Source organism: Lytechinus pictus, chromosome 11 (genome assembly GCF_037042905.1).
Source record: "Lytechinus pictus isolate F3 Inbred chromosome 11, Lp3.0, whole genome shotgun sequence".
Lineage (NCBI taxonomy): Eukaryota > Metazoa > Echinodermata > Echinoidea > Temnopleuroida > Toxopneustidae > Lytechinus > Lytechinus pictus.
The window spans coordinates 9,552,816-9,624,904 of NC_087255.1; the positions used below are offsets into that span (position 1 = coordinate 9,552,816).

At 36.6% G+C, this 72,089-nt stretch overlaps 4 protein-coding genes across 4 annotated transcripts in view; 3 read left to right on the plus strand and 1 right to left on the minus strand.

Annotated features, from left to right (window-relative positions):
* Positions 1 to 1,519, plus strand: part of LOC129271734 (angiopoietin-1 receptor-like) — a 17,208-nt gene extending 15,689 nt beyond the window's left edge. Inside the window, exons 13-14 of the mRNA XM_064106446.1 lie at positions 279 to 457; positions 620 to 1,519. Of these exons, the coding sequence (XP_063962516.1) occupies positions 279 to 457; positions 620 to 887 (447 nt within the window). The 3' untranslated portion in view covers positions 888 to 1,519. The remainder of the gene's footprint in view (positions 1 to 278; positions 458 to 619) is intronic.
* A 7,396-nt stretch (positions 1,520 to 8,915) lies between these two features.
* LOC135155970 (uncharacterized) lies at positions 8,916 to 38,803 on the plus strand. Its single transcript, XM_064106613.1, has 7 exons — positions 8,916 to 9,759; positions 32,467 to 32,778; positions 33,499 to 33,774; positions 35,105 to 35,239; positions 37,369 to 37,527; positions 38,077 to 38,211; positions 38,601 to 38,803. Exons 1-7 carry the CDS (start codon positions 8,916 to 8,918, stop codon positions 38,801 to 38,803), a joined length of 2,064 nt encoding a protein of 687 aa, XP_063962683.1.
* A 16,572-nt stretch (positions 38,804 to 55,375) lies between these two features.
* On the minus strand, positions 55,376 to 60,933 carry LOC135155971 (uncharacterized). The gene is made up of 2 exons (XM_064106615.1): positions 59,928 to 60,933; positions 55,376 to 58,911 (listed from the first exon to the last, which is right to left on the minus strand). Exons 1-2 carry the CDS (start codon positions 60,931 to 60,933, stop codon positions 55,376 to 55,378), a joined length of 4,542 nt encoding a protein of 1,513 aa, XP_063962685.1.
* A 9,638-nt stretch (positions 60,934 to 70,571) lies between these two features.
* LOC135155972 (angiopoietin-1 receptor-like) overlaps positions 70,572 to 72,089 on the plus strand; it is a 9,532-nt gene continuing 8,014 nt past the window's right edge. Inside the window, exons 1-3 of the mRNA XM_064106616.1 lie at positions 70,572 to 70,626; positions 70,954 to 71,082; positions 71,535 to 71,825. Of these exons, the coding sequence (XP_063962686.1) occupies positions 70,572 to 70,626; positions 70,954 to 71,082; positions 71,535 to 71,825 (475 nt within the window). The remainder of the gene's footprint in view (positions 70,627 to 70,953; positions 71,083 to 71,534; positions 71,826 to 72,089) is intronic.

The following is a 72,089-nucleotide window of genomic DNA, read 5'->3' on the forward strand; positions in this document are numbered from 1 at the left end:
TTGATTTGATAGACAAAACGGTGGTTATACATTCAAAAGATAATCATGACAAATCAATTTCATATTATTGTGTGAATAATAATGTTCCAGCAAATCAATATATTATTCAAAAAGATACCTAATTTTGCAAATAATTGTTTCATTCATATATAACGTAATAACGTAATAACGAAAAATCGATCTTTGTTAAGAATTTGCTTTCCTTGATACTTCTGACTCGGATATGATTCACTGCTCATCATATTATGTAAGACTTTTTTTTCTCACCATTTCCCAAGGTCCAAACTGTCAATGGAGCTGGTTCCAGTAGCTGGTCGTGCCCAGTCCGAGCTAAGACCATCCGTACTGGACATAACTTTAACATGACCAAAGTAGGCGCTATAATCGCAGGTGTTGCAGTACCTCTCATCATCATCATCATCGTCCTCATAATTTTAAATGTCGTCACCTGTAGGAGGTAAGCTTATTACAATTGCATTACATTGATAAATGTTTTTTTTATTTAGATATGTTCGCATGAAGATGTTGGTACCCCATCTAAGACACTAAAGACAGCCTTTATCGATATGTTTCGTTTAAAAATATGAAATGAAAAAAAATATTGTTTATCTATTTTCAGGGTCAAACTTAGACATCCAGTCACCGCATCGCCAAGAAACACTGCACATGAGGCCTCCCCAAAGTGTGAGAACCCTGTATTTGATGCGTCCATGTGCACCTGCAGAAACGTGAATAAGGACACCTACCAAGATCTCGATATCGACACCAGGGACTACCAGAACCTTAGTGACCCACATACTTATCAAGGGCTTAAGAAAGCCAACATCAATACCTCGCATCAAAGTGTCAGCCAACCAGAGCCGGAAACCACTTATGAATACATTTAGAATCGACTCCAATTACAGTTCCACTACCGAATTACAGAATGAAGCAAGTGCCAGAAGTGATGTGCGTGTATATCTGTGTGTGTTGGTGGGAGGATGCGTCTGTGTGTGAGGGTGTGTGTGTAAGAAAGTAATAACAGAATATCAGTGTCAATAATTAATAAATGGGTGAGTAGGAGTATGAAGAATGAGGGTGTGTGTGAGTATGGAATGAAAAAAAGGAATATAAGGGTGTGAGTGTGGTGTACAGAACTAATATGAGGGTGTGGGTGAGCATGGGTGTGAAGAATGAATATGAGGGTGTGTGTATATGAGTATGACAGTGAGGAATAAATATGAGGGTAAGCAGAATGAATATGGGGGTGTGGGTGAGCATGGATGTGTATAATAAATATATCAGATTGTGGGTGAGAATGGTGAACAGAACTAATATGAGGGTGTGGGTAGGGAAGGTGAGAAGAATAAATATGTGAGGTGCTGTGGCCGAGTGGTCTAAGGCGCCTGGCTATACATGGAAAGTCCGGGGTTTGATCCCCGGCCGCGGCACATATGCCCGTGAGCAAAGCATTTAATCTACAATGCTCTTTTATCTTGCTTTCAAATAAATGGAAATGCTATATGCATTATTGCTAACTAGGTGTGCACTTGTTAAAAAATATATGTATATAAGGGTGGGGGTGAGTATGGTGTGAAGAAAGAGGGTGAGTGAATATAGTATGAAGAATCATTATGAGGGTGTAAATGATTGTGTGGGTGAGTGACTAATGAATATAAGGATGTGGGTGGGTATCGGTGGGAAGTATAATATGGGGGAGTGGGTGTGTATAGGTATGAAGAATGAATACTGTGTGAGAATAAATTTGAGGGTGTGGTCGACAATGATGGTGTGAAAAAAATATCACTGTGTAGATATGATAGAGTGTGTGAGATTGTGCGAAGCATAAATACGAAAGTGTGTGTGACAATAGAGAGACATCAAGCAAGCATAATGCTGAAAATTTCATCCAAATCGGATGTAAAATAAGAAAGTTATAGCGTTTTAAAGTTTCGGTTATTTTTATGCAAATGAGGGAATCGATGGTGTCCCAATGTTTCAATTTTTGACAGATTTGACAATAAGGACCAACTTGAGTGAACCATGAAATGTTAAACATTAGTAATTCCACATGTTCAGGGAGAAATAAAACTTCGTTTCACAGGACAATGGGAACAAAATTAGAATATTTTATATAATAACATACAAAATAAATAGTGAGTGATGTCATCAGTTCCCTCATTTGCATACCGACCGGTATGTGCATATAACTTTTTTGTGAAATTAAGCGAAACGTTAAAATGTCATAACTTTCTTATTTTACATCCGATTTTTATGAAATTTTTAATGTTATGCTTGTTGGATTTTTCTTTTCTTATTCAAATAGACTTTTTGTTCGAGTAGACTTGTTTTTTAATGTATCTCTTTAATGAAATGGGGAAAAGAACATTTCGTGATTCGTGATTGCTGTATTTACAGCGTGAGGTAATTGTTATTAAGTTTGTAATATTTATTTAACTGTTCTAAGAATGTGTATGGAATAATCCATGCGTAATTTGCATTTATGTATCCAATTATTATGTAATAATACTCATGTTTGAAGGAAAAATACATAATATTCAAAACCAAAATGTAGCAGTATAAGACCTATAAGGGATTAGAGGAAGGCAATTTGTCGCCTATTCAGGAATATTTGTTGAAAGTGAATATTGGAAAAAATATGTGACCCATCATCACCCTCAAAACCAAATTTACATCAGTATCCCCTGTTTAAAAAGAAACGTTTCCATGACCCTACGAGCTGTGGTTTCTATGACCCTGCGAGCCTGGTTTTCTCCTTATTTTTGAAGCTCTAACTGAATTTACTTTCTCTTCAATATTTCAAGTAGTTCGTGTTTTTTTTCTGTATGGAATTTAGTTGTTACATATTACTTTGAAGCTTAAGATGTGCCACTTCTAGGTCAATGGACATTTTTTTAATAATAATAATAATAATAATAATGTAGGTATATTTAGGTGTATTTCTTGCTGTAGGAAATTACGCCATTCATCTTGGGCTTCTTGTTCTTGGTTTCGGAATTGCATATGAGATTGTCAAACTCCCGTATCGGGATCTCAATATTAATAAGTTGATTTTTCTGTTTGTGGGGTTAATATTCACTTGGTGTACAAGAAGTTGTCGATATTGCCATAGATATTTCCATGGTATGTGTGACTGCGGTATGTGCTAGGACATTTAGGGGCGTTGAATCGTGTGGGTGTGGTGTGTTTAGTGGGGGCGTTGTTAGAAGGGGTGGGGTAGCGGTAATTTTGGGAATGGAGGGAAGTCGATACGCTGTATTGGCTCAGATACAGCTCTTAGTTATGCCGACTCAAAAGCTGAAAGGACAATTACTCATTCTTGATATAACAGCGAATCATTTATCTTAAAAAAAACCCTGTATAGCTGATTTCTTACACGTAATTTTATGATTTATACCCATTCTTAATAATTATAACAATTAATCATTATTGATAAAATCATTACCATATACATGTATATATGCATTGGATTTTTTGCATTTGCTCATGACAGTATCAATTAAAACATCTATCAAATAAAAAAAAATGGCTCTCGTTCAATTTGTCTAATTATCTGGTGTCTATTTGGGAATATAAAACATATGTTAATGAGTATGGGTGCGAATAATTAATATGAGGTTGTGAGTGACGCTTTTTTGTGGATTATGTACATCGTTAGTTAAAATCACAAAATTCAGTCAAGTTGGGAGACCAACATGCTGGGTGTATGAATGTAGGTCCTATAGTTCGACCTGCTGTCTAATATAGATATATGGATTGCTTTGAGAGGCATGGTTGTTTTTAGAGGCTCAAGGGGACCGCAACGCGACTATGCCCGAGTTCATGGTCTGGCCGATGCGGTACCCGCGAGCCGAAAGAAACAACCGTACGTGTATCGAATATTTAAAGCAGTCCATATTTAGTCCATATATATGTTATAAACCGAATTAAACGTTAGATCAAAAAATTGTAAGATCGATTTTTTTTTTTATAATTTATACACGGTTAAAAAGCCCAAACGGTTCACAGACTGATTTCCATTGGGGCCGTGTGGAACATAATATACAATTGACATAGTAAACATTTAAAACCAGTGTTTAACGAACAATATATATGAAAATAATATGTTAACCTAAACAGAAGCATCAACTAAATATTACAAAGGAATCATTGAAAGGTGAAGAGGAGCGGAGGAGAAGAAGAAAGGAAGAAGAAGAAGGGAAAAGTGAGGAGAAGAATAGGACAACAGAGAAGATAACAGAAGTAGAAAAGAAGAAAAAAGAATAACAATGATAATAAGAAGAAGACGAAGAAATTATATACCGTTCTAAAAAACATCAATAACATACAACATAAAATATCTATCGGTAATTCGAACAAGGTAATAGTAAATGTGAACATTAAAAAATAAAATGTCAAAATAAATACATGTTTCTATAATGGACAATCGAGCACAAGAAAATGAATACATGATTTATCAATGTTAAAAGCTAAACACATAATAATGACTGGAAAATTTATGATAACTAAACATGCACTGAACATAATTATAAACCATTAAAAACTTGGTTAATACTGCCATATATAAATAAAAAAAATATGAAATAATTGGAAAATAATACATGTACTTGGAACAGAAAATATAGAAATTATCTGTTGATGTTTGAAAAAAAATTAAACAGAATAATAGTCATTGTGATCCACATCACAAAGATAATCTCTTAAGACCTTTCTTGAAATTGTGTTTCGTTTGTGCCGCTTGAATATTTGCGGGCAATGAGTTCCACATACTGGCACCTCTGTACATAAACATGCGCTTTGCAGATTCAGTCTTTATTTGCATTATTTCCAAATTGAGATTCCCACTTCTTGTGTTATGTGATCTTTCTTTAAGGGAAAATATATTGATTAGGTATGAAGGGGCTAAGTTATTGAGTATGTTAAACATCATTAGTGCAACACTTCCTTTTCTTTTCAAATGTATCACAATTTAGTTCATTTAGATTATCGTTTCCGGATGAATCACAGGCGGTATTATTGATAACGCGAGCTGCTCGATTTTGAATCTTTTGGAGGCTATCTTTTAGACATTTGCCGCGATTTCCCCATACTACATCACAATATGACAGATGAGATGAAATCAGGGCGTTGTAGACTAGAATCATTGTATCCTTGTCAACCATACTTCGTATCGATTTTAGCATAAACAAACCGCTACTACATTTCTTCTGTACATTTTGAATGTGTTTTCCCCATGACAAATTTTCATCTAAAATTACTCCTAAATGTTTGCACTGGGTAACTCTTGCTAGGGGGGTTCCATCAATGCTAATATTTAGCGATTCATCTTTGAATAGTTTCAATCGATTTCTAGTTCCTAGAACAATATATTCAATTTTTGTATATTCAAACTAAGCTTATTGTGATCAAGCCATCGTTTCACATTTTGCAAATCTTTATTGATTTTGTTTTCTAGATCAGAGTAGTTGTTACTTGCATAATATAAAATAGTGTCATCTGCATACGTACTTATTTTGCAATTTCTAAGAACTAAAGGCAAATCATTAATATGTAAAATGAAAAGAAGCGGCCCTAAAATGGACCCTTGAGGGATTCCAGATTTAATGGGTAATACATCAGATGATATACCATGTACTGTCGTTTTCTGGCATCTTCCATGTAAGTAACTTGTAAACCATTCAATTGAGTGATCCCCAATTCCATATTGTTTTAATTTTTGGATAAGCAATTCGAAATCAACTGTGTCGAATGCTTTTTTTAAGTCTAGCATGACAGAGCATACAATTTTGCCTTCATCAAAGCGTTTTAGCCATTCATCTGTTGTATTGAGTAATGCCGTTGCTGTAGAATGTAATGGCCGAAAGTCAGATTGGTAGTCATTAATCAAATTGTTCCTAGATTTAGTCAAGATCTTAAACAAGTTTGGCCTAAAACTAAGCCCCAGGCTAACTTTAGGCCTAGGCCCTAACTTGGCCCTGCCCCTGACGTTAGGTTACTCTTGAAGTCGAATATCAAAGCATTCCGGTACAAACGGTAGGCCTATATATATTTTGGGAACCAAATTAGGGTCTGAATAGGCATAGATCTAACCTAACGTAAACAGTCTTAAATTTCCATTAGAGTCTAGATCCAACGTTAGATCTCTAGACTACGTCAGATTTAAGATTAAATGGAACATTAGGCCTAGAATCTAGGTCTAGTTAGATCTATTAAGTTAGATCTAACGTTAGAGTCATGGCCTACTAACTCTAAGCTAACGTTAAATATAACGACAACATTACCTAACGTTGTCGTTTGTCATACCTAAAGAGTTACATTATAGATCCAGCTTATAGAAAGTGAAATGACCGTCTTATCTTTTCACCCGACTCACCTTTTGCGAGCATGCATTTGAACGAACAACTGCAACAAGACCTGATGATTAATACATCCGTTATGTCCTTAATAATTAGTTTTCTTTTCAATAATGCCATATATTTTAGCAGGAATTAACAAGCAAAAGTCAAAGATCGGCATCGTTCCATCGATATGTCATATCTGTTGTGCGCACTTGCGTAATAGGCGCGTAAATGCGCGAATTGTCTAAAACTTTCGATCAAATCGCGCGGATATTTATGGTATCCGCAATCACCGCAGAAAGCAACATTTTCCATGCAATCAAATGGGGATCTCAGGCAAATTTTGCTACGCCCGTCGTTAAGGGGTAGGTTGCCCTTGTGTACCACCTTAGTTTGTTGTTTTGCAGGCATGGTCATTTACATGACCTCAATTTTGACCAATCAGAGGAACAGATTATTTGACATTCTTAAAGAGAGGTTTATACAGAAAGGATAATAACTTGAGTAATGGACATGCTCTATAGGCCCACTTCATACACCTTTTGAGGCTTAAATTTCCACTAAATATTTCATAATTTAAATCATATTTCAAACATACTATCATTCAACTATTCTTAATTTATGTATCGGATTTTGAATACTTGCAACATTGTGCAGGAAGCAGAATTAACGATGGAAAAAAAATAAGCTAGATTTTCCTGAACTAAGTAAAAACATAGGGACAAAGAAAACGCCCTCTACTATACAGTGCGTTTCAAAAAAATAGTTTACACATTGGTACAGGTCCACTTAAGCAAATAACGATATAACTGCCGAAAAAAATTTCCGCTTGAGTGAGCACTACTTACTTTTTAAAATTGAAAAATTTGCGCAGAACTCTGAAATTGTTATGCGATAAAAGTAAACCTTAATCATGAAGAATATGAGAAATTTAGCTAGTAAAATTTATTTGATGATATATTTCACCTTTTTAACTTGTTTCCTTGCCAAAAACATTTCGAAGAGTGCATTGCACCCCACCCCACTCCCCCACACACCGAGGCCATCGTGTCGATATTTGCTTTACACTGAGCTGTGATTTACATGAAATGGCTTAGGCTTCATTTTCATTTTGTTAATCATTTTCAAGCTTGGGAAAAGTGTGGAAAAACAAGTATAAAATGACAAATGAAATGTAAACCCACTTTGAATGATACAAACTTAATTAAAAAAAAGCTGGAGATATCTGATATAAACTTTTGTTCAGATTCAGTTATGTCCTCAGATCCAGCTGGCACAAAAAGGGTAAGGGTTGTGCTTACTAAGTGTTGAAATTTCAATTTGGGTGGCAAAATTATTACAGAATGCTTAAATGTATCCGTTTAATTTCAATTGACTAAAAGTGCAAAGGAAATGGATGAGAAATGTTTCGCATGGTAAGTTTGATTTCGCCCTTTCCCCTTTACAAAGCGTGAAAACGAGCATTTCTGCGTAAATAGATTTCTGCGAGCTTTAAAAAAATGGACAGTGCTCACTCAAGTGTAACATTCTGTCAAACTTTTACATGCATTAGATAGATGAGACCCAAACCCAGGATTATATGTGAAAAATTTACCCACATGTTGTATATTTTTTTATTCCCAGGGCTTTTTCAAAGTGTACACTTTTTTAGGATACGCACTGTATAGCTAAAAAAAAAGGCCTCTGAAGGGTCGAGTGACGTTATACTTAATTTTCATATTGTCATTGTGTTATTAAAACAAGAAAAATCTCAATCGTACATTCAACAGTCTGGGTAAGCATGGGTGTGGAAAATGAATATGAGGGTGCGGGTTAATATGAGTGTGAAGATTGAATATACGGGAGTTGATGATCATTGTTGTGAAAAAAAAATGTGAGGGTGTGGGCTACTCTCGGTGTGAAGAACGAATATGAGCGTGTGGGTGAGTATGATGTGAATAATAAATATGAGGGTGCGGTTGAATATGGGCGGGTGAAGAATGAATATACAATTATGGGAGTTGATGAATATGGGAATGAAAAATGCATGTGAGGGTGTGGGTGAGTATGGGTGTGAACAAAATAATGCAAAGTTGTGGTTGATTATGGGTGTGAAAAATGAATATGATGTTGTAGGTGAGTATGGTGAGAAGAATGAATATGAGGGTCTTGGTGAGTATGAGAGAGAAGAATGAATATGAGGGTGTGGGTTAGTATGGGTGTGATGAATGAAAATGAGGGTGCAGGTGAGTATGAGAGAGAAGAATGAATACTAGGTTGTGGATGAGTATGGGTGTGAAAAATGAATATGAGGGTCTGGGTACGCATGTGACAAGAATTAACATGAGGGTGTGGGTGAGTATGGGTTAGAATAATGAATATGAGGGTGTGAATAGGTATATATAAAGAGTAAATATGAGAGTTTAGATAAGTATGGGTTTGAAAAATGAATATGAGAGTATGGGTGGACATGGATTTGAAGAATTAATTAGATGGATGAACATGACCTCCTGGTAAACGCACGGACATTTTGAGAGCTCCCGATATTTCAACAAAAATTGGAGAAAATATCCCTTAAACTATTGCATATTCGTGAATATGGATAGAGGAATGCGAGATTACAACCTTAGGGCGCAGCAGAAAGGAAAATCTCAATCTACTGCCGCAACTAAGAGCAAAAACAGTGAGGTAAATACTACCGATAGTGAGCAGTCCACCACTACCACTACAGGCGCCATGACAGGTGACACGTCATTGCACGAGGAACGCAGCGCTCAGGGAGCAGCCATGGGCATGGTACCTCCGGAACTCGCGTCGTTTATGCTGGAGTCAAGGGCTTCATTCACACAATTAAACGGTAAGCTGGATAAATTTATGGAAGAAATGTCTACTATGAAAGCAGATCTTGCTAATACTAACCATAAAGTATCAGATCTTGAAACGGGTCTTACTCTAACTTCTGATAAAGTTTCAAGTATTGAAAACACCTATCTTCCCCAGTTGCGTTCCCAAATCCTCAATAAAATAGAAGAACTTGATGAAAAACTAATATTGAGTGAAATTCATGATAGGAAATCTAACTTACTCATTTACGGAGTTCAACAAAGAAATGAGAAGGAAAACACCTACGATGTAGTGCATGAAGTGTTTGTTCATTTTATGGGAATATCAAAGGAAGAAGCGTCCCGGGTCCCTCTTGTTAACGCACACAGGCTACCCTCTTCCACCCGTGGAGTTGCAGAATCTCAACGTCAACCCCCAGCAATCATTGTCAGATTCGTCAGGATGATTGACCGTGATCGTTTGTTGTATGGATTTGAGCGACGACCACGTCAACACTCACCGACATCTACCCAGCAGCCTAACCCACAGCCTCAATCTTCCCCCTACAGTAAAGTTACCATTCGCACCGATTTGCCCCCGAAAATGAAAAAGGAGAGGGGTAGGTTGGCTTCAATCGCGTATTCACTACGAAAAAATGATCATGTGGCTACGAGAATCAAAATTGTTGGATCGAAAGTGATTCTTCAAACACGCAAATTCTCGAGGAGTGCTGGAGCAACCCCTGAGAGCTGGTCCGTTTGGTCCGATCCCGGTAGCGAAAAGTAGTGATGTTTACAAATGTCAAAAAAAATGTTTCAGAAGCAATTGTTAAGAAAACAGCTAACTCTTGAAAAAAAAATCAATGAAATAATACTCAAATGAAATATGTACTTGAAGAACGATGAAGAGTGTATCCACGCTGAATAACATCGATACATGAGATAAAACATCGGCCAGGTGATGGAATTATGCATTTAAAAAAATAATTGTACCCTTTGGAGCATTTATTATTTTTTTTTAAGTAGCTACATGACAAAAATGGTGTGTTAAATGAATAACTATAAGACGGCAAAATTTTGCAGATTATAAAAGTATGAAATTAGTATTTATTGAAAGAAAGTGATGGAAGATAAGGTAAAGCTGCTTGTCACTTTTCCTTTAAGGTTTGTGAATTCCCCCGATTTGGTTGTAACTAAAGTTGAAACATATAATCATTAGCTTTAACGGCAAGTCATTAGAAAGGAGAAATAAAGGGTTTTGAAGTCCTGGTTTTTATTTTCATTTTTATTTTATTTAACGATCAATTAGTTTGAAAAAATCTTTAACACGATTGACTTGTGTATTTATAATGAGAACAAATGATAATAAGCATCTAACAACAAGCCATAAAAAAGGAATGTTGGAAAATTATGAAATTGTAGAATACAATGTAACAAAATGATATATATATTTTTTTTCTTCAAATTGAAAGTGCCTTTCACTTTTTTATTTTTTTTTTGTATTGTTTTACGGAAGAAGCCGGGAAAGGGTAAGAAATTGAATGAAAGGGTGAACAAAAAAAATGAATTAAAAAGTGAAAAATTGGCATCAAAATTAGTTTTGAATCAAGTAATTGAATTTGGCAGCATGTCTTTATTAAAAAGAAGTGATAGAAAGATTAGAAAGAATTGAATAAGTTGAAATAGAATTAAAAAAAAAATTCAACTGAAAGTCCTTTACTTTTGTATCACGAACATTTCAATGAACATTACTTATAGAATGTGGCTCCAATGTACATAAAACTAAAACGTTGCTACAAATAATCGTTGGAAAGGAAATGTTTAAAAGGAAGTGATTGAAAGATTTAAATGAAGAAAGGGCAGAATGAAATGAAACAGAATGAGAATACATTTAGATTCTCCAAATGGAAAGCCCTTCACGTTTATTCTCTTTCTTTAAAACATAATCAATACCTGTAGAAGTGTAGTAAAATGGTTGCATTTGGTTTTTTTTTTTTTTTGGAGCAAATAATCATTAGTATTCAATTGAAAGATCATGTTAGAAAGAAATGATAGAAAGATGACGGAATGAGAAGAGGGTGTTTTTTTTGGTTTGCTTTTTCGATTGAAAGGCCTTCACTTTTCTTGTAGGTCTTTTTTTTTTTCTTTTTCTTTTTGTAAAAGAGGGAAAGAAAATTGTAAAAGATGTTTACAGTGAATGATTAGAATACTCAAAGCTGAAACAAAGATTTATAAAAGTATGACAGCAAGTCATCAGTACAGTAGAAAAGTATAGAAATTGAGGAATGGATGGAATGAAATGAAAAACGATGACAAGAAATGTTTGCTTACAAATGTTTTGACATCAAGTCATTTTAGAAAGAAGTGTTGGAAAGATAGAGAAAGGATTTAATTGATTGAAGAAAAAAAATCACTTCACATATAAATCTCTTAACATATATAAAGTTACAAAATAATTATTTTGGTCTTAATTGAACATCCCATACTTGTATTTGTATAAATAATGGGACATGATTTCGTTTTACTGTTCCAAACGCATAAATAACCTCTTTTCTATCGCGTTAACTCTCTTAATGCAACTTATAATTCCAAATTAGGAATACTCACTTGTTTATATTAAAAATGTATTTGCATAACATTTTGCGTGTCTATTTTTTTCCATGAAAGGTTGTTTGGGTCAACTGTAGATAAATGATTTTTTATGTTTGAGTGCCTTTCCTCGAATGGAAAAGATAGACATTGTAAATGATTCTACAAGATCTAATGTAAAAGTTTAATGTCTCGGACATGAGTCCATTATTATTTGTTATTCCATCAACAAGGATATGCTCGACGTATATAGAAAATGCATTTAAACAAAAATGCTAAATGACGGTATCAATTTCGAGAGAGTTGAGATACATAGCTTTCGTTCAATTCCTTTTTCATATTATATAATGTAATTCTGTTTAGATCTAGATATAAAACTAGAAAAATATATAAGGCATACTCATTTGTATATATATATATATATAATGTATTCGCATGACACATTGCACGTCTATCTTTTTTTTATGTCCTTGAAAGGTTTTCGAGGCAAAGTGTTGAAGATTTTTTTTCGTTTACCTATGTATGTTTCAGTGCCTTTCCTCTGATTAAAAAAAAGGTCAAGTGGCTTGAATAACGGTTTTCAAAGGCTTTCAATAACTTGGAGTAGCTTGTTGAATGCTCTTGTTTGACCCTTATTTAAACGGCTCAGTTTATCATTGACCTGCTCTAATATGCAATGTTCTTTGTCACAAATATTTATAAATTATTATGATAAAGAAAATGACAAATTGCTGATTAGAGGACAATGGAAAAAAACTATATAATTTTAGATATTTTATTATTGAGACTTGTTTAACTAATTTCATTGATCAACGAAAAAAGGTTAATCAGCAGAAGTCTTTTTTGTAATTCACAGCATTAGAGGGGGAAAGAAGTTAATTCAATGTTAATTTGAGTTTGAATAAATTATTTTATCAATAAAGTTTGCACATGTCATAAACCTCTGTAAACCATTTTTATTCAGTGTTGCTATTTTAAACAAGATGAATAATTTGTACATACACCAAATGCGAAATAAGGTAGACCATGCCCCAGTTTGATTTAGATTAAGATTATTGTTGCAAAATTCGAACATTGACTTTTTTCACCTCCATTCATTTTACTGGGAAGTCTGCCCTGAATTGTTTGTATCAATGATTTGCCACTTTAAGTATTGTTATAGGGAGGCTTCCCATCTTCGTTAATATCTATGGGAGCTCACCCATGTTCGTTATGCATCTGTTAAGAACGCAAAGGTTAACATTCAGTGGACATTGTATATATGTAAATGTTAACCTGTTGAATCTTTGTTTGATTGTAGATTTTTTTCATGTTTGCTATATGTGCATAACCAGTTTTTCTATATCGAATTCTTCTCTCCAGGTCTTTGCCTCGCCCACACTCACATGCAAGCGGTATCCATGGTCTCCACAGGAAGCGCTGTTTTGCATTTCGTGTTATTCTCACAGAATTCCCGGTCATTGAAAATCAACCTTTTGCAATGTTGAGTGATGATGAGTTATACAATTTGTTTAGGCCGAACACTGAAACCCAACAGAATAATTGCAACCTGCCGTATTTTGAAAACCTTGTATCCAAGGAAATGAATTTAGCTGTAGACTTAAATGATAATAATGACAAGAATTATCACAGTTCAAATTACTTCACCATAAATCAATTTAAATCTCCGGATAAGTCAGCGAATACATTTTCAATTATGCACATGAACATAAGGAGCCTGAGGTGCAACTTTGATAATTTACGTCTTTTAACTGATACATCTCCACAAACGAATTTGTCTGTAATCGCGTTAACTGAGACATGGTTATCTCAGGAATCTAATACTTTATACTCACTTCCTGGTTATACCTTCGTAGAAAATAATAGAGGTAATAGAAGAGGAGGAGGGGTAGGTCTCTATATCAATGAAAAGTTAGAATATTTCATACATAGTGATCTTAATTGTATGAATGATTTTGCTGAATCTATCGTTATTGAAATTCAAATCCAAAAATCTAAAAACATTATTATCGCAGTATTTTATAGACCTCCCAACTCCAACACACATAATTTTTTAGAATACTTACAGGATTTTCTACAAAATCCAGTTTTTATCAATAAAGATTGTTATATAGCAGGAGATTTCAATATAGACATATCTAATTCTAACCATAATGCCTCACAAGAATTTCTGGACATAATGATATCCTCATCTTTTTTACCATTGATTACAAAACCAACCCGGGTTACTAACCAATCTGCAACCCTTATTGATAATATTTTCTGTAATGTCACTCCTTTACCCGAGTCGGGCATTATTTTATCTGATATCTCAGACCATTTTCCGATATTTTCAAGAGTCCCGTTTAGGTTAACAAAAAATTATTCCCCGCAGCAAAAGTTCCGAAAAGTAACGCCAAATAATATAGCGAGGTTGAAAGAAGGTCTAGAAGACGCCGACTGGTCTGAGGTTTTTAGTTTGCAAGATACCAATACTGCATATAATATATTCATTAAAAATTTAACCACACACTTAGATAGACACTTACCATTAGTCAATAAATGTTATAATTATAAAAAGAGTCCAAGACTTCCTTGGATATCGAAATCAATATTACGGTCAATAAATCGTAAAAACAATTTATACTATGCCGACAAAATAAATCGTTCAGAGAAGTCGCATCGCAAATACACTATGTATAAAAATAACCTCACAAAAATTTTGCGCAGCGAAAAACGAAAATACTTCACAAACCAATTAATTCGTTTCAAGCATGATATAAGAAAAACATGGAAAACTATAAACAATGCCCTAAATAAGTATAGCGTAAAATCGAACATAAAAACAATAAAACACAATGATATCGAAATTCATGATTCTTTTCGGATAGCTGACATATTCAATCAATATTTTTCACAGATCGGAAAAAATCTTGCCGACAATATACCATTAACACAAAAGAAATTTACCGATTTTACTCACCGACCAAATCCTAATTCTCTTTTTCTATTACCAGTACATAGGAATGAAATAATAGATACAGTGAATAACTTAAAAAACAAAAAGAGTTGTGGTCATGATGGTATTGATAATATTTTATTAAAGAATGTCATAGAATATATTGTTGATCCATTAGTACACATATTTAATCTTTCCTTAATTAATGGCGTCGTGCCTGACAATATGAAAACATCTAAGGTAATACCAGTGTATAAAAAAGGAGATAAGAATAATGTATGTAACTATAGACCGATATCTTTATTGCCTACTCTATCAAAGGTTCTAGAAAGAGTGATGTATACAAGACTATTAGACTTTTTGAATAAATATAATATAATTTCTGACTTTCAATTTGGATTCCGCCAAAAGCATAGTACATCTCATGCTACACTTTCATTTGTTGAAAAAATCACAAAAGCTATTGATAACTTTGAACATACAGTAGGTGTTTTTCTGGACCTCTCCAAGGCCTTTGACACTATAAATCATGAAATACTACTATACAAACTTGAAAATTACGGAATCCGTGGAAAGGCCTTGGAGTGGTTCAGGAATTACCTAATAAACCGTAAACAGTTTGTTAACATAAATGAACGAAATTCTTCTCTACTAAAGGTCAACTGGGGTGTTCCTCAAGGTAGCATACTGGGCCCACTTTTATTTACGATCTATATAAATGACATCCACAATTCTTCGACAATATTATCTTATATTCTTTTTGCAGATGATTCAAATGTACTTTATTCTCATCCCAATCCCGATATTTTAGTCAATATATTGAATATTGAACTGGAGAAGCTAGTACAATGGATAAGATCTAATAAATTGTCAATCAATGTACAAAAAACGAAATGTATGCTTTTCAGCAATTCTTTAGATAAATTACCATACGATATTAAATTGGACGACGCTGACATTGAAGTGGTCGCTTCAACAAAATTTTTAGGCCTGATAGTAGACAACAATTTATCTTGGAAAACACACATTGATTCTATATGCCGTACAATTTCACGTAATATTGGTGTTATAAATAAGGTCAAGTTTTTTCTTCCAACTTCCTCCCTAAAAATGCTTTATTCAACATTAATTTTACCTTATCTAAACTATGGGATAATTGCCTGGGGAAATACACATACATCATATCTAGAAAGAATATTACTTTTACAGAAAAAAGCATTGCGCGTTATTTTTAATATGTCCTGGAGATCCCATACAGACCAATTGTTTATTGACAATAAAATCTTAAAAGTAAAAACATTATATCAATATAACTTGGGTCAATTTATGTATCAATTAAATAATAATATGCTACCATCAATCTTCGATTCTTCATTTAACAAAAACAAAACTATCCATAAATACCCTACACGTCAATCCGACGAATTTCATTTTCCTTTACCCCGGACAATTCTTGCCAAATCTATCTTTACTTTCGAAGGCCCTCGACTTTGGGGCACTCTTAATAATACTATCAAAGATTCCCCAAGTCTAAATTCTTTTAAATTTAAGTTCAAAAAGTTTCTCCAAGATACTCGTTAGTTTGTTTAACTCTTCATCACTCATACATTATATTTTTCATTTATACTTAGCACTACTAAGTGTGAAATATGATAATTTTCGTTTTCCTGTTGATCCGTAATATTCGCTGTGAGTGCCGGGGCAAGAATCTGGAGACCATTGATTTCGTTTTTCTCTCATTTTCTATTTCTTTCTTTTCTTTTTTCTTTTAAACTATTCATTTAAATAGATTTAAGCTCAACTTCTACATGTTGTATTTGTGTTTTGTTTACATTGTTCATACAAATATGTAATAGGAGGCTGCATTCTACAAGCTTCGCTTTTTTAGCAGCCTCCTCCGTTTCCGACCTGTTATCTTAATTATTACATATAATAAGTTTCTTTGTCTTATTGATTATATCAAGATGTATGTAACAAAACGTATTGTAAATGATTGTTGGAAATGGAAAAATAAATGAAATGAAATATGAGGGTGTGGTCAGCATGGGTTTGAAGAATGAATATGAAGGTGTGGGTGAGTATGTGGGAAGAATGAATATGAGGGTGTGGGTGAGTATAGTGTGAAGATTGAATATGAGGGTGTGGGTGAGTATGGTGAAAAGAATGAATTTCAGGGAGCACGTGTGTATGTTGTGAAAATTTAATGTGAGGATGTGGATTAACATGGCGTGAAGAACGAATATAGGCAATGAGTGAGTTAAGGTGTGAAATGACTAGGATGATGGCGAGTGTATGTCATTCACGAATGGGGAATTATATCTTATCATACATGAGACTTCGCATACATTCGTAATTCCGACGCTTCGTTATTCCGAAGGTTCGTTAGTCCGAAAACGAAGTGAGGTTCGTAATTCCGAAGATTCGTTAGTCCGAAAACGAAATAAGGTTCGTTTGAAGTACTTATTATATCAATTTATTCCTTGAAGTTCTCAAAATATTCCTCTGCAGGTCTGATCGTCAAAACTTATCAACTGGCGCTGCATGCTCGCATTTTCATTAGCATGTATAATAAGCCTACTTCTACATGAATTCTAACAAACAACTTAAATCCCGTCCTTATGGCAGTTTATCAAAAATTTTAGCGCCCACTTCCTTCGCGCTCGACGTAATTAGTTCACCACACGTCTTGTTCATAATCACAAATATTGCTCAGAATGTTCATTTTTTTGGGACAAAATTCCTGACATTTCTATTAAATTTAGCTCGCTTCTCGCGTTCGCATTATTCAATCAGGGATTATGAGATACAATCCTCTTGTTTATAAGAATAAAGCTAAGAACTATGTGTTCAGACTACCGCTTCAAAGAAAAAAAAAATCAGCTTTGTGCAGCCGATCAGGGAAAATGTGAATGACCCCCCCCCCCCCCCCCCATTGGCGAAAGCTCGATCCACATCTGTATATATGCATACACAGTTGATGAATTAGAACGACATATTAGTATTTTTTTTTTGCAAAATGGGAAATTCCCTTTTTTCCCAAAATGAAATTTATCGTTTTTCGAAGTTAAATACCATTTTTTAAATGTTTGAAGTATACATTTTAGATTAGAAAATCCCAATTTTTGTTGGTTATTTTGATATTATCAGTTATTGTTTAGTAAGGTACTCAACGGGCTTTGAATGTCCATTTTGAGGCTAGAATATCTTCTCAGCTCGCGCTTCGCACTCGCATTATTCGATATATCCTATTCATGAGTCACTAAATGCAGTCCCTTTTTGCTCAGTATATTTCAGCTCGCACCTCGCGCTCGTATCAATTGTTCAGTTAGATGCACATCTTTTTAATGATTGCAAAAGCTGCTCAGAATGTTTTATTTTCATTTATTAAGGAAGTGTCCGCAAGTTTGAGCTTGCGATTCACGCTTGCAGTACCTCCCAAGAATGCCCTTTTAACAGTAAAACATCAGCTTTGAACATTTCCAAAACTGCTTTCTCGTTACAGTCTCTCGCAAAAATAAAACCTAAATATAAATCTTTCCATATCAGAAATCGCTTCAAAAAGGCTTTACTCTACTTTGCTCCGTCGCCTTATTTTTACCTCCCCATCCTCATAAAAATTGAACAGCAACGGTGACCCCCCCCCCCCCCTCCACCACGCTTAATTACCCATCCGGTTTTCCCGGCTTTGCCACCGATTATTTTATTTTACGGATTAACAAACTTTCGGAATAAAGAACCTTATTTTGCTTTCGGATTAACGAACCCTTTTTCGTTTTCGGATTAAGGAATATCGAAGTATAGGCAATTTACGTGTTTCGGAATTACGAACCTTTTGAACAACGAACCCTTCGCAATAACGAATCTTCGGAATTACGAAGTGTAACCATGAGAATACTCTTTGCCCTCCACAAACATAACGGTATTTCCCCACATTGTTTAGGGTGCAACCTTTATAAGGAGTGGTTCTGTATCGACTAGGCTAATTCAACATACATAATCTATTGTTTGGTTTATATTAAAGTAAAGCTTTGTGTAAACACTGTACAATGCTATGCACACATCTATATATGTGTGCATATGACAATAACTTCTTTAAATGTACTCTGTGTGCATTGTGAATGGAATGAGACTTGAGTCACAGTTGGCAGCCAATTCTAGTTGGACAAAGCGGGAAAAGAGGTTAATCTTTACAGTGATATTTCATTTGCTAATCATGTATGTGATTGTCTTTCATATTTGTTTTTATTACAGTAGATGTTTGCGTTTAACTCAGTTTGTGGAAATAGATGTGAATTGAATATAATATTATTAAACTTGTTTACCATTATTTTCATTTTAGCAAATAAAAAAATCCGATTACACATTTTCCGTAAACTCTAACGTTTGAAAAAAAGAATCCCCGTTTCCCGTTTTCTGAGACGCGCTCTACCTTTAATACATGAAATCAGATAGAAGGTAACACTAGACAGATTAAACTTCAAGTGCTCAGTTGACAGCCTTAAAATTTGAATCTCTTCATTCCATGAGTGAGATTTCGCATATACACAATGTGTGTACTTTGAGCTTTGAAGAAGAGGAAGTTGGCGCATTTTAGTGCGGAGTTTCATCTATCCTTTTAATAGTTCAACAGTTTAGATAAAATGGCAGCCCTTCATACTATAAAGGTGTTCATATCTTGCATGTCATTTTTATTTTGTTTCCCGATATCGATAAAAGGTACGTTGCTTGAGTTTTTGTATACCTGTAATGTTAATTTTATTCATGTACATAATCATTTATTTAAATAAAAAGTTGTTTATTTGGAAAGGTTTATATTAAAGTTCTTTGGTATGTTTGATGCGTTTATCCCGCTCCTTGAAGCAAGAATACGCTTTTGAAACTTACATGCCATGTTTTATTTCTCATTTCACTGAGAATCTTTTGAAAAGATTATAAGAGCAGAGTGTAATGAAACAAAATGATTACAGCTCCATGTGCGAAATGAAATATTTGTTGTAATCTGCATTTGTGGTAAATTGACCTGATTTTTTTCTGAATCCCCACCCCCTCCCCTTACCTTTTTGGTTTTATTCTGATTTCTTCCCTCCTTTGACTTGTCCTATCTTATAATATCTTTTTACTTTCTCCCCCCCCCCTCTCCTCCCTTGTTTTTGGCCGGCAATAAGGAAGTAGCATAGCACCCATGGATCTGCCTTCATGTAGCTTAAGTAACTACCTCATATTTATCATGTTTCAAAGGTGGACTTCTAGCTTTCCCTCTGTTGCATATCGTGTCATTATAATGTTCCCTTTTGGATCAAAGGTCAATTTTTAAGAACATGGAGTAGACGAATTCGGTGCCCCCCCCCCCCATTGCAGGGCCATAAAAGAAATGTCTTATCTTATGTTTCAGCGATGAGAGTTTCCCCCGTTTCAAAACTTGCTCGATTTTGTATAACTTGTGTACATGAACTGTATGTAATCGCTCTCTATGCACACTTTGATAATCGTATATTGACAAAGCGCAGCTTTTAATAATTCAGGCATAGTTTGTTCAGACAGTTGTTATGTTTCTAGGGGCATGTATTATATGGCTATCAAATCTGAATGAAAGCACAAATTAAGACAGGAAGGGGAACAGAACCATGATGTTAGCCAACAGGACGGTTCGTTTGTTAGTGGGGTAATGTTAAAGGCAAAAATCTTTATTATAATTCATATTGTTCAAAACACACGAAAATCATATTTTGATCACCCATTTTACAACTAACGTATTGCAAGCAGATTCTTTACTTTCATGGAAGTATATGTCTTGACTCCTGACAATATTCCTTTTGAAATTTACCCAGAAAATATAATCGGTAACATTCTGTTTCCGTTCTGTTTATGGTAACTCCCATAGGAACTCAATTGGACAACATTTTGTTGGTAAATGCCAAGCTGGTATATAACCAATTACCTAGGAAACACTTTACGTCCAGGTTAATTAGTCATAGTGGCTGACCTTATAGACGACAGATATCATTCTCGGGCCTTTTTTTATCAAAGTAGAGACAATGGCAGAGTAGGGATTCGAACTCACAACCTTGCGATAATGAGTCCAATGTTCTAACCAATGGACCACACGACCCGTCAAATGACGTCATAAATATGGCTCACAGAAGCTGGAATTTTGCCATGGTGATTGTCAATAACACATATCTACTAGTACAAAAAGTACAATATCCAGCAATTAAATGATTTCCTCTACGACAATTAGGATTTTCAAATAGCATACAAATAGATCGTCAGCCATCAAAGACTTGTTTTAACTGAAGATACCACCCTGTTCTCATGGCCATATAACATTTTATACTCATTCAGAAAAAACCAAGAGTAGAGCCTCTGGCAGTCTCTCCTGCATTACGCCTTTTTTCCAACACCGTGGTGAATGCGCCTCACAGCTGACCTCCCACTGCTCTTGCAACTTTCACTTAAGTTTTTGATTTCAGCTGGAATCAAGTTTTACATGTAAGTCTAGTACCAATGTGATTGTACTAGTTTTCTGACAACACAGAAAAAGTTTGGGGCAAAAATTGTGCTTTGTTTTTATATGATTTTGTGGTTTCAATTCTTCAAGTTTTTAGCTGTAATGGTTTTTAGCTTAGCACTGACTTTGGCCATAAATTTACTACAGTCTATTGTGGTCCACCCAAGGGGGCATTGAACACAATGAAAGGACTCAGCATTGTCACCCTCCTTTTGCTGGTTCTTTTCTGTTTGTCCAACACCTTGAATGAGGATCTTTCTTCTTCATCTATTCATACCTGGCCTCTGAATAGAGGCCATTACTACCACCATTGTCGTCACTATAAAAGGACGAGGATTTTGCGCTACAGCAATTCAACCAGTACATATCGCATTGAGTTGACAAAAGCTGATGATGTACATCCAAATTCTGGACCTGGGGAAAATGCTGAGGATAATGGAGCTTCTGCTGCATCTTCTAGTGCAACCTGCAGAGTGGTGTATGTAGTAGAGATGAACTAGCTGTTGGACCTACGCTTGTATGCATCGAATTGACTGCGGAAACTTGGAAATCACTCAAGTCACTCGGGATTACGAATAGACGCCCAAGCCACAGAGGTTGCAAAGGAGGTATACGAAGGCGTGTGAATCGATCGACAAGGTTTCCAATGGTTCCCAAGCTCATTTGATCAAATCCCTGGGCTCTGAACATTGCATATTGTTCTCTGGAATGCAAGATCTCTTAAGAAGACGATGCTGTAGTAACGTTTATCCGCCTGAGGTATAGATATAGAGACGAGGGTTTACCTTGATCCTTTGGTCAATCTTTCTTATGATCCGCGTCTGGTAACTATATCCTAGTATTATCCATACATGTAGCTGCTGATGATGTCCGATACGCGATGCGGCGACGGCTACTACTAGATGTCCACGTTGACTCGACGTGTATTCTCATAAGACAAACTGTGAACTCTGAACCTGACTGACTGGAACCAACAACTGTCTTAACTGACTAAACGTTATAAACTGATCGAACTAACTGAACTCACCGTCGGAGCTCGGTGCAGGGCTGTTTATATACTTATGGCGTGGTCGCGCACGCATGGTCCGTCGCGGCACTATTGAGGTCACGATCAATCGTACCATGCGTGCGCCCACGTTCCAGCCACGATCTCCATAATGCACAAGGTGACAGACTTCGTAGTTTCACAACATGGGATATATTGGCACTCAGTGAAACATGGTTCACGGGGAATGAACGTGATGGCCGGGTCTTGTCTGATATCTCCAACGACCTTCCATCTCATCAGCTCACCGAGAATAAAGAGATCAGGTGGCGGAGTTGGTGTATGCCTTCATCGACGCTTCAACGTTCTTGGAAAATACTTTTGATTGTCTTTTGATTATCTTCGCCTGGTGGTTATCTACAGACCATAGAGAACTATTGATCAACGATCAATATCTTCAATCTTTCTTGATGAGTTTGCTACCTTTCTTGAAGGACTGGCATATGAACGTAACCATCTTTTGCTGTGTGGTGACTTTAATTTTCATATCAATGATGAAACAGATCGAGAGGCAGTTTTGTTTCTTGACTTGATTTCGTTAGCTAACTTGATCCAGCATGCTAACTTCCCCACCCATCAAAAAGGCCATACTTTGGCTCTTGTTCTTACAAAGCATCGGAAGATGTGATATCTAACTTGTATTCATCGCATTTTCTTTCTTCTGATCACTCTTCCGTCGGATGCTTGCTTAATATCAAGAAGCCTGATCCAATGAAAATTGATATCAGTTTCCGCAAACTGAAGGACATTTACATTGAAGCTTTCCGTGAGGACATTCTAAAGTCTGAACTTTATGGATCACCGCTTTTGACCTTGACCGGCAGGTTCTTCAATATACCACTGTGCTTCAAACTCTACTACATAAGCATGCCCTTTATTACTAGATGTGCAACTGCTCGGCCTCACGTTGGTTTACGGATGATCTGCGGAAGAGTAAGCAGAGAGAAAGACAACTTTAGAGAAGATATAGTCTCTCCAAGACTGAAATTGACCGCCAGTTCACGCCGTATGATTGTTATCTCTACAGCAACCAGCTAGCCAAGGCGAAAAGAGAGTTTTACTCTGAACAACTCTTCCAAAGAGTTGATGGTTTGTCCTCTACCTCGCGACAAGTCCTCCCATCGAATGATGATGATCCTCATCTATATCTTTGCCGATCGTTTCTCTGACTTCTTCAGCACCAAGATTTATATCCTTATCATGTCCCTTTAGAGTCTAACCAATCTAGAACACGTCAGTTTTCGTAGTAGTCAGCTATGTTTTAATGGTTTCTCTCCAGTGTCAGAGGCCCAAGTTCGTAGAGTTATTAACGAGTCTCGTTCAACTTCGACTCGGCTCGACCCCATCCCTACCTGGCTACTAAAGAAATGCATTAATGAGTTAGCCCAGATTATAACAATTATTGTGAATGCTTCGTTTACTGATGGTTATTTTCCTGATTCTCTCAAACATGCTCATGTAACTCCACTCCTGAAGTCCACAAAGCTGAGTCCTGATTATCTAAAGAATTACAGACTGGTATCTAATCTTCAGTTCCTGGGAAAGACTGTAGAGAGGGTTGTATTAAAACAAACCCAGGAGTATTTGTGCATAATCTTCATTACGAGATGCAGTCAGGACACCGGCCACATCATAGTGGTGAAACCGCCTGTTTGAAGTTTTAAATGATATTCTTCTTTCCCTAGATAAAAGTGATGAATCGATTTTGTTGATGTTTGACTATTCTGCAGCCTTTGACAACGTGAATTATGATGCCATTCTAAGTCGTTTGCATGAAAGATCTGGACTTAAAGACACAGCCTTGGAATAGTTTCGTTCCTACCTTACTAACAGAAACCAGTCTGTTTTTGTTAGTGGCTCTGAATCCCATGTCAGCTCTTCTATCTTCGCAGTACCCCCAAGGTTCTGTCATTGGACCTTTGGCATTTACACTCTTCTCGTCTCCATTAGACGATGCCACTAGACACCATGGCATGTCATATGTAGATGACACTCAAATTTACATTGTGTTAAAGAAGGATGATCATGATGTTGCTTTACAAATACTCAGTTCATATTTCACAGACATTATTAATTGGTCCATACAGAATGTATTGAAGTTAAATGAAACTAAAACGTCATGTTTACACTTTGTGAGCAGGCATCGAACTTGTAGTCCCATTGGTTATATATGTTCAGATGGTACTGATGTAGAATGTTCTCCACGTTCCAGAAATTTAGGGGTCACATTTGATAATAATCTGTCTCTGAGGACTCATGTGAACAATGTATGTAGACCTGCCTCATTCGCGTTGAAAAAAAATTGGTAGCATCCGTCCATTTCTCTCAAAACAAGATCACCTAAACACTCGTTCAAGGCACTAGTCATGCCTCATGACTTTTGCAACAGTCTTTTATATGGTCTTCCTGATGCACAAATTAACAAACTGCAGTGAGTACAAAATACAGCCGCTAGACTGATTGCTAATCATCGTTCGCGTGAGTCAGTCACTCCACTGCTGGAGGAGTTTCACATGCTAAATTGATTTAGATTTTAAGATTCTCTTGTTGACATTCCAGTGTTTGAAGAAATCAGCTCCAGTCTATCTTCAAGAGTTGATATCAGAATATTCACCCTCCCGCAACTTGCGCTCAAGAAAAAAATCACTCTTAATAGTTCCTGCAACCAATATCCAGTCTTATGGTTCACGATCTTTTTATTCCGCATCACCTCATCTCTATAACAATCTACCACAGAGTATAAAACAAGCAAATTCAACAAAAAAAATCAAACCCATGTTAAAAACCTACTTTTTTGTTAAAGGACAAGTCCACCCCAACAAAAACTTGATTTGAATAAAAAGATAAAAAATTAACAAGCATAACACTGAAAATTTCATCAAAATCGGATGTAAAATAAAAAAGTTATGACATTTTTAAGTTTCGCTTCATTTCACAAAACAGTTATATGCACATCTCGGTCGGTATGCAAATGAGGGAACTAATGACATCACTCACCATTTCTTTTGTATTTTATTTTATGAAATATGAATTATTTTGATTTTCTCGTCATTGTCATGTGAAATGAAGTTTCATTCCTCCCTGAACTCGTGGTATTCCATTCTTTTAACATTTTGTGCTTCAGGCAAGAAGGTCCTACTCATCAAATTCGTAAAAATTGAAATATTGTATAATTCAAACAATAAAAAACAAAAGAAATAGTGAGTGGGTGACATCATCGACTCTCTCATTTGGATGTAACTGGCTCGTTCATATAACTATTTTGTTAAAAATAAGCGAAACTTTGAAATGTCATAACTTTCTTATTTTACATCCGATTTTGATGAAATTTTCAGCATTGTGCTTGTCTGATTTTTCTCTATTGATACAAATCAACATTTTACTGAGGTGGACTTGACCTTTAAATAGACTTTCCCTTTGCATGTGAAGCCCCTCAACTGTCTACCATGTCTACTGTGAACTATACAATTACTTTAGTTTTTTGCTGAAATTTCCTTCTCTCTTTCTATTTTTTTCTTAAGCGTTTAAAGACATGTTTTGTGATAAGCGCTTTACAAATAATGTTAATTATTATTAGTATTACGCGATTCAATATGGTAGCAGTGTTGACTTTGAAAACTACTATAAAGTAATCAATTACCACAAAAAACAAGATTCATATAATGATGTCATGCTATGTTCATTGAACCTAAATGGCATTTGATCTTGATCTTGTGACCTAAGACTTGTCAGTCATACTTGATTACCCTCATGTCCACATTTCAAAAACTGTATCCATAAACTTTCAAAGTTGTCACGGCAATTTAACAATCACCTCCAACATGGCCAAAGTTCATTGACCTTAAATAACCTCGGACTTTGATCATATGACCTGAAGTTTGCACAGAATGTTCAGCGATACTTGATTATTATTATGTTTAAGATTTATGAACTAAATTCATCCATTTTCAGAGGTATACTGCTAAATTCACATATACTCCCAACTTGGCCAAAGTTCATTGACCCTTAATGACCTTTGACCTTAGTCATGTGACCTGAATCTCAAGAAGGATACTCAAATAGCTAAGTTTTATAAACTAGGTTTATATACTTTCTAACATTTCAAAAACTTAACCCCAGATTAAGATTTTGATATTGATTCCCCCAACATGGTCTACGTTCATTAACCCTAAATGACCTTTGATCTTCAATTCAATTCGGTTTATTAGATATAATACAATGCCGTAGTCCGAAGACTAATTGTGCAAAGTTTACACTGAATATTATTTACATTTGAAGATTGTGTGTACACAAAGATTATTCACATATAAATGAGAAACATTCGGTTGATTTAGTCATGCATAAGTGAGATTTCAGTAGATAATAGTACTAGCATGTGATTCAGATAATTGTGTATTGGGGGAAAAACCTGTTTAAACTTAAAATCATACAACAAAAATGTCAGAAATATAAATCAGATTTGATTTCCATTATGAAGTTATGAAATAGAGATTTAGAATCAAGTTATTGCAACATAATTAATCATAGTTATAGAACATTTAAATAAAAAAAAAACATTGTTTGAGATATGAAGTCCATTAAGAATGGAACAGAGATTACTTTGAGATATGGGATTGAGGCTGATTGAAAATTAATGAGAACAAATACATGCATATAAATTAAAAATCATTCACATACAGTACCAGTCACAATTCTTTGACCACCCGCTCACCTCTCTCACCAGAGAACAATAGATTCAGTGGACCGAATCTATTGCTCTTCGGCGAATCAGGCAAACAGGTAGTCAAAGAACGGTGACTGGTAGGGGAAGGCGGGGTAAGTTGTGACACTTTTTTGCATTTTGCATGTTAGAATTGATATGACTAGTAATATTGTAGAAATAAGTACCTTGCCTTTAAATTTGATTCTTGGGAAATATTTTTCACCTATAATTAACTTTCTACCCCCACACTGAAAATCGTTGTGACCTTTGAAAAAACTGATGTCAAATGGCTCAACTTGCCCCATCTGTGGGGTAAGTTGCGCCACCGTCTGGGGTAAGTTGAGCCACAAAAACTATGTACAAAATGTATGCGGGAGAACCAGGATGTCAATTTGTCATTTAAAGTCTTTTCACTTGCTAATTCTCTATAAATACTAACATCTTCTAAAAGTAAAAGAACTGTCATGTGAATTTGCTCCTTTCTGCCTGCATATCAATGGCCTTTTATGTTTTTTATTTTTTAAATTATATATTACCATAAGAGTTACCATGGCTCAACTTGCCCCATGTTGGTTGGCTTGAATTAGCCCCGTCCGAACTTTTTGCGATATTTTCACATCCACACATTTCTTATGCATCCATCATGTAAAAGACTATGACAAAAGTGAGAATCCATACCTGGACTAACAATATTGTTCTTATTTCTATAATATATTTAAAGAAGTGTGTGGGTAAAAAGCACTTATCTATTTCACACCCTTTTTTACTTTTTTGGCTGAAATTTGTATTTTTCCCTCTAAAAAAGTACTTTTTGTTTCAAAGTTGAAAATAATGTGGTGGGGTTGAGGGCTTTGCAATGGGTCATCAATAAATGACATCACCACAATGTCTGACTAATTCATTATTAGCCTGGAGGTGGTGGCTCAACATGCCCCTATGCTCAACTTACCCCGCCTTCCCCTACTGTAGCTAAACATTTACAACTGAGCATTGACCAGTTTGACAATGAGGGTACACTTGATTTCCTATATCGTTCAGTTCTAGTATAAGGAAGGTCCAAGTGATGAGAATTCCTCAGTATACCTCGCGAGACATGCTGCCGTTCGGCAGGTAGCAAATGACGATGTCGCGATGAGAGAATGATTGACTTGGCAAAGTTGGTCAGCAGGTCTTTTCTTCTCTCGGCAAGGGAAGGAATGTTAAATCTGCTCAGGAGTTCCTCATAGTGATGTTGGTCAGGGTACGATATCATCCTGAGCAGTGGCGTAACTACGGGGGGGGCATGGGGGGCACGTGCCCCCCCCAATCGGCTGGCCCAAAAAAAAAAACGGGGAAAAGGAGAAAAGGAGGGAGAAAGGAAGAGAAACGAAGTGGGGAAAGAAGAAATTATTGTTCATTATATTGTTTTATTATATTATATTATTTATATTACATAAGAAGCAGTTTTTCATCACTTTATGAAACATTATTTGCTCAGGGCCTATGTCTTCATTGTTCCTGGTGCTCGCATAGACTGTTTAACGAGATATATAATCCTGTTGTACTAAAACCTCCCGTTTTCAAATCAATATACTGTACACCAAATATATTTGCTCGCAATTTGAGTTATTATTGTTTAATGTAGTGACATTTGCTTCTTTTTCATGAATACTTAAGGTGATTGCCCTATTTTAAGGTCTTAATATAAAACATTTCCTGTCCGTGCTAATGTTCGCATAAGTTGATTGGTGAGACGTCTGCTCTTCATGAATTCCTAAAATCAGTCCTTAAAATGTCAATTTTTCTGATCTCAATATCAAAAATTTTCAGCTCGGGCTTCGCGCTCGCCTCATTTGGTTAGTGAAATACGTACGGTCTTAGTGAATTCCTGCAAACAAGCCGTAGAATGCCCCTTTTCAGGTCTGAATTTCCTAAATTTTCAGCTCGCGCTTCGCGCTCGCAGTATTTTATTAGTGAGATACGTATGACTATGACAACAAAAAGTGCTTCATGTGTTTAGATGTAATTCTAAAAAAATCAGCAAAGGATGGCACTAGTACTAGATGACTATGCTGAGATATGTATACTCTTAATGGATTCCTAAAATATAGTCCTTAAAATGTCCCTGTTTGGACGTCAATATATACAAAAATTTCAGCTCGCGCTTCGCGCTCGCATTCTTTGTTTAGCGAGACAGGTACATATCATGATTACAAAAAATTTGCTTATAATGTCCCTTTTTAGGTCTGAATATAAAAAAAATTCAGCTCGCGCTTCGCGCTCGCATTATTTAATCAGTGAGATTATTAGGTCAGTATACCTGGCAACTGAGCGCGCTTTTCGCGCTCCCTAAGTGACTCGATATTTTTGCTGGTGCCCCCCCCCCCAATGCCGTGACCCACGGTACGCCACTGATCCTGAGAGCCCTACGTTGTACCCGCTCTATGCCGTCTGATTGCTGAGTTGTCAAACTACTGCTCCAAACTGGTGCACAAAATTCCATCAATGGCCTGATATACATTGTGTATATGAACACGAGATCAATTGCTGGAACTCCATTCCTTTTCAGCTTGTTCAAGATATACAGACGTTTCGAAGCACGTTTGATGAGCTGTTCCACTTGCTGATCCCACTTCAGGTTTGATTGTATAACAACACCAAGTAGGCGGAGAGACGTAACAGCCTCCAAAACTTGATTTCCGATAGTGATCACTGGTGGAGGTGAAACATTACGCTGGAAACTTACATGCATCACCTTGCATTTTTCAGCTTTCGGTTTCATCGAATTCAGCTCACTCCAGGCAGATAGAGCATCCACATGAGATTGCAGATGACTTGACTCGGATTTATGGATAACCTCAGCAATCGTTAGGTCATCAACATATTTCCATCTCTTTGTGGTTGTCTCCGCGGCATCATTGATCATTATGAGGAACATCACCGGGCCGAGTTTGGTTCCTAGTCATGTGACTATAGCAAATTGTAGTACTTGATTATCTTATACCTGATACCTTATGTCTAAGTTTTATGAAGTAGGTTTATATACTTTTTAAGTTACGCTGTCATTTCAAAAACTTAACCTTCGGTTAATATTCAATGTTGACGTCGCCGCCACCGTTAGAAAAGCGGCGCCTATCGTCTCGCTTTGCTATGCAGGCAAGACAGAAGTCACCTTCTGTTACTTGAAATATATGGAAATAATAAAAATTATGTGTGAATTGTGATGTATTACTTTAGTTATATTAAGGTATATAGTGAAAATTCTGTTTTAGACAAAAAAAGGTTGATCATATGAAATAAGGTGAGGGAAGACCTGGACAAGAAAAAAAAAATCTTTTATGACACTACAAAATTTTCGCTCGCGCTTCGCGATTGCATTACCTGTTCGATTATACAAAAACTTGCTCAATAGTCTGATATGGGACTCTATATATCAGTTATTGAAGTCAGTATGAATACACTTATTTCAGCTCGGACATGAAACTTTCATTATTTTGTTTGATTTTGATTGATTTTATAAAAAAAGTGTTATGTAAAATTTTCCTTTTTTATCATCTAAATCAAAATTTTAGCTCGCGCTACGCAGTCCCGAATTTTTTCACTGTACAACACGGAGTTTGAAAGAGACTTTTGGGCCCGTCGTAAAACACTGTCCTTCAATCCAAGTTGTGTGACGTGAGATTTTTTTTTACGTTTAGCATCCGCAACGGAATCATTCAATCTGCATCTGCGTTTCGTGTGCAAAAGTCTGGTTGCTACTATGGTAACAGCGATATATCCGATTTAGGATGAGTTTCCAGAGTCATATTTGGTTCCTCCCAGAGCTCGAGGGGTCGCCCGAAGGGAAGGGGGGGGGGGGTACTTCCATTGACGAGTGCATACCAGGCGCGACCACACGTACAAAGGGATTTCCTTTTCAAGAGGTTGCACGTTACGTATATGTAACGTTATAAGGGTGTCAAAAACGATATTTAAAATACCGAAAAAGGGACATATTTCGGTAGGAAAGCTTCATGGCTTCGGTCAAATTTCCAATACTGGTTAAGGGTAGGGTTTCACACGCCAAATAATTGTTAAGGGATGCATTTTCATAATCTGGAAAAGACTTGCTTCCCTTGTTTAGGGTGCTTTTCGAAACCCCATGGTCGCGCCTGGTATCCACTCGTCAGTCCAAGTGCCCCCCCCCCCGGGAATTTGTTATCGAATCGCTCATTTTGGGAGAGAGTAAACAATAATACCCATCACATTGTGTGCTAGATGGCTTACTGTTTGTGTAGGAGGAGCGAGCAAAAGAAAACAAAATGCAAAGTCGGGTGGTTTTCAGACGGATAGGTCTATTGCATGCTGTGTTCATATCAGCGCATGCGAATTAATTTCGCTGGAGAGGTGATCTGACCCATGGAATCAATTGCTTGTTATCCACCAATAATCCATATTAGATGCAATATCGATACGATGGACTGTAATGATTTATATATTATCCCTAATGTAGTAAAAAAAAATCCATTCTCAATATGTACTCGATCTTTTTGAAAACCCTTTTTCTTATCCATGTCATAATCCACCATTTACGCCTAGCGTTTCTCATATCTCCAGCCTGCTGCCAGAGTACAACCCCGCGGGCTCAGGCGGGCATAGGCTATGATGACCAGTCGTACATGAATGAAAGCGGGATTTAATCTCACAACTTGGAATGGCATTTATGGTGTCGCATAAAAGAGTTTTGCACACGAAAAGCAGATGTATAGGGCCTGTAACACAAGGCTAAGCAATGATTGTAGAACAGTTTCTTCACGTTTGATTCTGAACAGTTTCTTTACGTTTGATTCTATTGACTATAATATACAATCAATTTTAAAAATCGATTGTATGATTAATCGTTAAAACATTGTGTTACGGGACCCTAATGTCTGCGTCCTGGAGATTGCGAGAGTTCGCTATTATTTGGTTTGTCAAGTATTATCTTTGTGTGTACCATAAGGTTATCAAAAAATTACTTTTCAACTCTCATTGTCAAAAGATGTCATCTAGTGCTGCGCGCTCACATTTTGATTGGTGAGTTATATTTACCTCTATAACATCCCTTTTGCGTGACAGTTTATCACAAATTTAAGCTCGCGCTCTGCGCTCGCATTAATTGTTAAAAATACACTTACCTATGCATCCTGTTCGTAATTACAAAAGTGTTTGAAATGTCCAATTTTCTGGCCTTAATATCATCCGATCTTCATGAAATGTTTAGTGTCGTGCTTGCTAGATCTGTCCTTTTTTTTTAATTCAAATCAATTTGTTGTCGGGCTGGGCTTGTCCTTAAAGCTAGGGTTACACCAACACCGAATTCTCCCAAATAAATTCGAACAGATTCTGCCCGAATACGGCCTGATTCGGATGGTTTCTGTGGATTCGAATGTTCCCGAATCCCTCCCAAATTGTCTCGCGTTCGCGGAGGGAGAACACAATGCGCTCGAAACCACCTGAATACGTGTATTCGGTTGAATTCGCAGCTGATTCGGTTCCGGTGGTAACCTTAGCTGAAAGCTGCATTATTGTTGTTGGTCATGTGCAGGTGAAGTGGCCCATATCACAGTGCTGACCGCAGGATATACCACGATAGAGACATCCTCTGCTGTAATGTACCAATGCTACCGGAGTGTACCGGATAGAGATGCCTCGTTGGCATTTGGACGATCTGCTCCTATAACAACAGACAAATCACCACCAAGTGATCAGCCACATCATAGATATAGTCATATCAGAGTGGTCAACTTCCCTAACAGCAATAATTGGCCTTCAGATGGTTTTGGTCCCTTCTACTGTGAAGCTGTAAAAGATGGTCGAGAAATTACAAGGGTTACTACATTTTTCCAGAGAAGTGATGGTAACATTATACATTTTGTTTTCAGTTGAATTCTGCAAAAAAATGAATATTACTATATCTCAACTAGCATTCAGATTGATATCTCAAGAATGTCTCAACTCTTGGTTTATATAAAACAAGGACACTATGTAAAGGGCTCTCCGTAGATTTCTAAAGTGGATGAGATGTAGTATTGGCAATCTCCTTGTTCACTATTATTGTTACTATTACTACTACTTCTACTACTGTCACTACTACTACTACTACTACTACTACTACTACTACTACTATTACTACTACTGCTACTAATAATAATACTATTATTAATAGTATTATTTGTCATATTCTGTAACATTCATGATTTGTTGGTGAAACAATAACTCGATGAATTTTCTTGATTTATAACAACAAGTAACTTGTTATTTTATATAACATTTTCGGTTCTAATTGTCTTCCTTTTTTACATCTGTCTCTCTCTCTCCGTAATTCTTCTATACAATATATTTATAGGGTTTAAAAAAATATATATTGTAAAGAAACTTTTAATACCCTCAGCCTCCCACAATTTTAGTTGAGAGTTAGTCCATGATCTACGTTAAACCACGGAACTAAATTCCGTGAATTAAACCAGACAAAAGAATACAGGCTAATAAATTTGTATCACAATTGCACTTATTATTTTTGGATCAGATATATCGCATTCAGATTTTTTTAATTTGGTCATCATATTCATGTTAACAGCTAAATTCATAGCAAGTGATGGAGTGTTTACGCAGACAGTCAATGTGAATGACACAGGAGTGGTGATCTCAATGACTAATCGATACCAACCTGATGATAATGGCAATGTGATTACATGGAGGAAAGATGGTGGTGATGTTCTTACACAATTAGAGGGACAGACCAATATCAACTTCCCAAACCCAATCGAAATATCAAACCAAGGGATCTATGAGATCTTCTATGGTGGCGAGAGGGATCAAAACAGAGGAGGAATATACCGACTTATTGTCACTGGTAATCGTTGCCTTAATTCTTATCACTTATAATTATTTGAAATTACCTTAATACACCAATCATACTTACTGATTTTCAATGTGGCAAAGTTTTCTAGGACTATTTGTTTTATGATATCCATAGTTTTGGTACCGTTGTCTCAGATTTTGTCTCAAACTTTGTGATAATAGGACTTGTACAAGTTGAAAGTAGAAGTCAGCGAACAGAACGGTCAAAAAATTTGCGCTTCGCTGTAGTCATAAAATTTGTTGGATGGGGAAGTAATTCCTCCCCCCGGGGGGGGGGGGCACTTACATTGACGAGTGGATACCATGCGCGACCAAAAAAACACGTAAAAAGGATGTCTTTTTCACGATAGGGCACGTTACGTACGTAACGTGATAAGGGTGTCAAGAACACAAAAATAATGAAAAAAGGGTATCTATTTCGCTAGGAAAGTTAAGTGCTTAGGGTCAAATTTGTGGGGATGATAAAAACAAAATTAATTTTTTTTATAAAGGATGTCCTTTTTGCCCCACCACTACGTGTTTAGAGTCCGATTTGCGGGAGGTGTGGAAGGCGGGGTCGTACTAAACCAATTTTTTTGTGTAAAGGTAAAACCGACGACCGAAGGATCCGTGACATAACAATAAAATATGGCTGTACGTGTTAAGGGGGTCAATTCAGGGAATACTAGCCAAGAGTATCGTTTTGTTTCAAAATACTTTTTAAGGGTAGGGTTTTACACACCAATACTTATTAAGAGGTGCATTTTCAGTATATGGAAAATACGTGTTTAGGGTGCTTTTCGAGACCCCATGGTCGCGCATGGTATCCACTCGTAAATGGAAGTGGCCCCCCGCCCCCCCCCCCCCCCGTTAACGGCGGTTAATCGATCAAATGTTTTTTCTTTAAATGATTGTAGTGAATCCGTACAATATTACCTTCCTGGAAATTGAAATAACAACCAAGCCCCCAGCCAGCATAATTTTGTCACAGCACAGAGCATTTAATTTGGTTGAGTTCAGGCGAGGATCCAGAGGGGGGCAGAGGGGGCACGTCAATATTTTGATGTCCCCCCCCCCTTTGAGAAGAAAAATAAAAAATTGTATTGTAAAAATACCATTGAAACCGAAATGTGTCCCCCTCCCTTGAAATTGAAGACCTTTGAAAACTGTTTTTGGGCTTGTCAAATTTTTTATCCGACAAATTTGCCCCCACTTTTGGAAAGTCCTGGATCCGCCCCTGGTGAGTTTGTATTGTTTGCATTGTTTGAATTTTCCATGGTCCCTGCTAGTTCTTCAATTATTTTGTTCTTTCTTTTTTCCGTCTCTTTTGTGTCTGATATTAGAATGTCCTGCTGGTATTTGGGGTCCACCTGAATGCTATGGTATCTGTGATAACTGCTATAATGGTGGAGTCTGTGACGATACGTCTGGTCTTTGCATCTGTCCAAACAACTTCATGGGAAAAAATTGTTTAGAAAGTCAGTACGAACATTTATTAACAAAATATATTAATGTTAGTAATTGAGAAATTCCTTATTTTTCTATTATTGCCATAATAATGATTCGTATCATCATCATCATCAATTAATTTATGTTGTTACTATTTAAATTATTCATTAGACATAATTTTACCCTGCGATATCAATATTTTAACAGTGTTCGTCTAAATGTTATGACTTATTATCAGTGGTGGACCGTGACCCGGAGGAGACAATTGATTGGAGGGGCACTGTATTGTTTGGGCTCGGTGTAAAAATGGCAGAGGTAAAAATGGCAAAGGTAAAAATGACAAAGGTAAAAATGGCAAAGGTAAAAATGGCAGAGGTTATAATGGCAAAGGTAAAAATGGCAGAGGTAAAAATGGCATAGGTAAAAATGGCAGAGGTAAAAATGGCAGAGGTAAAAATGGCAAAGGTAAAAATGGCAGAGGTATCAATGGCAGAGGCAAAAATGGCTGAGTTAAAAGTGATAACACTTGAGTTGGTATTTCTTGGACTTACATGCACGACCTTTTCATGTCAAATCGCTCTTATAATATTCAAATGTGAAGAACACTTTGCATCCCAAATATTGTACTTAATTCATTACAGGGGAAATTCACATTAACATAAAGTTTAATAAAATGATAATGGTGAGGGTTTTAAAGTATCCATCAAAGATTTAAAAAGCTACTAAAATTTTACATGTTATTGGGGACGTCATTTGATTTACGAGCTTTTTCCCCCATATATGGTGTAATAAAACATATCAATGAAATGTCATTTTAAAAATGGTTTTAATTGTACCTTAAGTATATTAACAAATAATTTCACGCCCGCCCCTTAAAGATTGTTTAGCAATCATGAACCACTGATAAAAAAATCGAAAAATATACATTTTGGTGCATAAAATACGGCGTAGTTACTAGTATATGACGTCACAGATCAAAAACTGAAACTTCTGTTAATTTTCATAATCTTTGATGGGTTTCCGCAAACCTTCACCAATATATTTTTTTTGCTATTAGTCAGTGTGAATTTCCCCTCCAAAACAGGTCGATAGAATGGTACTTAAGAAGCACCTATGAATTTGAATCCCTGATTCGCTACACATTTCGAAATTCAAGCGGTACCCGTTACCATAGAAACTATTTAAGGAACCTGATATCCACTTGGACTAGCTGCAATGAGGTATTACTCTGAAAAAAAAATGAATACTAGTTGCTATCATTATATCATTTACATTAAACTATATACGTATCATATCAATATCTATTCGGATCCATTATGATGTTGAAATATGAAAAAATACTTTTATTACACAACGTTTTGTTATTTTTCTGTTATCCAAGTTATGCAGTTGGTTCAAATAAATCCCGAACTCGTCTATTCCAGTGTCTTAATTGTAGCGCACAATGGTGTTTTCATTACAATTCGTTTGGTATGTGATGAAGTGCTGTTCTACTATACGAACTGGCCAAGATAAATCCTTTCATCACTAACTAATTGAAATCATTTTGGCATGAAAATATTTAATAATATCAACGATAAAGTATAGACCTAAAAATCCAAATAATATATCATCAGTTCATAATACACATTTTGTCGATAGGAGTCAATTCAAGGTCAATAATTATGACTTATATTAACTGGAAAGGCTATATCTTGTCCTTGCTGATCAAGCATGTCATGATCTTTACCTCTGCCATTATTACCTCTGCCATTTTTACCTCTGCCATTTTCGCCTCTGCCATTTTTACCTCAGCCATTATTACCTGTGCCAAGTTTACCTGTGCCATTTTTACCTTTGCTATTATTATCTCTGTCATTTTAACCCGGCACTATTGTTTGTGAACAATGATGTGCCCCTCCAATGCTTTGTCTCCTCCGGGTCACGGTCCGCCACTGCTTATTATAGCCTTAACACACTCATTGCACGGAAATGTCTTTGGAAAAAAAAGATCAGCAAATAATGCGGGGAATATGGTTGATTTGTTTGTAGTACATGTAAGACCTAAATAATTTGAGTTATGTTAAGGTCTGTTAATACCCTTGATATTGAAGTACAAATTTAAGAATACGCCGTGTAATATATCTCCCCATCATTTCCAATTCAAACGTTTCTTCAGTTTGCAGGGATAATGGAGGGAATAAGTTTGGATTAAACTGTGAATTTAATTGCTCAAGTCGTAACTTGCCCACTAGCTGTCGTGGCTATCTGTTTTGCCTACCTGATCCGTATGGATGTTCATGTGATGTTGGTTCCCAAGGTCTTGCATGTGATAGTGGTAAGTCTAATAATTCCCGTAGATCTTGTTCCAGTTAGACTGGTATATTTTATTATTAAAAGAGACACATAAAAAGTTGAAGTATTGAAATGCTAAAAGATTCAATCAGTTTAGAACCGGCATTTTTACTTCCATCACAGTTGGAACACTTGTTGCATCTTTACAAAATGGGAATTTATCAGATGATTTCGAACTATGGAAGTGAGATATCTCTTATTGTACACACTAAAATACAATGCATCGGTGTATATAAATACATAATTTTCTTAACCATGCCTTTCCTTAATTAATATGTACCTGCAGAGTATTTTGTATGTAATGTTTCATCAATGAACATGCGTAGTCCTATAAACATTGTTTGAATAAAGTAAAGTAACGTAGGTGAATGTGAAGAACAAGAAGAAGGTGAAGGAGGGGAGGAAGAGGATGAACAGGAAGAGGAGAAATGAAAAATAGAGGATATGGAAATGAAAGTAAAATGGGTATATTGTTCTGGATTAGAACTAATGATCATTAATATTAGTTGTATCTTTCTAACCCGTCTCTCAGATTGTGATGTTGGCACATATGGTCCAGGGTGCTCACAAATATGTCACTGTGCTGATGTATCATCATGTGACCCTTTTAGTGGAATATGTACTGCAGGTGGATGTCAGTCTGGCTGGTCAGGAAACAATTGTCAAAGTAAGTCTTACTTTAAACTATTCTTACAGAAAACGTTTTTATTCTGAAAAAATGGGGATACCGCACAGATAATTTCTTTCTTTACACATAATCATCTGTATCCACAGCATGAAAATCACCTGTACAAACAAAATATGACATATTCCAATATCAAAATCATTGTTTTATTCCACTAGAGTATGTAATTGCTGCTAAGCTAAGCTCGTAGGAAAAATATTTCAAAAATCTAGTAATGCAGTTTGGAGATCCCGGTTTGAAGAAAAATGCTTTATTTAAAAACAATACTTCTTTGAATAATTTGTTGTAAGCGTGCTTATTTAATATTCTTGGTTGCAAATTATAAAGGCTGTATTTTCTACGTCTAAATATTTTTCCTTGTAATTTCTCAGTTCCTGATACATGCGAGGCTGGTTATTATGGATCTCAATGTATTGATAAATGTCATTGCATGGATGATGTATCATGTGATAAAACAACAGGAGCATGTCCTCAGAAGTGTGCCTTAGGATACAGCGTACGTGATGGTCAGGAAAATTGTCAAGGTGAATTATTTTATTTCATTGACTCGTACTCGATTTCTCAAAGAATATAGCCAATATTCTTACAGACACTTCACAGTTTTGTTTTCATTTTTTAGGCATATAACAGTCTCTGATTGTTTTTATTTTACCCCGTCTAAAAATAGGAAAGTGGCTTCACCCATCGAGCATACACTTATTCCCGCACACATCCTCAGAATTATTTCAACATCTACTGGTTTATTAAATGAACATTTCCATTATTTAGGATTTGTCCCTTGATTAAATAATAGCATGAGGAGCGCTCAACCTGTTGGCAGCTCTCTCTATCTGCTCTCTATTTCTTTGCTTAAGTTGGGTGACTTTTGTTGTTATCTGGAACCAAATTATCAACAGTGGATTTGGATTCATTTATAGATTGTTCTGGACAAGTTTTGTTGAATTTGAGTCAAAGGTTTTAAAGATCTGGACTTGTACTTTGTCTTACTTGCAACTTCACACTGCTGTAATGTAGCCATGTTGTTGATCTTGCACAGTGTACTCAGTAGTATTGATACTCACTCAAGCTTGATTATCACCTTTACCAATGCCCTATTGTAAAGGACAAGCAGGACTGTCCACAACAATGGATGCAGTCAAGTGTTTTACTATTGTGTTTCTTCTTGGACTGTGCCTTGGACATGATAATGGTCAGCATTTTATCAAACATGTACTTAAGCCTACATGTACTGTACCACAACTGTTCTTGTCCACTTCTGCATGTGTTATGAGATTCTACGGTAGGCGAATTAACTATTACCCGAATTCAGATGCTTCTTACCAAATATCCCTTTTGAAGGATGGCGATATTAGTCCTAATCCTGGGCCTGATGTTGGTTGCGGCAGCTGTGATACAGTGCCAAAGACTATTACCTATACCAGGGAACAGTTGTATGATGTCGCCCATCATGATATTTGCCACCAGCGTCTATCTCCTGTACTGTGGAAGAAGCTTACTACCCTTGGAACCTCGTAGAAGAAGAGAACAAAACGTAGTAAGAGAGCATGGATTAAAAGGAGGAATAAGATCTTGCGTTCATCTTTATCCACTTTCCCTGATGATAAATCTCCTTATGATAAATCTCCTACTAAAAACACTCCATTGACCTGCATTTCATCTGGTGAGGCAGACTTTAGTCTTGTATGTAATAAAGGTCTGAAGAAAGGAAATCAGACTCTCATTGGCCTTTGGAATGCACGTTCTTTGAGCAATAAAACAGTGTGCACATGTGATCTAATCCTGGATAACAACCTTGACGTACTAGTTGTTACAGAGTCATGGCTCACAGGAGATTGCAGGGATGACATTGTTATAGCTGACTTAAAGTCAACGCTTCCCAATTATGAAATCCTACATTGTCCTCGAAAGACCTCTAGAGGAGGAGGTATATGTGTCATCCATCGATCATCTGCCACCACATCCGTAAAGGAAATAAACAAGTTTTCATCTTTCGAGCTCCTGGACTTTAGCATCCGTTTCTCACCGTCGTCAGTTCTGCATCTGTATGCAGTTTATCGACCGCCACCTTCTTCTTCGAACAAACTGACTTGCGGAATGTTCACATCTGAATTCTTCACTCTCTTGGAGTCTGCAGCTATCGATGATAATTGTCCCTTAATAGTTGGGGACTTCAACATTCATGTTGATAACACTAGTGCAAGCTACGTAAGAACCTTCCTCAGTTATCTGGACTCACTTGGATTTCAGCAGCATGTTCAGGAGCCAACCCACCGTGCTGGACATACCATAGACTTAATCATTTCAAGGAGAGTTGATGACATAGTCTCTGGTATCCATCTTCTGTCCAACCTGCCTTCTGATCATTCTGCTGTCATTGCAAGAATTAAGACCGAAAGTTCTGGGAATCCAAGAAAGCGGATCACGTACAGGAAGTTACAGAGTATAGATATCTGCTCCTTCAGACAAGACATTTTGAATTCATTAGTCATGTCTTTGTTATCATCTTGTCCTACAGCATCTGTAAACATGTATAATATGAAATTGTTGGATCTCCTCAATAAGCATGCTCCTGTTGAAAGCAAGGTCATCACAATCAAGCCCAAAGCTCCATGGTATAGTGAAGAAATCAAGGAAGCGAAGAGGTGCAGACGTCGTGCTGAGCGACTGATGCTGAAATCTGGACTTTGTATTCATAAACAGCTTTACAAGCAGGAATGTGACTCTTACTACAGTAAACTCTTTGAGGCTAAGTCAAGCTACTTCAAAGGTGAGATCGCAGGATCAGATTCAAAGCAGCTGTTCCAGATCGTGAAGAAATTGTCTTCACCTCTACAGTCCACCACATTTCCTGACCATGACTCTGATGAGGACCTAGCCAACAGATTTGGGGAGTTCTTCGAGAATAAGGTCGCGTCTATCATTTCTTCATTCAACGTCCGTTTTTCTGATGATCTATTACTGCCTTCTCAGACTGGGATTCCACATGACTCCAACCTTTCAGAATTTGACCTTGTTTCTGAAATGCAGGTTAAGCGTGTCATCAAGTCACTTCCTTCGAAATCTTGTAGCTTGGATCCCCTCCCAACTTGGCTAGTGAAGGCATGCCTCGACGACCTCCTGCCTGTTATAACTCTCATCATGAACCTTTCCTTATCATCTGGTGTTGTTCCTGAGTCTTTTAAAACAGCCTGTGTTTTGCCACTTTTGAAAAAACCCAGCCTGGAAACTAATGATTTCAAGAACTACAGACCTATTGCTAATTTGCCATTTCTTAGTAAAGTTCTTGAAAGAACTCACCTTGATGAAAAGGGGCTGTTTCCACCAAATCAGTCAGCTTATCGCCATTTTCATTCTACTGAAACGGCCCTGATAAAGGTTCATAATGATCTTCTGCTTGCTGTGGATAAAGGACAAGAGCCTGTTCTTATCCTTTTGAATTACTCAGCTGCGTTTGACACGCTGAACCATGGTGTACTTCTTCAACGTTTGGAACATGATTACGGCTTCAGCGGAACTGTTCTTCTTTGGTTGGAATCCTACCTTGCCGGACGAAGCCATAAGGTTGTCGTGAATGGTTCATTTTCTAAACCCTTTTCTCTGCCCTATGGTGTCCCGCAAGGCTCCGTTATCGGACCTCTCTTGTATATCCTGTATACTGGTCCTTTAGGAAGGATTATCAACTCTCATACAGGTATCCAGTATACTACCTATGCTGATGATACTCAGATATATATCACCATGAAGCCAGCTGATCGAGGAGTTGCTGTTCAAAGACTGTATGCCTGCATTGCTGATATCAAGCGTTGGTCATTCGACAACAAGGTTCAGCTCAATGAACTAAAAACTGAGATGCTGCATATTTTCTCTAGGTTTATGAGCTCAGGTCAATTACCTTGTTTAGATTTTCTCGCTGGAAATATCAGTGGTTCAGATACTGTGAGGGACCTTGGAGTTATTATTGATAACAACTTGACCCTTAACCAGCATATCAGAAATGTTTGTCGTTGTGCATCATGGGGTATTTGTAAGATAGGGAAGTTAAGAAAGTATCTTGATAAATCATCTACTGAACGTATAGTACATGCCTTTGTATCATCCCATTTGGATTATTGTAATGCTTTACTTGCTGGTTTACCTCAATCTAGTATATCCCTCCTTCAAAGAATTCAAAATACTGCAGCTAGACTGGTAACCCTCACAAAGAAATGTGAACATATCACCCCTATTCTCTACTCCCTCCACTGGCTTCAGGTTCAAAATAGAATTATTTTCAAGCTCCTTCTCCTTGTCTATAAAATCATCCATGATCTCGCCCCATCCTACCTTCAAAATCTTATCTCTCTTTGTCCCTCATCCTCTGCAACTCAACGTCTCCGATCTTCTTCTACTGCTCACCTTCGACTTTCTCTAGGACCCCGCACTTTTACCCGTTACGGCGATCGTGCCTTTTCTGCTCTTGCCCCTAAACCCTGGAACAATCTCCCCATCTCCATCCGTAATGCATCCACTGTCGAATCTTTCAAAACACTCCTCAAATCTTACCTCATTAAGCAGTCCTCTTAATTCCTTATCCTGTTCTCTCTCACTGTATTTTGTTCTTTTTTTTTCTCTCTTTCCAATGCGCTTAGAAACTGTTGTATTAAGCGCTATATAAATGTTAATTATTATTATTATTATTTTTTAATTAATACGAAGCTATAATAAGCTTTTTTCTAATATTTTGCAAGTCGGTTCGACCAGACACTTATTTACTACATTGTTGCAAATGTTTTCATTTTCAGGTTGTTTGATTTTCATTCCAGGGTATGGCCTAGCGCCATGCTGACCCATGTTTTAAAAAGAATATCCAGAGTGAAAACAACTGTAGTTTTCTTTTGATGATGATTTTTTAGTTAGGGACGAGAGCAAAAATATCACAGCATTCCCCCTGCAGGCTATCCCTAAAGCTCGCCCCAATTAAGAACCCCATGCCCCCTGCAGGCAGTCATCACTTGCTCTTAAACATAATCCGTCATGCCCACTGCGTGCTGCCGCTATTAATCTCTATAAATTAATCCACCATTCCCCCTGCAGCCTACCACCGGTCGTTCCAAAAAATAATCCGCCATGCCCCCTGCGTGCTGCCGCGCAAAATTTTTCCAAATTAATCCACCATTCCGCCTGCAGCTTGTCACCTATTGCTCTAATCCGTCATGCCTCCCGCGTCCTGCCGTATAGATCTGCCATTCCACCTGCATACTACAAATATATCCTGGGGCCCGTTTCTCAACTAAATCGGAGATAGTGACGTAATAAAACATCTTGAGCGTCCACATGCGATTTTTTGTAATTAAATTAATTATTCATAACTTCCTTTTCTCGGGAATTGAATGCTTCATGTTATAATTATATAAGATGCATATTTTACCTCTTGAGTCTACTAGTTTTCTTAGATGTGTTTTTCAATTTATATCACAATCATTACGGTATTATCTTAATTTTAGATTTGATAATTATACTATTTTGTGACTAAGGCTACGTCTGAGCTGCTATTTCTATCGATAGTATGTTATTAATGGATTCAATTTTGGAATTCTTTTCATGCTCTCCACGGAGTGGAGAAGGTGCATACATCGTATGTGAGCATGGCATGATCCGATGACCGGGGTAATGATATCATTTAGTCCAGGATAGAAGGGGTCGAACCTTGTTTTTTTAGATATACAATGTTTTTTTATGGTTTCTTGTCAATTCGAGGGTGCTGATCCCGAATCTGAATGATGCCACTCGTGTAACCTTGAACATTTTCTGCAAATTGGCAAAATCAAAAATGGCCGCCAAAATATTCAAATTACCATTGAAAATCATAAAAATTGTCCACACATTGGCTATAAAATACATTCAATTGTGCTGCCGGAGTGAAATAATATCTGAAAAAATGATTTTTGACAAAATATTTATTGTCTTGATATTCAAAATGGCCGCCACAGATCCCTGTACAATACAAATGGGAAGAATTAATTTTCACAAATGTGAGCACTGAAATGCAAGTAATAATGATCTATGAGTGAAGTAATGTCTGAAAACATGATTGCTATTATCATTTTTTATGTCATGTATGTGATAAATCCTGTATTTTGATATTCAAAATGGCCTCCAAAAGCCATAACACTATTATGTACAATGTGAATGGTGACAAAAAAATCACAATAGTGAGCACTAAAATGCAATTTGTTAAGATAAACAAGTGGAATACTGACTAAAAACATTATTGTTTTAAAACGAAATTTATTATTGAACACGTCATGTATGTGATAAATCCTGTATTTTGATATTTAAAATGGCCGCCTAAGGCCCTAAAATTATGATGTACGATGTGAGCGCTAAAACGCATGTTTTTGTGGTAAATTAGTGGAATACTGTCTTAAACTATAATTTTCAACGAAATACATTATTCGGGTTTCATGTTTGTGTTAAATATTGAATTTTGACTTTCAAAATGGCCGCCAAAGACATTGACTGTATTATGTACAATCGATCTTGGAAACCAATTTTCACAGGAGTCAGCACCATGAAATACATATAAGTGTGATTTAAGAGTAAAATATTGTCTGAAAACATAATTTCTAATAAGATATATCATTTATTCTGCCAGGTAGGTGATAAATAATTTATTTTGAAAGTCAAAATGGCCGCTACAGGCCCTAACGGTAGGCCATAGAGATGTATACGCTTTATTAGTATACATGTACATCTCTATGCGGTAGGCCTATTATGTACTATGTGGACGGGAACATACAATTTTAACAGAATTTGGCTTTGCCTGACTAAATGGTGTTGCATGTATGAGTGAAATATCGTCTGAAAATATGATTTCTAACGAAATAGATAATTTCTTATGTTATTTAGGTGACAAATGCTATATTCTAAAATTAAAAATGGCTGCAATATGTTTTTTTTTTTGTGGAAATTATCTTTCCCCATTAAAATTTTACATATTTAGATAAGGGACTATGGCGGCCATTTTTCAATCGTAAAATGCAGCATTCATCACCTTTATGACACAAGCTATGATATATTTCGTTAGAAATCATTGGGTTTAGACAATACTTAACACTTACATAAAAATTAAGCAATTTTCATAGTAAAAATTGTCAAAATTATGTGTCCCCAGTTACAATGTACATACTATTTTAGGCTATACGGCAGCCATTTTGAATTTAAAAGTAAGGCCTTTATTACCTTCTCGACCAATATGTGATGTATTTAGTTAGAAATCATGTTGAAGACCACATTTTACCTATACGTCACATAGTTATGTGCGTTTTTGGTTCTCATTCTGGTGATAATTAGTTTCCCTATACGCATGTTACATAATTTAGTAAGGGCTTGTAGCGGCCATTTTGAAAGTCAAAATACAGTATTTATCACCTACATGGGAGAGGAAATACTATATTTCATTAAAAAATCACGTTTTCAAACAATATATTCCTTATACAACAGAATTATATGGAATTCATAGTCAGGCAAATCCTAATTCTTTCAAAAGTATTTGTCCCCATATAATAGATTATAATACTGTAATGGCCCATAGGGGCCATTTTGAATTTTACAGTACAGCATTTATCTCATGCATGAAAAAGGAAATGATATGTTTCGCTAAAAAACATGTTTTTAGACAATATTTCACTCGTAGATTACAATTACATTCATTTTATTGTTCTTACTCTTGTGAAAATTAGTTTCTTCATTCGCTTTGTTCATAATACAGATAGGGCCTATGGCAGCCATTTTGAATGTCAATATGCAGCATAATTACCGAAATTGCAAGGTAAATGATATGTTTTGTTAGAAATCATTGTTGTCAGACAGTATTACACCAATATTTCGCAGTTATTGGCATTTTATAGTCAAGCAAATTCAAATATTGTGAAAATTATTTGTCCCCTTTAATATATTGTACACAGTATAAGGGGTCTATGACAGCCATTTTGAATATCATAATACAGCATTTATCACATTAGATAGTATACAAAAGACATAGTTTTGTTAATAATCATGTTTTCAGACAGTAGTCTACTCGTAGGTCACAATCACATGCAATAATAGTGCTCTTGTTTAAAATTTATTTTTCCCCATTCATATTCTACATAATAAAGTATACAGGGGTTATGGCGGCCATTTTGAATATCAATAAAACAAACATTTTGTCAAATATCGCTTTTCCAACGAGTATTTCACTTCTGCACAACAACTACATGCATTTTATAGTTAATGTGTGGGCAATTTTATGATTTTCATGGGTAATTTGCATATTTTGACGGCCATATTGGATTTTGCCAATTTGCGGAAAATGCTCAAGATTACAAGAGTAGCATCATTCAGATTCGGAATCAGCACCCTCGAATTGACAAGAAACCATCAAAAAACATTGTATATCTAAAAAAACAAGGTTCGACCCCTTCTCTATGGGGCCTATCCTATGAGGCGCCGAATGTACCAATATTATATAGAACAATTATTTGTTATATAATCATTATTTATTAAATAATAACTATTATTTATATATAATTTACATTTTATTTGTAAATAACTACTATTATATAAAATATCATTTCTAATTATTTATATATAATTCCAAGTAATACTTCATTATTTGTAAATAATAATAGTTCGACATTCCATTATTTATAAATAATGATTATTTGTTTTTCATTATTTATAAATAATGATTATTTGTTTTTCATTATTTATAAATAATGATTATTTGTTTTTCATTATTTACAAATAATGATTATTTGTTTTTCATTATTTATAAATAATGATTATTTGTTTTTCATTATTTATAAATAATGATTATTTGTTTTTCATTATTTATAAATAATTTGTTGAGTTTTCCATTATTTATAAATAATGATTATTTGTTAAATAATGAAAACGTCTACTTCATTATTTATAAATAATTTTTTCGAGTGCACCATTATTCTCATTATTTATAAATAATCATTATTTAATGTTCGAGTTTTCCATTATTTATAAATAAAGATTATTTGTTAAATAATGAAATATCTACTTCATTATTTATAAATAATAATTTTGTTTCAATATCCATTATTTATAAATAATCATTATTTATAAACAATTTTTACAGTTTGCCATTATATACAAATAATCATTATTTATATACAAATAACCATTATTTATTAAATAATGCCATTATTTATTAAATAATGGAAAACTCGCTATAACATGCAAATGTGGGACCGCCCATGATATGAATATTCATGATGCGATTTCCTTTTTCGTGATTTTTCTTCACAAATTTTTGTCCATTTCCTCTTCATAATGACATTTCTTGAAGCAATTTTCTAGGGATATGGTCTGATTGTAATATTCTTCATTTTCTATATAACCTTGTCTTCGTAGAAATATCAAAAAGTGTAATTTTATACGATTTTTCCTACAGTTCACAATCCCCATAGGCGCGCGTGTATCGTAGGGACAACCGGTGAATCGACGGAGTGCTCTTCATCGAAATACTACGTTGGTTGGTCCCCGGAAGTGGCGGGCGGAATTTAGCCCGAATCCTCGATGGAAGTCGATCAAGTGCATATGAGCTGAGAGAGTGAAATATCAGTGTACTTGTACAGGCCCTTCTACTTTTTATAAATATTTATTGTTGCTTTTTTTGTTAAGTTAATTTTTCCTGGTGTAGAGATAAGTTTCAGTTCTAATAATGCACTTCAAATACATTTTGGAGTGTCTGTTTGAGGTGTTTGGGGCGATTTCACCCTGGCCCCAAAATGCTCGCAACGACAATACGGGGCCATGGTGACCCCTAAATTTTAAAAAACTTATTTTTCTATTGAAAATTATCACAAAATTCACCAAAAGTGTGCACGAAAGCCTTCGTATTTCACTTTTAAAACTCCAAAAAGTGCCCAAATGACAAGCTTGGTCGCTTCGCTGTGTCGCTATCAACTTGAGAACGTTTACGCGTAGCTGCTTCCCCCCCACCCCCCTCCTCCGAAAGAAATTCTGTATACGGCCATGCTCTAATGAGCCTGGCACATTGATTTACCAAGCTTGTCATTTGAGCTTGGTCGCCTCGCTGTCTCGCTTTCAAGATTTTTTTGAGAAACTTTACGCGCGTCCTAGCTGCCCCCCCCCCCCCCCGGTAAAAATTCTGTGTAAGGCCATGATGATAATGTGATAAAAATAATGAAAATGAAAAGTACATATAAATCAATGTGCCATATGCTCTTTTGAGCATGGCCGTTCACAGAATTTCTTTCGGGGGGTGGGGGCAGACGCGCGTAAACGTTCTCAAGTTGAAAGCGAGACAGCGAAGCGACCAAGCTTGTCATTTGGGCTTGGTCCCGTGGCTGTCTCGCTTTCAAGATTTTTTTGAGAAAGTTTACGCGCGTCATGCTCCGGCCCCCCTGGAAAAAAATTCTGCGTAAGGCCATGTTGATAATGAGATAAAAATAATGAAAATGAAGTATACATAAATCAATGTGCCAGGCTCTTTAGAGCATGGCCGTATACATAATTTCTTTCGGAGGAGGGGGGGGGGGCCGGGGAAGCAGACGTGTAAACGTTCTCAAGTTGAAAGCGACACAGCGAAGCGACCAAGCTTGTCATTTGGGCACTTTTTGGAGTTTTAAAAGTGAAATACGAAGGCTTTCGTGCACACTTTTGGTGAATTTTGTGATAATTTTCAATAGAAAAATAAGTTTTTAAAAATTTAGGGGTCACCATGGCCCCGTATTGTCGTTGCGAGCATTTTGGGGCCAGGGTGAAATCGCCCCAAACGCCTCAAACAGACACTCCAAAATGTATTTGAAGTGCATTATTAGAACTGAAACTTATCTCTACACCAGGAAAAATTAACTTAACAAAAAAAGCAACAATAAATATTTATAAAAAGTAGAAGGGCCTGTACAAGTACACTGATATTTCACTCTCTCAGCTCATATGCACTTGATCGACTTCCATCGAGGATTCGGGCTAAATTCCGCCCGCCACTTCCGGGGACCAACCAACGTAGTATTTCGATGAAGAGCACTCCGTCGATTCACCGGTTGTCCCTACGATACACGCGCGCCTATGGGGATTGTGAACTGTAGGAAAAATCGTATAAAATTACACTTTTTGATATTTCTACGAAGACAAGGTTATATAGAAAATGAAGAATATTACAATCAGACCATATCCCTAGAAAATTGCTTCAAGAAATGTCATTATGAAGAGGAAATGGACAAAAATTTGTGAAGAAAAATCACGAAAAGGGAAATCGCATCATGAATATTCATACCATGGGCGGTCCCACATTTGCATGTTATAGCGAGTTTTCCATTATTTAATAAATAATGGCATTATTTAATAAATAATGGCATTATTTAATAAATAATGGTTATTTGTATATAAATAATGATTATTTGTATATAATGGCAAACTGTAAAAATTGTTTATAAATAATGATTATTTATAAATAATGGATATTGAAACAAAATTATTATTTATAAATAATGAAGTAGATATTTCATTATTTAACAAATAATCTTTATTTATAAATAATGGAAAACTCGAACATTAAATAATGATTATTTATAAATAATGAGAATAATGGTGCACTCGAAAAAATTATTTATAAATAATGAAGTAGACGTTTTCATTATTTAACAAATAATCATTATTTATAAATAATGGAAAACTCAACAAATTATTTATAAATAATGAAAAACAAATAATCATTATTTATAAATAATGAAAAACAAATAATCATTATTTATAAATAATGAAAAACAAATAATCATTATTTGTAAATAATGAAAAACAAATAATCATTATTTATAAATAATGAAAAACAAATAATCATTATTTATAAATAATGAAAAACAAATAATCATTATTTATAAATAATGGAATGTCGAACTATTATTATTTACAAATAATGAAGTATTACTTGGAATTATATATAAATAATTAGAAATGATATTTTATATAATAGTAGTTATTTACAAATAAAATGTAAATTATATATAAATAATAGTTATTATTTAATAAATAATGATTATATAACAAATAATTGTTCTATATAATATTGGTACATTCGGCGCCTCATACTATCCTGGACTAATTATGTTTAAAGCGATTAGAGACGTCGTTCCGATGTGATAAGTTCCAGATAAATGCGGATTATTATTATTATTGGTTCATTTTTTTCTGTATAGATTCGATTTCCGTTCATTTATTTCCGACGTTGAATTTTTATGTAAAAAAAATGATATCATGTCCATCTCACAATTTTCCTACAAAGTGCTTGAAATATAGGGCTTAAATTCACCATTTTACAGGTCGGAATATCCAATATCTTAAGATTATGATTCTCGTTCGCCTCATCGATTTCATGATAAAAATATATAAAGAATGCCCAGATTCTAGGTGTAATCTGACACACGCGCCCTCATGTCTATTGAGATATGCAGCTTGTTCTGTGTTAAAAATATTGTCAAGTTTTAGATCCGAACATCATCAATTTCGTACTTGCGTTTTGGACACGCATTATTACTGTAGGAAGGCTACCAAGCACTCATCCTCTTCATGATTTGCAAAATATAATAGATTATCCAGTTTTTAGGTCTAAATCTCGATGTTTTCCCCGCTCGCTTTGCGCTCGCATCAATTACATATCCTGTTTACGATTACAATAAGTGCTTAGAATTTCCATTCTTCAGGGAGAAACGTAAAAAAATCAGCTCGCGCTTTGCGCTCACATTATTTGATTGTTGAAATATGCAACGCTCTGATCTGAAAATTTTGTTCAGGATCACAAACAAATTTTGGGACAAAATAGATAACATTTGAAAAATAGCTCCCGCTCGCAATATTTGAAATATGAGATTATATACTTATGTTGATTTATATTATAAAGCTAAGAAGTGACTAACAGGACTAACCCTTCAAAGAAACAAAAAGAAAAGTCAGTTTAGATCGGCCAATCCGATATGGCTAGAAAAAAATCCCCCCCCCCCTAATAGAGAAGGCTGGATCCGCTGCTGGTATTGGCATGACAATTTCTTTTATCATTTTCTTTTTCTCTCCAATATTGTACGATTGTCTTGACTTATTCCTTCGTCAGATTTATGGCTTAATGTTTTATGTTAACTGTCGCAAAAAAGCAAACATATGTAGACAATTCATACATCGCATTATTTTGACAATTTCGATTGCAAAAACTGATTTTTTTTTTAATGCAAATTCAAAAATATAATAAAATACTATAAGGCATTGCATCTTCAAAGCACCATATCGGTGCAATACTTATTTGGTTTTTTTTTTGTTCATAAAGGATTCATAATTTGAATACAACGGTGTAATGCTGATTCTTGAAAGGTCTCCGCTCACTTTGCGATCGACTGGTATACGAACTGATGGAAAAATTGTATTTTGCTCATTTCCTGAAAGTTTGCTAATTGAGGTTCAAAATTATTGTTCAATTACTCATAATGAAATTTTAAATAATTGCCCGCAATTATTTCGGATTAAAGGTAAAATCGTCATCGATTGTACGATTGCTACGACGTTATAACGATTATATTCTGAATTTCATTTCATTTTGAGGGTTGCATATTAATGGATTTAAAAACTGTATGGTTTAGATAATAGTGTCTTACTACGTTTCACTTAAAAAATCTGGTCACAGAAAACAGCCGTAAAATGCATGGGCGGTGGCCTTTACAAACATTTGATCATCCTTGTTCTCCGTTCAGTTTGTTCCTTCTTTTCTGCCCATCGCCCCCCTCCCCATTTCAGTTCTTCGATCAACTCCGTTCTCAGTGCCTGTCCGTTCTCCGTTGAGTTTTGTTCCTTCCTATCTTCCCATCTCCCCTCCCCCTCTTGCCTTCAGTGTCTCTTTCTCATAATAGAAAAGAATCTGAAGCAATTAGGCCTGACAAACAAAAGTGCTGCCAGAAGAGTCGAAATAGAATTAACCATTGATTGACCGAAGTGAAACGTGCATGTATTAACAGTGAAAAAACAGTCCATTGTTTTCGAGGTTAACGCGCCCAGGGTCAGAAGTCTCTCTCATTTTATTCAACAGAGACCTAAGTAACCATTCTTTTGAATACAAGGTGATCATTGATGCCAGCAATGTATTCAAACGTTCAACGGCGTGTTGGGATAATAATCAAAGCATTATCGATTTTTTTTTGGCTTTCTCATATCAGTAATACCATGGTCACATTTGCTCTACGGCGGCCGTACGGCTAGTCCAAAACAGCCGGTTTATTCATTTTTACTAAAATCATCTATATGTAGCTGGTACAAATAAATGTAAAACGGCTGTTTTCGAAACGCCGTACGGCCGCCGTAGAACAAATATGACCAAGGTATAAATAACTCTGTGTTATGTGAACTTCGACGCACTCAGGGTACATTCACGCGTGTACATTCTCCCCCTTCTTTATACCCCCTTCCCCCCATCTCTACCAACAATTTATTTAAGGGGTTTTAGAAAGGTTTTAAAAATGCAAACCAACTACATTATAAAAGAAAACGGACGGTCTTAAACATGTTGAAGCTAGGAAATGATAAAACCCGATGTCGTATTGAAGATATGCCTTGGTACTTACTGAATTGACTTATGTTATAACGACTTTTTAAATTTTTTCAAGTCTTCAGTTTGTAACTTTTTTAAGTTTTAGGTAAAATTACTTATTTTCTTTGCAGCGATTTTCTTTAAGTAAATTTACGCAAAACAATCACAGTAATCGATATGATATTTTTAGGTACGCCATCGGTGTATATTCCTACAAATAAAACAATAAGCGGTTCCCAGAACCTCAACAACATTTGAATTAAGATATGAGTGACTACTTAATATTTCTCTTTCAACAAAATATTGACATATTTTGCAAGCTTTAATCCAAAGGAAAATAGATTTGGTGACTGTACATGCCACTCCCGTCCTCTCCGTGGGGACTACCCCTGGGATTTACCCCCTTGTGCATCTCAACGATTAAGAAACACCACCCCAATATATACGGCCTTTCATCGTATAATCGGGGATGTGCTTTAAAAAGGCATGTGGGCAAATATATATTTTAATTATTATGTTCCCGTGTTGGTAATTTTAGTTGAGAAAAATGTTTTTAAAGAGGATTTCTAAAATCATATAAGCTAGCAGGAAGAAAATATTTGTAAAATTGGTCTATTCAAATAATATTATTTTTTAAGAGGGTATACTTGGCCCAATAAGACAAACATGTTTTATGTATATTTTTACATCAACTCAAAATGCCTAAATAAATAATGCAATCGTCTTCGTCCAACCCCTTCCCCTCGATGTTAATATTTCCTACAGGAAACTCTGAGAGCAATAATATAGACCTATCTATTGACAGGAGGTGGGGCGGTGAATAACCGAAACAAAAGTGATAACCCTTGCTTAAACGACGCGGAGCGTGATTTATTCAACAGTGAAAAGACAGTCTATTGTGTTTGAGATAAACCAGTGGTCAATTAAGGATGAGAAGTCGCTCGCATTCTATTCAATAAAAGCGGCAACATGAAGACACGACCAACCCAACAAAACGTTGATATGAATAAAAAGAGCAAAATCCAACAGGCCTAACTGGATAGTACAGAACAAGCCGAGATGTGAACCATGGAATTGAGATATTTCTACAGTGTTGATTTGTAGATTTTATTCAATCTGAAATGATAAAAAACAGCATATTTTGAGTCATCTCATCCTGAATTAAAACATGCACTTAAAAATGAATATCTTGTGTAACCTGGTCTTGATGCATTTACATTTGTCCATCAAAGTATTACTAAATATTCTGACCAAGATTGACTTTCATTGTTTATAGTATAAGCATGGATTAAGACTAATATAAACCAACTGAAAGTCTGAATGTAGCAGACAATATGATTTTCTATCAAAATCACTCCTCATACAAAAGGCAGAAAAAAATCATTGCCCAATTTTGGCAGGGCGCCATCAAACACATAGTTGAGTCCAACTATGCCGAAACAAATCCCTAATAGCTGTTAAAACTGCTTTTCTCTAAACTAAATGTACATGAAATTATTCATGAACCAAAACTAGTTTTGTCAGAAAATTATTTCTACCTCTTCAAAATACACTGCATTAGTTCACCCAACGTTCATGTATCAGACTCATGGCCATGTTTTTGTATCCTTTTGTATAGATCTATATAAATTTATGCACTTACATCTCACAATGAGCAACTTGTCTTAAGCATAGATATACTTTAAAATACATCAATCCAAACTTGTAATATGAAATTAAACCTACATATTTTGTATCTTCATTCTCACTAAAAGAAGTCTTATATTTTCATGCCCTTGCTAAAATTATAAATCCAAACCGAACTGAACTTCCTAGAAATGTTCATATTCACATTTTCCAACATCACTAATTGCTCCCAAAAAACTAAACAAAGCTTTCAACTTAAGCCTTTCATTAATTAAATATTCAGAATTTAGACATCTTGTATCTTTTACCTTATAACACAAATTTCAGTTGTGTGCATTTAAGACAATTGTGATCAGATTTAACACGAGCATTTCGAGCCAAAATCTGTCTACTAACTTCAACCTCTTTTCACGTGTACATTTATAATGAATTTTTACGTCTGTTTTCGTCAATAACTCTCTTTGACTTTCTTGACATAATTATATAATCAACACATTATCTCCCCTATTATCTGATTAATCTACGAAACTTACTTCTATGACGGGACACAATTGAACATTGCTGCATTTTGGACATAAAAGACGAACTGCAACACCTTTGTTAATTCATGAACGTGACAAATATGATGCTGAAGATAGCGCACTGCTGTAAATTGACGTGTTGACAAATTTGCTATGGTATCTTTGATATAAATAATTAAAATAAACGTTACAATAATTATATGGCGTTTAATCCAAAACAAATCACTTTTTTCCAAAGTTTAATCTTCTCTCCAATTTAGTCTTTCTGAAGGATTAAATTTTCTCATATATTCAGCCTCTTACCAAAACATCCTCCCCGCCTAATGAGGGGATTGTCCTCATTACAAATTGAAACAAAAAAATAGCCAAATTCGCGCTACAGATAAATTGTATCAAAACTTACAGTCCTTATGTACTAATCTTCGTATCGCTCAACAGGGTAGATTACTGCTAACTTGGTTACTGGGCGACGATATTCAGAGTTCATAGTCTTTACTTTCACATTCCGCACTTTACCATCGTCACCTGGGTATACTTCAAGCACGCGAGCGATTGTCCACTTGCTGCGTACAGAGTTCATGTCGGCGAGCATTACTACATCCCCAACGCAGACATTGCGTCGATGAATGTTCCACTTCCTTCTTGGAGCTAACAGTGGCAAGACATCCCTTTTCCACCGTTGCCAGAAAGAATCTACGATGCGTTGAACCAGTTCCACTCTGTGTCTTGGATTTCGCGTCTTCAAGAATGGGCCTTGCGCTACGCTCCCCGAAGCTCGTCCTAGAAGCATGTCGTTCGGTGAGATATAGCTGCCATCGTCTGGATCAGTTGGAAGTCGGCCGATAGGTCTTTGGTTGACAAGATTCGATACCTCCACTAAGCATGTATACAGTTCAAAAGGCGACAACACTTGATTACCTATCGCCCTTTTCAATGCATGCTTGCAACTCTTGACCAAAGATTCGGCGCTCCCGTTTTGATGTGGTGCCCCTGGAGTTACAAACTTCCATGTAGTGCCTCTCTCTGCACAAAAGTCCTTCAGCTCGTTGTCAGACAGTCCTTCCGTCATCTTCCTTAGTTCTCGTTCTGCACCTATGAACTGGGTACCATTGTCGCTCATGATCATCGTCGGTTGTCCTCTGATAGAGAAGAAACGTTTTAGCACCTGTATGAATTCCATCGTACTACAATCCACTGCCAGTTCCAGATGAACAGCGCGAGTGTTCAAGCAGGTGAATATCACACCATAATATTTTGCTGTCTTGTTACGTCCCACTTTCACCGTTAGCGGCCCGAAATAGTCGCATGAAGTAAAGTGGAATGGTGGTGTACTTGGGGCCAATCTCTCTTTTGGTAGGTCTGACATCTGTTGGGTCTCTGTCTTGTGCTGAAACACTCTGCACCTGGTACATCTATACTTAACTGTCTTGGCAAGTTTGTGACCATGAAGAATCCAGTATTTCAGTCTTATCTTTGCCATGGTTGCAGCTACTCCACTGTGACTCGTCTCATGTACATGACGAGTAATCAGTCTTGACACATGATGTCCATATGGAAGCAGGGCAGGATGCTTCTGCTCGAATGACGTAATCGCTTTATCTATCCTGCCTCCAACCCGTATGATACCGTAGTCATCAATGAATGGACTCAAATACTTCAGCTCTCCTTTCTTGATCCGAGACTCCATGCCATTTTGTACATCTCTGATGATGTACTTTTCTCCGTCATCTAGTTCTGTGGGCGTAATCTCTATACTGGTCTCTTTTTCCTGATTCTGCCGTCTGGCCTTGGGTTTCTTTACAAACTTCATCACCAATGCTGCTACTCTGACCAGTTTCCTCCAGTTAGAGAACCTCTCGTAATCAATCAGATGATAACTCTGGGACACATTTAGAACTGTCTTCTCGTAACGCCTCTCCTTCTCAACATCAGGAAGGTCCTCACGAACCTTGACTTCGTCAGGCCAATCAGATGTTGACTTTTGAAGAAAGTCTGGACCCCGTTGCCAAGACCCCAACAGCTCACTTGCCTTCAGTCCTCTTGATAACACATCTGCTATGTTGCTTTCTCCAGAGATGTGTCTCCATTTGCTGGGGTCTGTACTGGTCTGGATTTCTCCCACTCTTGTTGCAACAAACGTCTTGAAGTTTTTCGGCCTACCTCTAATCCACGAGAGGGCGATCGTACTGTTTGTCATTAAAATGACATCCTCAATTTCAATCCTCAGCTCCTCCAATATCGTCTTATATAACCTACTCGCAAGAACTGCAGCCTGAAGCTCAAGGTGGGGAACAGTTAGTGGCTTGAGTGGTGCCACTCGTGATTTTGCTGCCACAAATCTAGTCATGTAGCCTCCATCATCCATCTCCCACCTCAGGTATGCACACGCTCCAAAGGCATGCATCGAAGCATCACTGAAGATACAGGGCAGCGGCTTACCCACTGCCTCCTTCGGACTCAGACATCTTTCAAATGTTACCTCCTTGAGCTCTTCCATTTCTTGAAAGAATCTTTTCCATTCCATTTGACATTCATCTGGAAGAACTGCATCCCAGTCATAGCCATTTTCCCATAGCTGATGTAGCCCAATTTTAGCCCGGATGACAAACGGTGCTGTATAGCCAATCGGATCGAAGATTCGGGCAACCTGACTGAGGATGATTCTCTTGGTTAGTCTCTTATCCATGAACTTGTCAACTTTCACTCTGTAAGAGAACTTATCCTTCTCTCTATTCCAGAAGACTCCTAGCACCTTTTCCTCTGCTAGACTTTCCATCATAGTTTTCTCCGTTTCGTTTACCTCTGGACCTTTTAGCTGTATGTTGGAAGTCCAGCCTTTCACCTTAAACCCACCATTAGCAAGAATCATGTCAATGTCCTTGGTTAAGGTTTTAGCTTGCTCTATCGTATCTGTAGATGTGCAGATGTCATCCATGTATGTATCTCTATTCAATACATCTGCAGCCTCTGGAGACTGAGCACGCCCCTCTTCTGCGGTGAGTCTCAGTGCTGTCTGCGCCATTGCTAGAGTCGGCTTATCTCCAAACGTCACGACTTGCATCACAAACGTATCAGGCTTTCTGTTCACTTGCAAATCTCTCCATAAAAACCTGTGTACGTGCTGATCAGACTCGGGTATCAGCACCATGTGGTACATTTTTGAGATATCTGCACAAACTGCTACTGACCTCTCCCGGAAACGTTGGATGACTCCAAACAAGTTATTTAAGAGGTCAGGGCCTTTCATCCAGAAGTCGTTGAGACACTTGCCAGCATACACTGAAGAGGAATTGAAGACAATTCTTATCGGTGTGCTCTTCTTTTCCGGTCGCAACACTGCATGATGAGGAATATAATGCACAAGGCCCTCATACGACTCCATTTCCTCATTTGTCATTTTCCTTGCGAAACCCATCTGTACCATTTCTTTGATTTGATTATCATAGACTTTGGCATGCTCGGCATCCTTCAGCAACCTTTTCTCTGTAGCACAGAGCATTTTTTCCACCAGTACTTTGTTGTCTGGCAGTTCCTTTGGGTTTCTCTGCCATGGATATGGAACCAGCCACTGTCGTCCTTTCTTCTGACAAGCCTTGATGATAAACTTCTGTTCATCTACCTCTTTATCTGGACAGGCCACTCCCATAGACTCTGTCGTCCAAAAATCCTGCAGATCAATGGGATTCCTGATTACTTGTACATTGAGTACGTTTCCACCCTTCTGGCCTTGTTTACCACCAAACACCACCCAGCCTAGTGGCGTTTGCTTAGCAACTAGATGTCCTCTCTCTCTTGGCTTTCCATCCCCAAGATGGAGTTTTGCATAGTCGGCACCGATGAGTAGATCAATTGGCCCAGAACTTCTGTAGAGTTTGTCAAGATGGAAAATTCTTGCTATCTCTCTAACATTAACACCTGTGATGTTATCGTTGATGACATCTAGTCCGATAGCTTGCACCACAATGAATTCATGGGTATCCAAAGACTCAAGCTTAACCCGATACAATTTGGAATCAGGGGCCCGTTTCTCAACACCGTCATAAGTCTAACTTCTTGACTAAATCGGAGATAGTGAGCTACTTGTCCGCTAACCGTTTCACGAAGCCCTCTTTACCAAGATCGGGTACAACAACCTCACTAAATATTTATGACACCTTCGAACCTGTCTTAACTTCTTTCTTAATGACGTAGTGGCATCACGTGGGTATACTATGACATGCGAAAGTGCCTAGAAATTTTAAAATTATAAACTTACGTAACCAATCATAGAGGTTGAAATTACATCACAAAACAAGTGGGTTAATGCATTCAATGATAATTGTAATACAAAGAAAAACTGTTGGTAAACGCCACAAAACCATTAATTTTGAAATAGTAAAATGATTTAATCGATAAAGATTCTACCACGTCAGGCCATCCATAACTGAACTCGTATTTGTTGTTTTCAGACCCCTATTAACAGTTGGATGAATTATATCCCTAATTTATGCATATAATTTGTCCAATATCGTATCTTTTGGTATCAATGATAAAAAATGTTTCGTTAAACTATATTTTGATGACGTTTGGAATCGTAAAAGTCCGTATAATTATCATAATTTTACAAAGAAAACCGTTATGGTTTACTTTCGTAAACTATTAAAATTGGGTCTCCCGGGGGTACCCATCTCAACGTCCACAAGTGATTTTTTAGTCATGAAATGAATTATTCATAATCTAATTTTCTCTGCAATTGAATGCTCCAGCCTTCATGGTCTAAGTATGTATAATGCATAATTATTTTGAAAATATTTATTTCCCGATTCATCGTAATATTTGCAATTTTGTAATAATTTTTCTTTTTGAAAATTTTGCTATTTTGTGACTAAGGCTACGTCTCGTCTGCTCTTTTTACCGATAGTATCGATATCAAGGTATTCTAGTTAGGAAGCCTTTCGAGAAACAGGGTTAGTAAGATTGGAACTAACTCCGTGGTTGGTGGATAAAGATATGACTAACTTGTCCATGTGTTGAGAAACGGGCCCCAGCAGTCTCTCTATCTCCGCCAACTTTCGTGATCACGACTTGGATTGGATCACCCTCTAGATTAAGCCTCTTTGCAATCTCCGTCCTGATGAGTGTTACTTGAGACCCAGAGTCCAACAAACAGTTACCAATGACCACTCCCTTCGTACCTCGAACCTTGACTGACAGTATTGGTAACAGAGTCTCACTTGATCCAATACTTGCCACGTCCACTGTAGACTCCCTTTTTTCGATTGTTGAATGCAGCAAAGGATGATGAAATGAAGGGCAATGGTCGCACCTCTTTCTTCTTCTACATGTGGTCATGCGGTGTTCCTTGCATGCCCGCTTCAGACAGCTGAAGCAAGCTCTGTTCGCCTTCATCAAGTCGTACCTTTCTGGTTGGCTCATCCTGATAATCATTTGGCACTTATCAATCCAGTGATCATTGGATTTACAGTGCCAACACTTAAAGTCCTGCTTACGAACCACATCATTGCCTTTGTCATGGTTCATAACTTGGTGTATGGATGCACCTTGCTCTGTCCTGTTATCTGACCTTCCTTCTCGAATGGATGCAGTCGCCCGAATGCGAGTCTGTAGTTCCTCGCTCATCCAGTCCATCAAGCCCTTTAAAGTGGGTGACCTCTGCAGACGTAACCAAATCTTACGATCTTCATTTGTAAGCTTCCGTTCTATCAACGCCAACATATGAGAATTGTTCATTTCCTCTTCCTTATTTATCTGTTTCAGAGTGTTGTAGCTCCTCCTAACTAATCCGGTAAACTCGATGAACCTTGCATCCTCACCGTCCATTAAGTTCTTGAACTTTGTGATGTCAGATATGATAGCATCGGCGAGATTCCTCGGATCACCGTATATGATATCAAGTTGCTCCCACGCTGCTTGATAGTCGGTTCCTATCCCTTGAATTATTTCCAGTGGTTTCCCTTGCAGGCTAGTACGCATAATTGTTATGCAATCCCTTTCGGCATATCAGGTTTCGATGAGATGCTTGAAGTCAGACCTGAAAGTGTGATATTCTCTAATATCTCCTGAAAACCTGGGTAACTTGGGTTTTTCAACCTGCACCTTACATTGAGTTGTATTTCTTACTCCTCCAGAGCTGATATTTCCAATGCTATTTTTTCTCGAGGTAGTCCCAAACCTTCGCTTTCACTTGCATGAAGTTATTCATGCAATCTTCTGTCCATAGCAGCTCTGATTCATATGCCGAATCGTCAAGAAGCTCACTGTATACGTCATGCTTCTCTTCCAGATCTTTGTAGCATTTCTGACATTACTGAAAGCCCTCATCAACCTCTTTGCTAGATCTTTCACTGTCCATCAGGGCCTTAACTTGATTCAAAGTCCTTGTGAACTTCCCCTTTGCCGACCTCCGCTTCACCTTCAGTTCGCCTGCTCTTTCAGCCATCTTGTCCTTCTTGTACTATTCCCGGAGTATGCGTAGAAATTGAATTTATGGATAGTACAGAACAAGCCGAGATGTGAACCATGGAATTGAAATATTTCTACAGTGTTGATTTGTAGATTTTATTCAATCTGAAATGATAAAAAACAACATATTTTGAGTCATCTCATCCTGAATTAAAACATGCACTTAAAAATGAATATCTTGTGTAACCTGGTCTTGATGCATTTACATTTGTCCATCAAAGTATTACTAAATATTCTGACCAAGATTGACTTTCATTGTTTATAGTATAAGCATGGATTAAGACTAATATAAACCAACTGAAAGTCTGAATGTAGCAGACAATATGATTTTCTATCAAAATCACTCCTCATACAAAAGGCAGAAAAAATCATTGCCCAATATTGGCAGGGCGCCATCAAACACATAGTTGAGTCCAACTATGCCGAAACAAATCCCTAATAGCTTTTAAAACTGCTCTTCTCTAAACTAAATGTACATGAAATTATTCATGAACCAAAACTAGTTTTGTCAGAAAATTATTTCTACCTCTTCAAAATACACTGCATTAGTTCACCCAACGTTCATGTATCAGACTCATGACCATGTTTTTGTATCCTTTTGTATATATTTATATAAATTTATGCACTTACATCTCACAATGAGCAACTTGTCTTAAGCATAGATATACTTTAAAATACATCAATCCAAACTTGTAATATGAAATTAAACCTACACATTTTGTCTCTTCATTCTCACTAAAAGAAGTCTTATATTTTCATGCCCTTGCTAAAATTATAAATCCAAACCGAACTGAACTTCCTGGAAATGTTCATATTCACATTTTCCAACATCACTAATTGCTCCCAAAAAACTAAACAAAGCTTTCAACTGAAGCCTTTCATTAATTAAAAATTCAGAATTTAGACATCTTGTATCTTTTACCTTATAACACAAATTTCAGTTGGGTGCATTTAAGACAATTATGATCAGATTTAACACGAGCATTTCGAGCCAAAAATTGTCTACTAACTTCAACCTCTTTTCACGTGTACATTTATAATGAATTTTTTACGTCTGTTTTTCGTCAATAACTCTCTTTGACTTTCTTGACATAATTATACAATCAACACATTATCTCCCCTATTATCTGATTAATCTACGAAACTTACTTCTATGACGGGACACAAATGAACATTGCTGAATTTTGGACATAAAAGACGAACTGCAACACCTCCGTTAATTCATGAACGTGAAAAATCTGATGCTGAAGATAGCGCACTGCTGTAAATTGACGTGTTGACAAATTTGCTATGGTATCTTTGATATAAATAATTAAAACAAACGTTACAATAATTATATGGCGTTTAATCCAAAACAAATCACTTTTTTCCAAAGTTTAATCTTCTCTCCAATTTAGCCTTTCTGAAGGATTAAATTTTCTCATATATTCAGCCTCTTACCAAAACACTAACATTGAAATGTTCATCGAAATTGGATGCGAAATAAGAAATTTTGACAAATTCACTTAATTTCTCACAACAGTGATATGCACATCCTGGTTGGTGTATAAATGAAGCGACTGATGATGTCATACACTCACTATTTCTTGTTTATAGGCCTATATATGAAATAAAACAATATTCTATTTTCTATTCTATATTCTATTAATTTTTTTCATCAAAATTTTGCTTCTCAAAGTGGAAAAAGGGGGGGGGGGCACGGGACGGCCGGATTATGAAAGTGAAATGAATATAATCGAAATTAGCTGTAGCAGCTATTCAATACTGGAGAGAGAAATTTGTGATATCCACTTTTAACACTTACTTAATTCGTTTAGCATGTTTGGGGCGCTACCCACCGATCAATGAGTAGTTAAGAACAATTTGTTTAGAAGTAAAAAAAATGAATGGAAGTGTATTTAAGAGCGTTGCTTTTTTTTTCTTTGCGAATGAAAGGGGTCCTAAGACATGCAAAGTATCCGAAATTAAGTTCAAATTGGAACCCATTTGTTTCTTATTCGGAACCCTCAAGAAAAAGCTCAGAAATTTAGTTTTTTTAGGACTCGAGAACCTTTTATAAAGAACCTTAAAGGGTTTCGAATTGGCTGCTTAGGGCAATTTAGAACCCCTATAGGGAGCCTTTAAACATTTCATATACTGACAAGCATATCCACCCCCCCCCCTCCTTAAGATAGTTATTCTACGACTTCCCTCCATAAAAAACAGCAATAAAACATCATAAGATTTAAAGTCTGATTCAAGCCTCCAAAATAGCTATGTCCACGAGTATAGACGGAGATAATTGCTTGGCAACTGCTGGCGAAGCGTGAGGGGGGGAGGGGACTTAAGGGTAATTGCATAGACTGCAATGCACTTTACGCCCCCCCCCCCCCCGACAACGTTCATATGACCCACTGAAACTTTTGGAACATGTTGCTTGAATTAAAAAGCGACGAGGTCATCATCACGGTATCTAAGTCCTCTTAAAAACGAGCATTTGTGTTTTGCGTTTTTAAAGTTTTTGTAAAGGACTCGGAGTGTCCATTATTGGCAGTACTGCCGCTTTGAAAGTATTGAATTTTTTAGAAGTTCCAGGATTTTCGACAGGACGCAACCATGATAACAGCGTCTCAAACAACCCCACAAACAATGAAAATTCTTAGTAAAGTCTTACGAATTACATAAGAGGGTGCTGTGAGCTGCACTAAAGACCATCTTTCGACTACAAAAAGTATTGTTAGATGGTAAGGTTGGACGAAAAAAAAATCAGGGCAAAAATCCCGAGAATTCTTGGGCCTTTCCATAACTGAAAATTATTTTGTTTCTCTCGAACGTCTTTAGTTTTTATGAACCTTTGTGACCATGGCATTTAATCAGTGGTTACTTTTCCACCATCTGATTTCAAATCGGAAGTAACTGAGTACTAAACGTACGCCATTATGAGAAAAATGGGAAAACACTTCATCTTTCTCTCTTTCTATTTAAAGAAGACCCGAAATATCATGCGTCTCTTTGTGGAAGTAACCGGGGAAGAAATATCCTCTAGACCGACATATTTACTCAAGGTTGCATTCATTCATTTTCATTAGGTAAAAAAATGTATTTTGATATGCATTTCGACATGTCTGAATGTATTCATTCCATCCATGATTTATTTAGTTTATAGAGCGAACAAGAACCCCCAGACCTATCCACTTTCCGATTAAGGTTTATGAGGGCGACATAACATTATTTATTTCTTTTTAGTTATTTCGAAGCATGCGGCGCAAGCCGTGGTCTGCTGGCAGTGGCCAGGGATCGGGCGTGGAGCTGAAGGGCGTGTCACTGGCGTGAACTGAACCTGCACTACAAGTACTGTTAATATGGCGGGAGAGCTGCGTCCGGCATGCGGAACTAGCATTGAATGCATTTTTACTTTGACACCATGCCGACTGCGTGCTGAACGGGTAGTTAGCGTCCTAGTAGTTAGCGTCCATGCTGGCTGCGTCCGGCATAGGGGATTAATTTGAAAATACACCATGATCTTACCCCATGCCGCCTGTGTGCTGAATGGGGTTGTCGTAAGGCCCATGCAGGCTGCATCCGGCATGGGAGATTAAACTGAATTTCGCCTTGCTTTGACCCCATGCCGCCTGCGCGCTGAACGGGGCAATTACTTGGTAACGACTAATCATGCTGGCTGCATCCGGCATGGGGGATTAATTTGGATTACCCCATGCCTCTACCCAGGTAACAAGCCAACGTTGGCTCCACGTTGGAAACTTGAAAGTCGTTGGACGTTGGAAAAACTTTATGGATTAACGTTGAATCGACGTTGGAAACTAGTTTGATGGAAAGATGATGGACAATCAACAATGACACGACGTTGGCAACGTTGGAAACTTAGTTAGTTGGAGAGTTGTTGGACGGTCGACAATGTCACAACGTAGGAGACCCGTTTGATTGGATAGTTGTTGAACAGCCAGCAAAGGCACAACGTTGGCAACGTTGGAAACTAGTTCGCTGGAAAGTTGTTGAACAATCAACAATGACACGACGTTGGCAACGTTGGAAACTTGTTAGTTGGAGAGTTGTTGGACAGTCGACAATGGCACAACGATGGAAACATGTTTAAATGGATAGTTGCTGAACAGCCAACAATTACACAACGTTGGCAACGTTGGAAACCAGTTCGATGGAAAGTTGTTGATCAACCGACAATGATACTGAGACAACGTTGACAAAGTTGGAAACTAGTTTGTTGGAGATTTGTTGGACGGTCGACAATGGCAAAACGTTGGAAACTAGTAGGTTGAAGATTAGTTGGATAGTCGACGATGACACAAGGTTGGCAACGTTGGAAACTAGTTCGATGGAAAGTTGTTGAACAACCAACTATGGCACAAAGTTGTCAAAGCTAGAAACTAGTTCGATGGAGATTTGTTGGATAGTCGACGATGGCACAACGTTGGAAACTGGTAGATTGGAGATTAGTTAGATAGTAGACCATGACGCAACGTTGATAAAGCTGGAAACTAGTTAGATGGAAAGTTGTTGAACAACTGACACTGGCACAAAGTTGGAAACTGGTAGATTGGAGATCAGTAGGATAGTCGACGATGACACAACGTTGGCAACGTTGGAAAGTTGTTGAACAACAGACAATGGCACAACATTGGAAACTAGTGTGTTGGAGATTTGTTGGACAGCCAACAACGTCACAACGTTGGAAACGTGTTTGATTGGATAGTTGTTGAACATCAGCCAACAAAGGCACATCGTTGACTACGTCGGAAACTAGTGCGATGGAGAGTTGCTGAACAACCGACAACGGAACAACGTTGGAAACTATTTTCTTAGAGATTTGTTAGACAGTCGACAATGGCACAACGTTGACAAAGTTGGAAACTAGTTTGATGGAGAGTTGTTGAACAACGGACAATGGCACAACGTGGACAGCGTAATTGGAATAGTTTATTGGAGAATTGTTGACAGTCAACATTTACACAATGTTGGAAACTATAGTTTGTTGGATATTTGTTTGACAGTCAACATAATATCCCGGAATGATATACACAGTGTTGAGAACGTGAGAAACTGGTTCATTGGAGAATTGATATACAGACGACTACTCGCATAATATCCAATGGGGCCAAGGGGGGGGTCGATCAAATAAGTTTGCTTGTCTATCCTTGTCACCCTTGGTATCCCCTAGCAATAAGGAGAAAAGAAATCGAGAAAGAAGGAAAATAATGGGAAGGGAAAGAGGAACTAAAACTAAGGGAAAAACAAAAATAAAGATGGGGTAGAATAGAGAGGCTGCATGCACCGGGGGATGCAAATGTGTCGATTAAAAGACAAGTCCACCCCAACAAAAATTGATTTGAATAAAAAGAGAATAATCCAACAGGCATAACACTGAAAATTTCATCAAAATCGAATGTAAAATAATGAAGTTATGACATTTTAAAGTTTCGCTTAATTTCACAAAACAGTTATATGCACATCCTGATCGGTATGCAAATGAGGAGACTGATGATGTCATCCACTCCGCACTATTTCTTTTGTATTTTATTATATGATTTATGAAATATTCTAATTTTCTCCTCATTGTCAAGTGAAACAGTGATTAATTCCTCCCTGAACATGTGGAATTAGCATTGTTTAATACTTTATGGTTCAGTCAAGTCGGTCCCTATATGCAAGTCTGTAAAAAATTAAATATTTTATAATTCAAACAATAAAAAACAAAAGAAATAGTGAGTGTTGATGGACATCATCGACTGACTCATTTGCATGTCACTGAGTTGTGCATATCACTGTTTTGTGAAAAATAAGCGAAACTTTAAAATGCCATAACTTTCTTATTTTCACATCCGATTTTGATGAAATTTTCAGTGTTATGCTAGTTTGATTTTTCTTTACTTATTCAAATCAATTTTTTGTTGGGGTGGACTTGTCCTTTAATATAGAAAATAAAGGAGAAAAACAAGAAAATAAATGTAGTTCAAGACCAGAATTTCCAGAAACGCCCTCGTCCTTTGCAGCTGGCTAGGCCTCTCACAGTAAGTACGAGATATATATAGGCCTACCGTCACATAACTAGAAGAAATTGAAGAAGGAAATACAAGCATCAAAATGTGCCTATTTAAAAATACCATACTATTCTGATGCGCAGCGCAGAATTAGTCGCGACGTCGGACTCCTTCTGTGTAGTCTGCTTCCTTCAATTTTGAACTTGAAGAATCTGGCAGAATTTGGTTGGATATAGACAATTAAATTCATGAATATCTAGTGATCTGGAACAGTACTTATAAGCTGCATATTTAGAACCTACAATCTACAGTGGAATTTACTTTGCACTTGCAGATAATCGGTAACTGCAACCGTTGATCCCCTCCGAAAGATCCTGGAGTCAGCTTCTGTGTGCGTACTGTCCGACGCTAGTATTTTCGTGTAAGTACTTAACAGTCACTGCTCAGTATATATATTATAACATACTAACTTACCTCGTACTTGTGTGAGTGACTAATACTAACCTCGCAATACGTATGAGTGGAAACGAGTATGCGATACCAAGGGCAAGGCAACGGTCATTGGGTGATTTCAATAATTTCAAGTACAGTGTTGAAATCTGGTGTTGGTGTTGTGACAACACCGTACTTGAATCAGGCTGGTGTTGAGATTGACCTCGGAAAATATTGTGTATTTCCGGCAGTTTGTGTTGAAGGCTGGTGTTGATTGTCATCTGCTGAACCCAACACTGCACTGCGGCTGCATGGTGTTGATGATCTACGTGCAATTTCCCCATTCAGCAACACCGACCCCCAGGGATCGATTGGGAGAATCGTGATTTAAAGTTCAGTATTAGTGTTGATGAACTGTAGCTCACGAACAGAGGGCGAACACGACGAACCATCTCCATAAAATTATCTTTTACATTTAAGATGAGAGCAAATCATTAGTTTTAATACATTTCAATGAAAAATAATATTACGCTTGGTGTTGGAGCTCAGTTCAGCAGCACTTTCGCGCTCTCAACACCGTACACCGTTCTTGAAATAACCCAATGACTTGCTACCTGGCATTCCTGCCTTATTTATTGTACGCTGCCTTGAATTGACCTGGTCGGTCCTGCCTGGACCGAGTGTTTTCCAACTGCAGTCAAACCTGTAGTTGCTACGTGAGGCATGCTTACACTTGACGCTGAAATATCATTTAAGAGTTATGGCATGAGCGAGACTAGGCCATGGCCATGCATATTGAGATATCAGTTGACTTCTATCTTAATCAAAAAGAGGCGCTCTTTAGTAACAGTAGGCAGTAGCTACGTTACTCTGAGTGAGGCCAAGTTACGCGACCTCCTGAGAGACTGCAATTACACATGTGAGTTTTTGTGATGATTACTGACGTTGCAATTGGCATTGCATACCGAGTCATTAAACAGTTGTAGACAGAAACATAGATTGCAACTCGCAAGAAAATGTAATACATCTTAATTCTTATTACATATGCATATGTTTTTTGGTATTAGTCTTGTTTGAGAAAAAGAGGATGTCAAAAAATTTTGAATGCTACAAAGGCCTCAATAAATATCACACATAATTCTCTTGATTCCCCTTAACTATGTGAAGAGACTTGTAAAAGAAAGAATGAAAATAAATGAATAGCTGTAATAATAGTTGTAATGTTTTTTGACAGAATCATGAACAGGTTACATATGATGATGGCACAGTGTTGAAAACTGTTTGATGGAGATGGCGCATCGTTGGATTTGTTTAAAATTAGACCAACAAAGAATCAACGTTACAACAACATTTAACCGATATTAGACAAACATTGAATCAACGTTTACGCCAACATTGGACCAACATTAGACCAACGTTGGATCATCGTCACCCAACGTTGGACCAACATTGGACCAACGCTGCCATACCTGCCTCATCTGGACATAATGATTATGCACTCATGAATATTCATTACATCAGTAAATGACAAAAAAATTAGGTAATATTGCTATAATAATTAAAGTATTTATATTTATTCAATATTTCCACCATGAAAAGTTTCAGAAAAGTATGTGGCTCCATTACCATATCATTTATAATCAAAACATATTATTCTAAGTGAAATTTTCAAGGTTAAGTGTGGAAAATGATATTAACTGTATTCTGCCAAGTATAGCAAAGTTGCTCTATATATAGGAGTCAATGACAGGATTCAGTGGATAGGTGTAGGATGATAGGAATAGGATTAGGATGTAGGATTTTAGGATAGGATAAGACATGATGTTAAAGATTAGAGTGTAGAGTTGTAATGGTGGACTTCACCTTGAAACCAATTAATGTTTTGTTAATTACTGCCATACGTTGGAATAACGTTGGAGCAATGTTGGAGCAACGTTGTGACAACGTTGTAACAATGTTGGAGCAATGTTGCCAGACAACGTTGGAGCATTGTTGCTGGGCAGCGTTGAACCAACGTTGTAAACATAGTTGGACTGACGATGTATGCACGTGCACGTCCATCGCTGCTTCAATGTTGCCAATCAACGTTGCAGCAACGCTGTTATTGATGACTCAGCCGACATTATACCAACGTTGGAGCATTGATGGTGGACAACGTTGAACTGACGTTGGAAATGTTGATGGTCTGACGATATATGGACGTGCACTTCTATCGATGATGCAACGTTGCTTACCAACGTTGTAGCAATGTTGTATTTGACTATTTAGCCAACATTGGATCAAAGTTGCCAGACAACGTTGGAACATTGTTGCTGGACAACGTTGAACCGACATTTGAAATGTTGTTGGTCTGACGATGTATGTGCGTGCACTTCTATCGATGATGCAACGTTTGCCTGCCAACGTTGAGGCAACGTTGGGAAAAAATTTCCCAACGTTGATCCAACGTTGGTCCAACGCTGTATTGTTACCTGGGTAGCGTTCCCCCCATGCCCCCTGCACGCTTCACGCTATAATATTTTTGCTCTCTTCCCTTATTGAAACTGGTTAAATTGACACAAACCTTTTTTTATATAAAATATTCAGGAAGTGACGACTAATTTACTTCCTTTTCCCCTTGAAACGTTATTTACATTCTGAAGTATTTGTTGTAATAATATATTTTGAATTCTTTCAAATCATTGCCATGATCAGGTGATTTATATCAGGACTTATAGGTAATTCATGCTTGAAGATCTAGCAATAACAAATTATGTTGCATCACATTCAGTGGAAATTGGCATGTCTGGAGAAAATTATGTATGCTAATTTAATTATAATAAGTTGTTTACTTTTCCCTCAAGTAGTTTAATGGAAAGAGTAATAATTTCATACATTCATCAAATACAATATGATTACCAATTATACGTAATACAGATGTTAAAATTTTCATCAAATTTCCATAATTACTGTACACCTTCCAGTACTACTAGTACTACCAGTAGTTCCATAGTACTATTGACCACCACCACATCTATTTCATAATGATGTACTTTGATGCCACTTCACACTATCAAAAAATATAGGTTTTGTTTTAAATATTGTTCATTTAACTCTTATCATGTAGAATGTGAAGAAGGTAGGTTTGGCCTGGATTGTCTTCAGCAATGCCACTGTGCTCCAGAAACCTGTGAGATACAGAGAGGATTGTGCAAAGGACAGTGTCTTGATGGCTGGATAGAACCATACTGTCAAAGTAGATATATCGATTAATCTGTGTTTTCCTTTAATCTTAGGTATAATTGTGAAACTCTTTATATGATACATATTTGACGGCAATATTATACTGATTGTTGTTTTCATTGAGAGCCAAAATTATAAAGATATCTATCAAATCTTTTATGAAATCATAGCAGCTGCTGAATACATGTGAAATAACAAGAATTGAATTTGTTTATAAATCCATCATAAATCTTGGTGGATCAAACCACATTTTTAGTTTTCACTAAATGGTCATAAGACTTGAGATAAACTCATTGGTATTGGAGTGAATTGGATAGCCAATACACATATTAATAATGTGTCGGGTACTGCACTGAAAACCTTCACAGTACTTGTAAAGTTTAATTGATGTATGAATTGTAGAAATGAAGCTTGACTACTTGAATTATAAATTCACTCTCGGATTTCTACTTTGGTTATTTTCAGGAATATCACGCTATGAAGTAGTAAGAGTAAATCCATACCAACCATCTATCATCACGTGTTATGTTGAGGGGATCCCACTTCCCGATGCCTCATCAGTTGATCTTCGTCGACGTATCGACACCAACACTTACAACATCACAGGAATCACCAAGCGATCAAGCTCTGTATCAGGGTCAGAACGGGCTGTTGTCTTTGATATTGAAAGAGTTTATCCACCAGAAGATGGGGACTATGTTTGTGGTCTCATTGTAGACCAGTTCTACCCAACAAGCATTACTAATGTAACTTATGGTGAGCAATAGCATAACATCACTCTATAAAATGATAACTTAATTTTTTAATATATATCAATGTAGGTAGCAAAAGTTTATTTTCCATAGTGCAGAATCATTACTATACTTGTCAGTCATCATATTTTCAAACTTATTTTTTAAACAGTTTTATAAGTCTTGTAATGTCTTTTTCTAATTTCCTGTGATATACATGTACATATATGAATAAACTGAGCTTTAAACTCCCTCATTGAAGATAAATCAGTGTCAGATAATAAATTGT

Coding starts and splice junctions, on each gene's coding strand:
- LOC135155971 (XM_064106615.1), bottom strand. CDS start 60,933: ATGCGTACTAGCCTGCAAGGGAAACCACTGGAAATAATTCAAGGGATA. Junction 58,912..59,927: donor CTTTATCCACCAACCACGGA/GTTAGTTCCAAT, acceptor TTGTGGTGCAAG/CTATCGGACTAGATGTCATC.
- LOC135155970 (XM_064106613.1), top strand. CDS start 8,916: ATGGATAGAGGAATGCGAGATTACAACCTTAGGGCGCAGCAGAAAGGA. Junction 35,240..37,368: donor GGGAAAAAATTGTTTAGAAA/GTCAGTACGAAC, acceptor ACGTTTCTTCAG/TTTGCAGGGATAATGGAGGG. Junction 37,528..38,076: donor AGGTCTTGCATGTGATAGTG/GTAAGTCTAATA, acceptor CCCGTCTCTCAG/ATTGTGATGTTGGCACATAT.